Here is a 60,948-nt window from a genome sequence, read left to right on the forward strand (position 1 = left end):
CTGCTCCTGACCCCTGCTCACTTGTTCCTCTATGTGGGATTTATGAATGACTTGCATGAATGGAGAGATGAAAGAGGCAATGAGCTACCACCCCCCTTTTTCTTTATTTAGCACTTTTCTAGGATGCCTATGAGAACATGGGTTCTTGTCTGCCCTTTTTTATACTGTAAATTTAGCAAAAAACCTGTGCTCTGTAAGTGACTAGGTAAGGATGCAATGTAATGTACTAGGGCAATGGAAAGGAATCTTTGTTGCTAAGCACCAAGACCAACAACTCTGTGGGCTAGAAAGCTTACATTTTGACTTCTTTCCATGTCCAGCTTGAACCATTCAGAATTCAGAGAAAGTAGGAATGTTAAGTTATGAGCACACTTCACTGCCACAAATGTTATGATACTCATCAGTTTGTAATCAGGAATGACTTAAAATTTAACCAAAAATACCACAGTAAACTATGGCAGATTCATCAACACCTACACTTATAACTAACATCCACATTTATAATTGTATCTTTCTATGAAGGATCTGACAGGAATTATTATCTGGGATGGATAATTAACAACTCCTTATACAATTTTTATAATGTACCAAAAAAGTGAACTTTGAATCCTTTGGGAATTGGATAAGCTAAATATATTTGTATTTGATGAATTCAGGCTGAGAACTTGTAAGTACAATACCAACCATAATACCTACTAAAAAATTAAATACCTTGGAATAAATTTAACTAAGAATTTGAAAGATCTTCACAATGAAAATTGAAAAACATTAAAGGAAGAAATAGAAGAACACACACAAAAATGGAAAAATATTTCATGTTTGTGCACTGGAAAAAAATAATATCATCAAAATGTTCATACTACCCAAAGCGATTTATAGATTCAATGAGACCCCAATCAAAACTCCAAGAACATTCTTCTCAGATCTAGAAAAAAAGAATGCTTAAATTTGTGTAGAAACACAAGAGACCCCCAAATAACTAAAGCAACATTAAACAAGAAAAAGTTGGAAGTATCAGAAGACCAGATTTCAAGACATACTACAGGGCAGTTACAAACAAAACAGCCTGGGACTGGAACAGAAAAAGACATGTATACCAATGAAACAAAATATAAACCAAAAAAATTAATCCATGCAGCTACAACCAACTAGTCTTTGACAAATGAGCTAAAATCAATCCCTGGAGAAAGGACAGTCTCTTCAACAAATAGTGTTGGGAAAATTGGATCTCAACATGCAGACATATGAAACAAAACCTGTACTTACACCCATACAAAAATCAACTCACAACTGATCATGACTCTAAATCTATGGCCTGATATCAACAAATTACTAGAGGAAAATATTGGGAAAACTGCAAGATATTAGCATAGGAAAGACTTCTTGGTAAAGACCCCAGAAGCACAGGCAATGAAAGCAGAAAGAGACAAAAGGGATTACATCAAGCTTAGAAGATTTGTGCTGCAAAGGAAACACTAAGCAAAGTGAAGAGTGGTAGAAAATATTTGCAAACTATATAACTGATAAAGGGTTAATATCTTGACGTAACACCTTGACAGTAGGGACTCCATTTTGGAGCACTTGAGACTCCATTCTGGGAAGGTGCCCCCCCACACCATGAGACTCTGGTCTGAGACTATGATCTAAAACAGTTGAATAATAGCAGTCCACTACATCTCACTTGGCAGAGCACAGAAACCCCCTAGCATGATCGCTCAAGCTTGGAAGTGGATAGACTACACCTGGGTTAATGATAAAAACTGTAATTTGTCTAAGTCCTACGTATGATTAAAACCAATACCTGGATTAATGTCAAGATTATAATTGGAATTGTTAAGATTGTAACTGGTGTTGTCAATATAATTGATACTAGCTTATTGATACTAGCTTATTGATACTAGATTATAATTGATACTAGTTTCACATAGGTTTTAGGTCAGTAACCAGTAACCAGTAACCATGTATTCCCCCCTATTCCTAGCAAGCATGAATTCCCCTCCCGATTTTGTGGTTTTTGCCTTTGTAAACCCTGTTGCTTTGGGCTTCAGGGTCGAGAGTTCTTTAGGGCATGAGCCCACTCTCCACCACCCGCAATAAAGGACCACCAAATTTTATCAATCTGTGGAGCTCTTTTGTTTGCACTCACTCAGGTACAACAATCTGATGTTCATAAAGATCTTAAGAGACTCAACTTCAATAAAATAATGCAGTTAAGAAATGGGCAAAGGACATGCACAGAAAATTTTCAAAGGATGCAATCAATACAAATGGCCTACAGACACATGAAAAGATACTCAGCATCACTAACCATCAGGGAAATGCAAAAACACCATAAAGTTTCATCTCATCCCAGTTAGAATGTCTATCATCCAAAAATGAAAAAAAAATAATAAATGCTGGTAAGGATGTTGGAGAAAAGGCACACTTATACGCTGTTCATAGGAATGTAAAGTAGTACAACCATTATGGAAGACAGTAAGGATATTCCTCAGAAATCTGAAAATAGATCTACTATATGACCCAGCAATCCCACCCATGGGAATTTACCCAAACTAGATGAAATCAGGCTTTGGAAGAGTTATTTATAACCCCCATGTTTACTGCACCTCAATTGGCAATAATTAAGATAAGCAATCAAATCAGATTCCCATTAACTGATGTCTGGAAAAAGAAAATGAGTAGTATGGAATACTGCTCAGTCATAAAAAAGAATGAAACCCTGTCTTTGCAATACATGAATGCAACTGCAAACCATTATGCTTATTGAAATGAGCAATTCAAGAAAGATGAATGTCATTTCTTCCCTGATAAGTTCTGATTAATATAGGATACAAGAATAAATAAGAATGAAATAGATTTATGATTTGATTATTGTTTTTAGCCCTTGTGAATACTCTAGTCAAACTGTGGTTTTGGATTTTTTTTTATTTGTTGAATAGTATGGTTAGTGGTGCACTAAACCCAAGGTTCAAAAGAAAATTGTGAAATCATGGTTTTTTGAATTTATGTTTTTGCAAAACTTATAGAGAAAAAGGAAAGGTGAGTGGGGATTGATGGAGGGAGTGAGGGGACTATGGATATCTTCTTAGCATTGTATTTATAAAATACATGATATCTGTTCTCTTTATATTAATAAAAAATTTTGGAGAGCCTAAAGGTAAACATCTCCTACGAGCTGATCTTCAGCAGAAATGCTAAGAATATTCACTGCAGAAAGGACAGTCTTTTCAATGAATGGTGCTTTGAATATTGAATATTCACACATAGAAGATTTAAACTTTATCTCTCATCATATACAAAACTGAACTCAAAGGTGTTCATTTACCCTAGGCATTAAGATGTCAGTTAAGATGCTAGTGTCTCATATCAAAGTACCTAGTAGATACCCAGCTCTGACTCCTGACTCTAGTTTCCTGCTAATGCAGATACTGGGAGGGAGTAGGGATAACTCAAGTACTGGGTTCCTTCCACCATGCAGGAAAGCTGGGTTGAATTCCACACTATTGGCTTCTGTTTGGCCCAGTCCTGTCCTTTGTGGGCATTTGTGGAGTCAATCAACATGAAAGCTCTCTCTTTTTGTTTATCTGCTCTCAAATAAATAATTTTACACTCAATTCAAAATTATTTAAAGACTTAAATGTAAGATCTGAAAGTACTAGGAAAAAAATGCTTCAGGACATTGGATTGAGTAAGTATTTGAAGGATACGACAACAAAGCACTAGAAGAAAAAAGCAAAAATAGTCAAATGCACTTTTTTATTTATTTAACAGGTAGAGTTATAGACAGTGAGAGACAGAGACAAAGAGAAAGATCTTCCTTCCTTTGGTTCACTCCCCAAATGGCCACTATGGCTGGCGCTGTGCCAGGAGCAAAGCCAGGAGCAAGGTGCTTCCTTGTGGTCTCCCATATGGGTGCAGGGCCCAAGCACTTGGGCCATCCTCCACTGCCATTCTGGGATGCAGCAGAGAGCTGGACTGGAAGAGGAGCAACTGGGACTAGAACCCAGTGCCCATATGGAATGCCGGCACTGCAGCAAGTGAGCCACGGCACTGGCCCTGGAATTTTACCAAATTAAAAAACTTCTGCAAAGCAAACAAAATAATCAACATAACAAAGAGACAATATGAAATTGGAGAAAATATTTAGAAAATATACACCTATTAAGGTGTATACACCCTTTAAGACATTTTAAAAACTCAATGAAAAATGAACAGATTTTAAAATTGGCATTAGATCTAAATGCTCATTTGTCAAAGAAAGGCATACAAATGGCCAAGAAGTACATGAAAAATGTTCAGCATCACTAATTAACAGGGAAATACAAATACAAATCAAAACCACAATTAGACACCAAGTTACTCCAGTTAGAATGCCTATTATCAAAGGCAAAACAGTGGCTGGTATTGTCACACAGCAGGTTAAGCCATGCTCTGTGACACTGGCATCCCATATGAGCACTAGTTCAACTCCACATCCCATCCAGCTCCCTGCTAATGTGTCTGGGGAAGCAGCAGAAGGTGACCCAAGTGCTTGGGCCCCTGTCATCCACATGGGAGACCCAGATGGAGTTCCAGGCTTCTGGCTTCAGTCTGGCACAGAACTAGCCATTGTGGTCATTTTTAGAGTGAACCAGTGATGAAAGATCTGTCTCTCTGTCTCACTATGTGTCTCCCTCTTTGTAACTGTTCCTTTCAAATAAATAAATTAATCGTATAAAAAAGAAAAATACACACTTGAAGGAATTGTATGCAAATTTAACAAAAACTTGGAGAACTCAGTAACAGGAAAATAAATGCCTTCAAATTTAAATACTGCCAGAATACATAGAGACACACGTAAAATGCATAATAAAATAAACATATATGGGGCTGGCACCATGGCTCACTTGGTTAATCCTCCACTTGTAGTGCTGGCATCCCATATGGGCACAGGGTTCTAGTCCCAGTTGCTCCTCTTCCAGTCGAGCTCTCTGTTGTGGCCTGGGAGTGCAGTGGAGGATGGCCCAAGTGCTTGGGCTCTGCACCCACATCAGAGACCAGGAGGAAGCACCTGGCTCCTGGCTTCGGATCAGCATAGTTCCAGCCATAGTGGCCATTGGGGGATGCACCAATGGAAGGAAGACCTTTCTCTCTGTCTCTTTCTTTCTCACTGTCTAACTCTATCTGTCAAATAAATAAAAAAGCATATAAACCAATCTGAATATTAGAGAATTCTGAGAAAAAGAAATGTACTGTACATAAAGGAAGAGCACATTTAGACAGCAACAAGATGGATACACTGTGTATCAGGATGGTTACACTTAAAAACACACATTACAAATGCTTTCAAGGATAGAGTAGCATGACATCTCATTCATTCCTGGTGAGAATGCATCATGGGGTAGATGCTTTATCAGACATCTTGGCATGTTATTAGGAATCCAATACCGTGTCATACACCATACATGTTCTAATATATTTACAGAGCTGGTGTGAAAACGTATGCCTTGATAAAAGCTGACATGAAAATATATATAGCAGCTTTATTCACAATGGCTAAAGCTCATAGAAAACCACACTGTTCCTCAACAGTTAACCACATAACCAAACCTTCAAAGTGCGTGGAGACCCTGGGAAGAGAACAGGAGATGAAGACACATGAGATGTTTAGGGTGCAGGCATTTAGCATGGGGACACAAGAAAAAAGCCGAGGCTGAAGTCATAGGGGATCTAGAAGCCCAAGGAAGACAATGACTTCAAGCAAAGGGCAGAGAGGTATCTGAAGGCTGCCATGAGCTGAAGGCTCAGGCTATGAAGTCACTCCAGGGTAGCAGGATAATACCCTGGAGTAGAGATGCAGATAACTGATGGGAGATCACAGCTTCATGCAGAGGGGCTGGAGGACCTGACAGCTGGCTTGGGATGCAGGCACAGATGGACACTCAAGGAAAGATGTGATGGAGGGTCTGGCATTGTGGTGCAGTGGGTTACACCACTACCTATAATGTTGGCATTCCATATGGGTGCTGGTTTGTATGATGGCTGTTCCCGTTCAGATCCAGCTCCCTGCCAAAGACCTGGGAAAGCAGTGGAAGATGGCCTTACTGTTTTGTCCTCTGCCACCCATGTAGGAGACCCAGAAGAAGCTCCAAAGGCCTGACTCCTGGCTTCAGATGGGCCCAACCCTGGCCATTGCAACCAATTGGGGAGTGAGCCAGAGGATGGAAGCTCTTTCTGTCTCTCTATGCCTCTGTCTCTCCCTCTATGTGATAAGGAAATAACTTGAGATATTAAATTTCATGGGGTTTTTTTGGACAGAGTTAGGCAGCGAGAGAGAGATAAAGATCTTCCTTCCATTGATTCACACCCCAAATGGTTGCCACGGCCAGTGCATAGTGGCAATCCAAAGCCAGGAGCCAGGTGTTCCCTCCTGGTCTCCATGCGGGTGCAGGGTCCAAGTAAGTTGAGCCATCCTCCATTGCCTTCCCGGGCCACAGCAGAGAACTGGACTGGAAGTGGAGCAACCAAGACTAGAACCTAGAGTGCCAGTGCCACAGCCAGAGGATTAGCCTAGTGAGCCATCTTTTTTAAAATCTTTTTTAAAAAGAGGTGCTGGAGACACAGGGGATGGAGACTTATGAAGGCACATGGAATAAGACTGTGTCTAGGGAGGCCATTCATGCATCAGAATTCTACTTCTCCACTGTCTGTTTGTCATGATAAAGCCTCCCTTTGAGCAACCACCATTTAAAGATGCCACGTGACAGACTCCTTGTCTCTGAGGCTAATATGTGTCCGTAAAGCCTACTTTAGAAGTAAGAAGTACAGATAATCATAACAAAATCTGTGACTGCCTCTGGAAGACTGAGGGACCAGGGGGTGTGGAAAAACACAAAATTGGGGCCAGTGCCGTGGCTCACTTGGTTAATCCTCCACATGTAGTGCCAGCATCTTATATGGGCACCGGGTTCTAGTCCTGGCTGCTCCTCTTGCAGTCCAGCTCTCTGCTGTGGCCTGGGAAGGCAGTGGAAGATGGCCGAACTGCCTGGGCCCTGCACCCATATGAGACCATGAGGAGGTATCTGGCAGCTGGATTTGGATCAGTGCTGCACACTGGCCGTAGCAGCCATTTGGGGGGTGAACCAATGGAAGGAAGATCTTTCTGTCTCTCACTGTCTAACTTTGCCAAAAAATAAAAATAAAAAACACAAAATTTAATATCTCAATTTATTTCCTATCACTTCTTTTTTTTTTTTTAATTTTCACAGCAATGTCTTGCAATCACTTGGAAACAGGTAACAACATAGGGACCTAACATATAGACTGAAAGGATTGCAGACTCAAAACACAAACCTGGTTATTCACATCGAATGCACCTTTGCTCTAGAATGACACTGACTGTGACTGTGAGTTTCCAGCAGTTCTTAGGATGCCAAGTCTTCTGAAAACACTTTGAAACCTGTCTTCCCAGACTGAGAACCCATGGATAACAGGACTGGAGAGAGCAGTGCTCTAAGACTAGCTCAGCATCTGCTTCCACCCTTGGCAGGGAAGTGCCAGGGTCACCCCACACTGAGGGGGAGTAGCTGCATTCTCTGTGCCCTCTAGCAGTCATGTGTACCAGGGTTCACTCCCAGCCCTGGGGCCTCCAGAAACCCTGCAGCCAGCCTTCCTCCACAGCCATGTGGTGGGGTCATGGGTTGGCTCCCACAGGGTGCACGGGGCACCTGGTGGCCCTCACCCCCCACCATTCCCTGACCTCTGGTCTGGTGCCCCCACCTCCGGGTTGGAAAAATCCCAGAATCAGTTGAGAGCCAGAGATAAGAAGGGAGGATTGGCACAGCACTGGCTGGGAGAGACCCTGAGGGGCCCTGTGGCACCCATGGGTTGGCCTCAAGGTCCCAGGGTGGCTGCAGCAGGGCCTGCGCAGGTCACCCCTGCACTCTCCCCAGACCCAGCTATCTGGAGTTCGCAAGTACAGAGATCCTGCATCCTTCAGTGCTGGGAGCACACTTCCTCAGGGTCTCCCACAGCCAGAAGTTCACAAAGGGCCACCACTTCCTCCTGTCCATCCATTTCCTCGCTCCTGAGTCAGCACCATCCATTTATGCTGAGTCATCATGAAATTTCTGCTGGGTCATCATTACCATACCTTCTGAGTCATCATGAAATTTCTGCTGACTCATCATTACCACCTCCCTGGTCCCCACATGTTCTCTTTAGAGACCTGAGCCCTGTCAAGGGGTCCTGAGAGATAGGGTGGTCCCCAGCAGCTCCATCCTAGTCTCTAGCAGGTATACATTGCCCCATCTGGGTCCCCAGGGCTCCATTCAGTCTCTAGGGCCTTCATACAGATCTCCTGGTCTCCATCCGGGTCTCCAGGCCACCAGCCAAGTCCCCAGGTCCTCCATCCAAGTGCCGGGGCCTCCGTCCAGGTCTCTAGGGCTCCATCTGGGTCTCTAGCAGGTGCACAGGGATCCATACAGTCTCTAGGAGCCTCATCTGGGTTTCCATGGCTCCATCTGGTTCTTCAGTGCTCCATCTGGGTCTCCAGAGCTCAATTTGGGTCCCCAGGGGCTCCATCCTGGTTTCCAGCAGGTGCATGGGGTGCTCAGGACCTCCATCCAGTCCCAGCAGGTGCAAGGGGCCCCTCCTTCCTTCGTTGCAACCTTGGGTTAGATTTAGGGGTAGAAGCATGACTCAGCTGGCCTGGTGCCATGACTCAGCAGGTTAGGTTTGATGTCAAGGTTAGGGTGGGGATGGGATTTGGGTTAGGGTTCATGTTTGAAGCATGACTCACCAAGTTTAGAAGCACAACTCAGGAGGTCTGGAAGCATGATTCAGCAATTTTAGAAGTGCGACTCACTGGCCTAAGAGTATGACTTGGCAGGTGTAGTTGTCTACCTTTGTGGGTAAGGATGCCTGGTAGGTAATAATGACTCAGCAGGTATAAAATGGTGACTCAGCAGAAGTTTCTCAATGACTCACCAGGTCTGGGATAATGAGGATTAAGTGGGTATGTATAATGATGGCTCACAAGGTGTGTGCTAGTGATGATTCAGCAGAATTTCCTGATGACTCAGCAGGAGTCTCAGCATGACTCATCCCTTCCTTCCTTCCCTCCCCTCTTTGCATTCATTTCTGGTCCACTTTCAATTTCCTAAACCCACTTCTGGTCATTCTAGACCCACTTCCAGTCCACTTCTGCATTCCCAGAGTCAATTCCAGTCAACTTCCCGATTCCTACAGTCACTAACTTCCAGCTAATTTATGTCACTTCAGGGTTCTCAGACTCACTTTAGTCTACTTCTGGGTTCCTAAGTCACTTCCGGTCCACTTCCGGCCATTGTATACCCATTTTCAGTCACTTTGGTTCTGTTTATACCCATTTTTGGGTACTTCTGGTGTACTTCCAGGTTCTTATAGTCACTTCCCAGAGGGTCTCTGTTGGTCCCTGGGGGTCTCTGTGGGTCCCAGTTGTCTCTGGGGTTCTCTCAGGGTCTTTCAGCATCTCTGGGGGTCTCTGAGGGTCTCTGGGGGTCCCAGGGCTCTTGGCGGGGACACCTGTCCATCACCCAGTCACCCTTGTCCATCACTCAGAAACCTGTCCATCACTCAGAATAGACCTGTCACTCAGGAAAAACATTTTAATTCTCATACAAGTTTCTCTCAGCAAATTGGTCCTGGGTCCGAAAGACACCTTTTCTTACAGGGACTCCCTTGAGTTTTTGTCAGAGAAATTTTGTCAGGATCCAATATGGCTATAGCTCCTGTCAAAACAATTGCCAGAATCCAAGATGGCCACCACTGACATCAGAAAACACACTGCCAGACTCCAACATGGCTGCCACTCCTGTCAGAAAAATTTGCCAGCCTCCAAGATGCCTGTCATTCCTGTCATAATGAGAATTTGCCAGGATCCAACATTCTGCTGCTGATGTCAGAACGAGAATTTGCCAGACTCCAATATGGCTGTCATCAGAAAATCTAAAAATACATTTCTTAAAAATTTCATTTAAAAATTCATTAAAAATTAAAAATTAAGTAAAAATTAAAAATGTAAAAAGACATTCAAATTCCATTTAAAAATTCATTAAAATTGGCCGGCGCCGCGGCACACTAGGCTGATCCTCCGCCTTTCAGCACCAGCACACCGGGTTCTAGTCCCAGTCGGGGCACCGGATTCTGTCCCAGTTGCCCCTCTTCCAGTCCATCTCTCTGCTGTGGCCCAGGAGTGCAGTGGAGGATGGCCCAAGTGCTTGGGCCCTGCACCCCATGGGAGACCAGGAGAAGTACCTGGCGCCTGCCATCGGATCAGCGTGGTGCACTGGCCGCAGCGCGTTGGCGGCAGCAGCCATTGGAGGGTGAACCAATGGCAAAGGAAGACCTTTCTCTCTGTCTCACTCTCTCGCTGCCCACTCTGCCTGTCAAAAAATAAAAAAAAAAATTCATTAAAATTCTTTTAAAATTAATTTAAAAAATAATTAAATAATTAGTGTGCATGAGTGGGATTGCCTAGCAACTTGCTTAAGCCAGAGGCCCTGAACGCACCTTTGAGGGATTGCCTAGCAACTGGGTTAAGCCCCGCAGCCCCGGGCAAGCCTGCACGGGGTTGCGTAGCAACGAGAGAAAGCCAGAGGCGTGGAGGATGCCTTCATGGAGTTGCCTAGCCATGTTCCCACAGTCTCTGCATTTTCCACGGTTCTGGCCCAGGGGCCTTGGGGGTCCCCAGCTTTGGGGGGAGGGTTCCAGCTGGACTGGAAATGGAGCTCCTGGGGGCCCTGGGCACCTGCTGGGGACCTGGATGAAGCCCTGGGGACCCAGATGGAGGCCCGGTGCACTTGCTAGAGACCTGGATGCAACCCCTGGAGACCCAATGGAGCCCTGGAGACCTGTATGGAGCCCCTAGATACCCAGATGGAGCCCCTGGAGACCTGGATGGAGCCCTAAAGACCTGGAAGGAGCTCCTGGGAGCCCCCGGCACCTGCTAGAGACCCAGATGGAGCCTCTAGAGACCCAGATGGAGCCCCTAGAGATATGGGTAGAGCCTTGGGGACCCAGATGGAGCCTTAGAGACCTGGATGAATCCCTGGAGACCCAGATGGAGCTCCTGCAGACTCGGATGGAGCCTTAAAGACCTGGATGGAGCTCCTGGGAGCCCCAGGCACTTGCTAGAGACCCAGATGGAGCCCTAGAGACCTGGATGGAGCTCCTTGGGGCCCAATGCACCTGTTAGAGATCTGGATGGAGCCCCTAGAGACCCAGATCGAGCCCCTAGAGATATGGGTAGAGCCTTGGGGACCCAGATGGAGCCTTAGAGACCTGGATGGATCCCTGGAGACCCAGATGGAGCCCCTAGAGACTCAGATGGAGCCCCTGTGCACTTGTTAGAGACCCAGATGCAGCCCCTGGAGACCCAGATGGAGCCCTAAAGACCCAGATGGGGCTCCTGGGAGCCCCAGGCACCTGCTAGAGACTCAGATGGAGCCTCTAGAGATATGGATGGAGCCATGGGGACCCGGATGGAGCCCTGTGCACCTGTTAGAGAACTGGTTGTAGCCCCCGAGACCCAGATGGAGCCCTAGAGACCTGGATGGAGCTCCTGGTGGGCCCATGCACCTGCTAGAGACCTGGATGGAGCCTTAGAGATCTGGATGGAGCCCCTGGAGATATGGATGGAGCCATGGGGACTTGGATAGAGCTCTGGAGACCCGGATGAAGCCCTAGAGACCCGTATGGAGCCCCTGGGGACCCATATGGAGCCTTTGAGACCCAGATGGAGACCTGTATGGAGCTTTAGAGACACCAATGCAGCCCCTGGTGCAGGCTTGGGGCCTGGAAATGGGCAGGGCTATGGTGATTGATAGTCCTGATCCCCAACCCCATGTTCCCACAAGGTGTGGGTGGTGGGGAAGATGGCGCTGGAGTAGGGGACCTAGGGGTTTCTGGGAGCCAGAAGTGAGGGCGTGGTTTCTCCCAGGGGATTCTGAGCCAGACATGGGGGCCCCAAGGGCCTCTGGGAGCCAGATGTGGGAGCATTCCAGAGAGACCACAGAATCCACAGTCGTGTGCAATCAGTTTATGACATCAATGAGAAAGAGAAACTGAGAGCGAGCTGGGGACAGAGGCTTATGGGACATTCCAGAACATTCTGGAACATTCTGAAAACATCCCAGAACATTCCAGAAGCTTCCAGCAGAGATTGCAAGTGAGGGGCAGGGAGACGTTGGCTTTTTACCTGTTGGGGAGGAGAAAAAAAATGTGGAGCATTCTGGAAATGTCGCAGAATGCTCTGGAATGTTCCAGAATATTCCTGTTGCCTGAACATCTAGAACATTCTGGGATATTTCAGAAACACTCTAGAATGTTCCCCTGGGAAGGTGTGAGGACTGGCTGGCACCACACTGCTCACCTGGGCGTCAGCATCATCACTGGGGACAGGTGTCTGTCAGGGAGGAGAAATTGGCTGAGTCAGCATGGGATGGCCTGGTGGCTCCATGGAACGTTCTAGAGTTTTCTAGATTTTTCTGGAACCCCCTGGAATGTTCCACCCAGGCCACACCCACCAGTTCATTCCCCTCCACCCAGACCACACCTGATTCTCATCCATGTCAGCCATGCCCCCAGCTCACAGCCATGCCTCCACCCTGGCCACACCCCTGGCTCACTCGTGACAGCCATGCCCATCCTGGCCATGAACCCTCCACACTGGCCACACCCCCAGCTCACCCATGCTGGCCACACACTCCATGTTCTCCCGGGGATCCCGTTCTCCTTCATTAACACCAAGAACTGTGCCAGGTGCTTATCGCTCAGCTCCTGGTCCTGGGCTGTGGGTGGCGCCAGCTGTATACACTTGCCCTGTCTAGTGGGCGCTGACTGTATACAGCCAGCCAGACGCACCTCAGGCAGCATGGGCTCCGTGCTGTGTACACCGAGGGTGCCTCTGTCTAGAGGGTGCCCACTAACTACCACTGGGTCTGCACCAACTGTATACAGTCACAGTCAGGATGGCTCCTTCTAGTGTGTGCTGACTGTATACAGTCAACCAAAATCACCCAGGATAGGATGGGGCTGGGATGGTTCTGTTCAGTAAGCACTGACTGTATACATTCAGCAAAACCTGCCCCAGATATCTAGTAGGTGCTGACTGTATGTGCTTGCCCCATCTAGTGGGTGCTGACTGTATACAGTCAGCCAAGCCCACCCCGGACAGGATGGGATCTACTTAGTATGCACTGACTGTATACAGCTGGCCGAGCCCCCCTCTAGGGTGTGCTGGGGTTGAGGATCTTGTATTTAGTAGGTGCTGCCTGAACACAGCCAGGGTCAGGCTCTCTCTCTAGTGTGTGCCACCAGTATACAGCTGGCCAAGCCCCTCTAGGATGCACCAGGGTCAAAGTTATTCTGCATAGTAGGCACTGATTGTATACGGTCACGGTCAGAATGTATCTCTCTCTAGTGGGTGCTAACTGTATACAGCAGGGTCAGGCTTTCAGGTTGCAATGTGTGTCCCTAGTAGGAGCCGACTGTATACACTCAGGATCCATGTATACAGTCAGGGTCAAGCTCTGGACTGGTTGCATACACTCAGGGTCTGTGTATACAGTCAGGGTCAGACTCTCTTTCTAGCAGGTGCTGGCTGTATCCACATGTGTGTGCAGGGGGCTCACCAGCAGTAAGGGTGACGCAGGTGGCAGTGCCATTGGTGCCCACATTCTGATTGAGAAAGAAGATGTGGCCATTCTCCTGCACCAGGAACTTGAAGTAGTTCTGGCCTTCAACTTCAGGGGGAGAGGTGGGCATTCAGGGTGTGCCAGGGCATGCTGGAACATGGTGGAATGTTTCAGGGCATTGTGGAGCATGCTGGGACATCCTGGGGCATGCTGGGACGTTCCAGAGGCATTTTCTAGAACATTCTGGAACATTCTAGAACATTATGGAATTTTTCTGGAACACTCTGGATGCTTCCCTAGGGCCTGCTAGAGTCTACTGGGACTGTCTGTAACATTCCAGAATGTTCTGTAATATTCTGGGGGAGAGATTCTAGAACATTCCAGAACATCCTAGAATTGTTAGAAACAAAATTGGAAAGATTCTGGAACATTCTAGAACATTGTGGAATTGTCTGGATGTGTTCTAGAACATCCTGGAATATTCTGGAACATTCCAGTTGCTCCTGTAGGGCCTGCTAGAGAGTCTATTGCAATCATCTGGAACATTCTGGAACATTCTAGGACATTATGGAACATTGCACAAATGATGCGAGTAATTGATACCTGGGCACAGGCCACGCCCACCACAAGGGCAAGAATGAGAGCCTTCATCATCATCGTCTTTTCGTCGTCTGGAACCGGCTGCTACCAGGCATCTCTTTATAGCCAGGGCTTGGGAGAAGTGGGCAGGGCTGAGGTTGTGCAAACATCCAGGTGGCACTGGGATGGGATGAGGTCCCGGGGCATTCCAGAATGTTCCAGGAGCTTCCATGAGCTTCCATTATGGATTCTCTGGGGCTAGGGATTTTCCAGAATTTTCTAGAATGTTTCAAGGACACTAGGCGAGTGTTTCTCAGGTCTTAGAATATTCTAGAATTTTATGGAGTTTTTTTTAGAACTTTCTAGAATGTTCTTAGAACTTTTTCTAGAATACCTGCTGAGTGTCTTCAGGGGTCATAGAATTTACTAAAACGTTCTAGAATACACTCAGAATTTTCAAGAATGCTCTCAGAAATTTTTCCAGAATGTTTCCAGAATGTTCTTGGAATTTTTCCTGAACACCAGGTAGGCATCATTGGGGTTTTAGAAATGTTCTAGAAACAATGGTGAATATTCTCAGAATTTTCTAGAATGTTCCCAGAACATGCAGTGAAAGTCTTTGGGGGTCCTGGAATTTTTTAGAATGTTCTCAGTATTTCTAGATTTTTGTAGAATGTCCTAGAACATTCCAGATTGCCCGGTGACCATCTTGGGGGGCCGAGAACCTCTTCTGATGGGCTGGAAATTACTACGGCCCCCAGAGATCAGCACAGGATGTCCTGGAGTGGCCACACCCCCTTGACTCCCCTCCCATGTGTGCAGGTGCTTAGGCTATGTGCGCTGTGTAAATGTCAGCCGGGCTGGGCACAGCACCAGGACACCCGCTGCACCTGGCTGGGGAATTTCCACTCAGACCTGCATCCCAGAATCCCCCTAGGATAACTAGGTGGCATTTTGGAACATTCTGGAACATCCTACAAAATCTCTAGGACATTCTGGGAAAATTCTAGAATATTCTAGAATGTTCCAGAAGATTCCAGAATCTGGATTTTTTTTTTCCAACTTTTTCCCTGGCAGGTGTCCAGGCATGGTCTTGTGAGCTCCGGGGAGGTCATTCTGGGTCTCTGTCTCTCAGTGAAAAAACTGGCTTGGAGCAGTTTTGCAGCATGAAATCCTTTAATCCCATTTCCTACTCCAATGACCCCAGGGTTCTGGCTGGCTTCAGCCAAAACAAACTGCCCAGGGGAAGCACAGGAGTTTGTGGGGGGCCCCCTGAGAACAGGCAGTGCCGAATCTGGAAGATGCTATGGTGTTCTGGCTTGTACTCTCTTGTACAAAAGTGGTTAAAAGACATCCTCATACTTAAGAATGAGGTATGCCTCCTAAGTAGTGGTTTACCCTGCTGCACCACAATGCTCATCCTTGGCATTTTATCTGATGTTTCCCTGGCATTTGGACTTGTTTACCTAAGTTCATTTGTTGGAGCCAGTGTTGTGATGCATTAGGATAATCTGTTGCCACTGATGCTGGCATCCCATATGGCCACTGTTTGTGTCTCAGCTGCTGTACTTCCCATCCAGCTCTCTGGCAATGCATCTGAGAAAGCAGCAGACAACCCAAGTTCTTGAGTCCCTGCCACCCATGAGGGAGACTTGGGTGGAGTTCCAGATCCTGGCTTTGATCTGACCCAGTCCCAGACATTGTGTCCATTTGGTGGGTTGACCTGCAGATGGAAGATCTCTCTCTCCCCCTCCCTGTCTCTCCTTCTTTATAACTCCATCTTCCAGATAAATAAATCCTTTTCACATATTTATTTTTCAACATTTTTTCTCCTTACTTGCTAGTATAGCATTCTCCCTAGGTGCTGCTGCTCTCTGTGGACTTGTCCTCCTCAGCCTCTGACTAGAGCACAGCCACCTCTCCAATGCTGACATCCTCTGACACATGTTTCACTCTTCTGTTCTCTCTAAACTGCAGACTCTTGATCTACCCAACTAACTCTCATGCATAGACACACACACCTGAGGACTCCAGAGTCTTGGATTTCAGGTTGTAATTAACTTTCCTTTTCAGAGGACTGGTGAAAAAACAAGTCTGGAAGCCAGGGTGCAGCCTTATGGTTCAGATGTCTGTGTCCCACATTGGAGTTTTTGGGTTTGATTCCCGGTTCCAGCCCCTGACTCCAACTTTCAGATAATGTAGACCCTGGTAGCTAGCAAGTGATGGTTCAGATGATTAGGTTCCCTGCTCCTGGGCCAGCCCTGACCACTGTGGACATTTCAGCAGTTAACTAGAGGGTGAATACCACTTCTCTGTCTACTTGTTCATTTCTTTGCATCTCAAAGTAAAAAACAAAACAAGTATGTTTGCATCATCCATTAAAATAACTTCCTCAATGGAAAAAGTAGTGTCATTGTTATTTTTGGGGAAAAATAATGCTTCTTGGTTGTAAATGATATTTGAATAATGCATAAGTGTACATCAAACTTCCATTGTGGACAAGGAAGAGAAAGATGGAAGCAATAATTTTTGCTTCTGGCTTTGGTACTTGTCATGTAACCTTGAAAAATTCATTTAAACTCATGGGACCTGAGCATCCTTAAAATTACAGGCTCGTCTAGTTGAGGCAGGTGGTGTAAGGGGAGGTGGCAGGAAGCTGAGAGCTTTCCTTGTTTCTGTGCCGACAGAGCTAAGTGACATTAGCAAGTCATTTGACCCCTCTGGATCTTCCTCCCTTGTGAGATAAGATTGTCTTTGTAGTTAAAGGATTTATTCTACACAGTCCTATCTTATGGTAAAGTTCACATGACTGTGAAGTGTTTTATAAACTGGCAGTGTAATAATCAAGTTGGCACTGAAGATGAAATGTTAAACAGCATAGAACTTCTAAGGCTTGTAGTTCTATTAGGAGCTACACAGAAACATTCAAGTTCATGGGCATTTTTAAATTTAAAAACAGAAACATTGAATCACTGTTCAGAATCAGTATAGTTGCTAACATTCTTATTTATAATCACTGAGATTGGTAGTGTAATTACTGATAGCATACTCCTAGTGTTGTATATTTTAGTTTATACAATACTTAGACTATATAAAATATAGGTAGCATGGGAAGTGCGATACACAGCAGTCTCGTAGAATAGCAGATGTCCTAAACAGCACTCTGGCCTCAGAATCAGCCCTTAAGGCACTCAGATCTGGCTGAAGAGCCCATGAGAGTATTTTAGGTATGGAAAGCTGTGGGGAGCAACTCGGACTATACTGTTACTGGAATTAAGACTTATTCTATGCATCTGCTCTCCCACAATGTGGCGCTGGGAGAGGAGCGTACAGCTTCTACCCAGCTGCCCCTTACCAACTTGATAAGCTGCAAGAGCCGCTCCTGATTGGAGGAGAGCGGCGGGCTCAGCATGTGAGTAGCAGAGCACGGATTGGTGGAGAGGACTATATAGGAGGAGAGAGATGGCATGGTGGTGTGGGTTGGTTGGAGAGTGCGTTGGAGAGTTCGCGGGGAAGTTCGTTACTTCATTCTTTCTCACTTCTCTCTACTCATTCTTGCTTTGGGAGTTTGCTGTTTACTTATTCTTACTTTACTATAGAAAGGACTTGTTAAAAAAGGGAACAACAAGCGTCCGGTCCGGTGTGGCTCCTCCGCATGCGGAGGAGCAGCAAATGGTGCCGTGACTCAGATAGGAAACCTAGGAGGGAAAAAACGGGAAGAAGTGGGAAGTTACCGGAGAGAGAGACTAGCAAAGAGCCTAGGGGAAGGCCAGACGGAAAGAGTGCCGGTGAAAAGCTAGTTAGAACCCAGGAAAAAAGCCGTGGGGGAAGAAAATTAGAAGCTAGGAAAGAGGTATTAACTGGGAACGTCTGGGAGACTCAGTCTTCCATTACGCCCACCGCTCCAACATGTCACAGACGGTACAGACAATGGAGTTCTTTGGCTACTCTTTGCCCACTGGCTACCTCTTCCTCCTGCTAGGCACCATTCTCTATTTCTCCCTAAAGATCATCCATTGTGGGCTGAATGTGGTTTCTCTCTCTTCCTACTCCCCACCTCCTCGCAGCTTTTCTTCTAAGCGAGGGAAACGAGGGGGGAGGAAAATTCATGCTTTCGTAAGAGCAGTCGTGGAGATGTCCCCCTGTTTTCTACAGCAGTGGAGGCAGGTGGGATGGAAATTACGCGAGGCTGGGGAATCGATAGAAGTGCTGAAGCTGTGGCAACTCGTTGATCAGGTGCTTCAGGACCCCACGGAAGGGATCGAGTTGTTGCTTAATGAGGGGAGTGAATTGCAGGAAGAATTATGGCAGGGCAGCCAGGAGAGCAGCTATTGTAATGAACAGGTGAGAAGAAAATCAAAGAAGGATTTAGAGAGCCAGGAAGCTTACGTGGGGGAGAAGGAAGCTGAAGAGGGAACCTCGCCCCCGAGAGAGATGCCAAGAATATATCCTGGCCCTACAAGGCTGGCAAATTCAACCATAAAGGATGAATCACCACCCCGGTATCGCCCATTAGTACTACCAAAGTTTCCTCCTGTAAAGAAAAGCCCCTTTTTTCCACATGAGATTGAAGAAGAGTGGGAGGAGGAAAAAGGAGTGATGGAGGGAGTAGGTATGCAGGAGGAGATAGAAAGGCCGAGAACCGAAAGCAAGCAAAGGGGAGCTGTTTATAGAAAACCTGCTTGGGAGCAGTACCAGGAACCAGGCCAGGTGTTTCCTGTAATTCAGGATCAACAGGAAAACAGGGGTTGGACACCTCTTGACCATAAATTACTTAAAGAGTTGCAACAATCAGTACAATTGTATGGGCCCCATGCAAGTTACACTCAGGCAATCCTTGATAACATTGGGCAGCAAGGCCTAATACCCGAGGATTGGAGAAACTTAGTAAAGGCGGTGTTGGGTGGGGGTGACTTCCTCTTATGGTTAGCTGCTTATAAAGAATTCGCGCGAGAATATTCAAAGCAGAACTATCAAGCAGGGAATCAAGCATGGGATGAGGAAATGTTAAATGGAGAAGGGCGATTTGCCAATCCTGATGAGCAGGCCCGATTACCAACAGCTGTCCTCTTACAAGTGAGAGAGATAGCAAGAAGAGCCTGGAAGGTGATACCCAGAAAAGGAGAAATAAGACACAGCCTAACTAAGATAGTACAGGGCCCTACTGAACCTTACGCTGACTTCGTGAACAGATTAATGGAAGCAGCAGGAAACATTTTTGAAACTGTGGAAGAAGCAATGCCCTTAGTCAGAAGATTGGCGTATGAACAGGCCAATAAAACATGTCGTGAAGCTCTTAGACCATGGCAGCATAAAGACATCCCTACCTTTTTGAAAATCTGTAGGGATGTCATGGATGATGTAGCTTCTGGATCACATGCTGCAGTAGCTGTAACCCGACAATTTAGACAGAACATGAGGGGACGAATATGCTTTAGATGTGGTTGAGAAGGGCATCTAATGAGGGAATGTAGGGTGAAATTTCCAGCCCGAGATCGGCAGGGCATAGAGAACTCGAGAAGACCAGGCCTTTGCCCACGCTGTAGAAGAGGGAATCATTGGGTCAGTGAATGTTACTTTAAAATGAATAGCGCAGGCAATCCCCTGAGGATGCCAAATGAGCCGGGCCCCATAAGAAGATCAGGTGTATATGGACAGCAGCAAAAAAATGGAATGTGGGCCCCTGCACCCTGGGGCCAAAACAATTGGTGGGTGCCACGGTCCCAACAATACAAAAACCAAATATTTACTGCGCAGAGTTACGAGCCACCGAATATTCGGTACTAACACCTCAAATGGGGCCACAAGCCATAGAGGTGAGGGCAGAAACAATTTCAGCGGAGCATAAGGGACTTGGAATAATCATAGGAAAAGAAACAAATGCTTTAAGAGGCCTAATGGTCATTACCGGAGTCATTCAATTACCTTTTGATAAGTTAAAAGTGCTAATACAATCTACAAAGGGTATTATTCAAATCAAGCCAGAAGAACCTGTGGCTCAAATGCTGATCATGATTGGAGCGCAGGATGTTCATGGACCCCAAGGGGAGAAATTTACAGCCTTGTCCCTATCTTTAGCAGATCGACCTCTGTGGACCTTAACCATTAGAGGAAAGTCGATTCAGGGCCTGCTAGATACAGGTGCAGATGTAAGTATAATTTCAGAAAATGATTGGCCGAAGTCATGGCCCCTTCAGCCAGGAGATAATACTTTAGTAGGCCTAGGTGCGGCCATGACACCATCAAGAAGTGCTCAGGTGCTTCATTGGCAGGATCAAGAAGGGAACAAGGGAAATGTGCAACCTTATGTTAGTGCACTCCCCATCACATTATGGGGAAGAGACATTTTAGAACAATTGGGACTGACATTAACAAATGAGGACCAATTGGAGAGTTCTACAGGACGGCGTATTATGTATAAAAAGGGATATCAGGAGAGAGGATTAGGCTCCAGAGAAGGCAGAAGGGACCTAGCCCAGCCCAAAGGCGATTTTAAAAGACAGGACACGGGTTTTTCGTGGGGGCCACTGAGATGCAGCCGCTACCATTGTCATGGCTGGACAACAAGCCAAAGTGGATACCACAGTGGCCCCTTACCCAGGAAAAGTTGGCTGCGGTAAATGATATAGTGTTACAACAATTAGAGGCAGGCCATTTGCAACCATCAACCTCCCCATGGAATACGCCAGTATTCGTGATAAAGAAAAAATCGGGGAAATACCAGTTGTTGCATGATTTACGGGCTGTTAATCAGCAGATGCAACCCATGGGGGCATTACAACCTGGACTCCCGGTTCCTACTATGATCCCAAAGCATTGGCCATTAATAGTACTCGATCTGAAGGACTGCTTTTTTAGCATACCTCTACATGAACAAGACATTCAGAGGTTTGCTTTCACCGTACCTTCCATTAATCATCAAGGTCCCGACAAAAGATATGAATGGAAGGTGCTTCCCCAAGGAATGACTAACAGTCCTGCCATATGCCAGCTATATGTTGACCAGGCAGTAGAGCCGGTTCGACAACAGTGCCCAAAAGTACAAATTTTACACTACATGGATGACTTGTTAATAACGGCTGAAAGTGAAAGTCACCTTATGGAAGCATATAAGCTGCTGCTATTATATTTGGAAAAAGTTGGGTTACAAGTAGCGCCAGAGAAGATACAAAAAGGGGAAGTAGTACAGTACTTAGGGCTTAAAGTAACTTCTGAAAAGGTGACCCCATTAGAATTTGAAATTGCAATAGATGGGTTGCAGACCCTTAATGACTTCCAAAAATTATGTGGCAATTTAAATTGGTTGAGGCCCTATTGTAAATTAACCACCGAAGATATGATGCCATTATTCAATATTTTAGAAGGAGATGCCCAGCTTGATTCCCCTCGTAGATTGACAAAAGAAGCCCGCTTGGCGTTACAGAAAATCGAAAAACAAATTAAAGCAATGCAGATGGAAAGATGTGATCCACAACAAGCCCTAGAAATATTAATTTTTATGGAACAGCTGTATCCCTTCGCAGTCATTTGGCAAGGAGAACCCTTGTTGTTTGTATACCCACATTCACATGCACCGCGTGTACTATACACCCAAGGCATAGCAGTGGCTGATTTGATATTAACAGCAATAAAAAAGGTGACAGAAATGGCGGGGAAGACTCCAAAGCGATGTGTAGTTCCCTTTGCTCAAGAGGCAGTAGAAGCCTTTACAAGGGAATGCTGGCAATGGGCATACATAGTTCTCATTCTACAAATAGAGATTGACAATCACTACCCTCGCCATCCATTTGTTAACTTCTGCACACAGGTTTCAATAAAACGGGTGCAGAAGGTGCGAAGGGATCCAATTCAAGGGGCAGTTACCATATTTACGGATGGAGCTAAAGGCGGAACAGGAACAGCTATATTTAACAATCAACGATATTTTGTCTTAACAGCATCCCCTTCTCCACAACATGCAGAATTAGCTATTATCGCAACAGTATTACGCAGAGAGAGCGCACCCATGAATATTTTGTCTGATAGTGCATATGTGGTGAATGCAGTTCAGATGCTTGCTACACAGTGCCTTATTCTTAAATCCTCCTCAGTCTATTCTTATTTAAGTGAAATTCAGGGGTTATTAAATCAAAGAGAGCATGCTATTTACATAGGCCACATAAGAGCTCATTCTAATTTACCTGGCCCACTTACTCGAGGAAACATGATGGCAGATCATTATTCAAGATTCTTGCTTGCATGCACCGCTTTGGAACAAGCTAAAGAATATCACTCTAAATGGCATGTTAACACCCACACTTTAAGTTTTAAATTTAATATTCCCTGCAAGCAAGCAGAAGATATTATTAGATCCTGTGAAAAGTGCGTTGTTACCATAGTTCCAAAGATTCCTGCGGGAGCCAATCCCCGTGGCCTTAAACCAGGACATATCTGGCAGATGGACGTTACACATATCCCCTCTTTTGGGCGACAAAGCTGTGTTCACGTCACTGTAGATACATATTCAGGTGTAGTTATGGCCACAGCCATGAATAAAGAAGGAGTACAACAAGTAATCCAACACTGCTTGCAGGCTTTTGCAGCCTGGGGAGTTCCTCATGTGATCAAAATGGATAACGGCCCAGCGTATACATCAACTCGTTTTGCTGCATTTTTGAAAGAATTCGGAATCTCCCATATTACCAGTATTCCATACAATCCACAAGGGCAAGCTGTGGTAGAACGCACTCACTTATATTTAAAAAATTTAATAATTAAACAAAAAGGGGGAATAGGGGAAATGGCCACATCCAACAAGGATGCCTTGGCCCTAGCTCTTTATACAATTAATTTTTTGAACAAGAAAAAGAACGGTAAAACACCTGCAGAAATGCATGCTCAATCAGCTGATAAGGAATCAATACAGTGGATAATGTGGAAGGATTTACAGGACAACCAATGGAAAGGCCCGTTCCCCTTACTCAGAAGAATACGAGGCGCCGTTTGTTTTTTTCCACAGGGTGCGGCACAACCAATATGGACCCCTGAGAGAAGAATTCGGTTGGTAAACCTACCGGCAGAAGAGCTAGAAGAAAAAAACTCTATTTGAGGAAGAAAAACAATGAATAACCAATCCCTGGGATCTTGAATATGGGACATTTTTCAAGGAACTCTGAAGTAGCATGACAAACAAGACAGTCAATAGCATGAAGATCACGCTGAACTTTACACAGGCGCGTATCAACGCCAAAAAATTAAAAAGAAAGGGGGATCTGTGGGGAGCAACTCGGACTATACTGTTACTGGAATTAAGACTTATTCTATGCATCTGCTCTCCCACAATGTGGTGCTGGGAGAGGAGCGTACAGCTTCTACCCAGCTGCCCCTTACCAACTTGATAAGCTGCAAGAGCCGCTCCTGATTGGAGGAGAGCGGCGCGCTCGGCGTGTGGGTAGCAGAGCATGGATTGGTGGAGAGGACTATATAGGAGGAGAGAGATGGCATGGTGGTGTGGGTTGGTTGGAGAGTGCATTGGAGAGTTCGCGGGGAAGTTCGTTACTTCATTCTTTCTCACTTCTCTCTACTCATTCTTGCTTTGGGAGTTTGCTGTTTACTTATTCTTACTTTACTATAGAAAGGACTTGTAAAAAAAGGGAACAACAAGCGTCCGGTCCGGTGTGGCTCCTCCGCGTGCGGAGGAGCAGCAGAAAGCCACTCTGGCAAAAAAGAAAAAAAAAAGGACCTAAATAAAAGATCTCTGTGAGTGAGATCCCAGTAGAAAGAACAGGCCATCAAAGAAGGAGGTACCTTTCTCTGAAGGGAGGAGAGAACTTCCACTTTGACTATGACCTTGTCTAAGTAAGATCGAACTCAGTGAACTCAAGAGGCTTCCATAGCCTTGGCAACTCATGACTAGAGCCCAGGGAGATTTCGGATGCCATAAACAAGAGTGTCAGATTGTTAAGTCAACAACAGGAATAACTGTGTGCTTACTCCTTATGTGGGATCTCTGTCCTTAATGTGTTGTCCAATGTGAAGTAATGCTATAACTAGTACTCAAACAGTATTTTACACTTTATGTTCTGTGTTCTGCAAACTGATGAAATCTTAACTGAATATAAACTAAATCGATCTTCTGTGTATAAAGATAATTGAAAATTAATCTTGATATGAATGGAATGGGAGAGGGAGTGGGAGATGGGAGGGGTGCTGTTGGGAGGGAAGTTATGGGGGGGAAGCCTTTGTAATCCATAAACTGTACTTTGGAAAATTATATTTACTAAATAAAAGTTTAAAAAATTTAAAAATAAAAAAATAAATAAAAATATAGGTAGCAATATTTAATGCTTCTCTTACTGTTCCTGGATTGGATTATAGTATATGTTAATAAACCCTTTTTAAAGATTTATTTATTAATTTGAAAGACAGAATTATAGAGAGAGACACAGAAATAGACAGAGATGTTCTGTCTGCTGTTTTACTCCCCACGTGGCTGCAAGCAGCTGGAGCTGGGCTAATCCAAAGCCAGGTGCTTCTTCCAGTTCTCCCACATGGATTCAGGGGCCCAAGTATTTGGGCCATCTCCTGCTGCTTTCCCAGGCACATTAGCAGGGAGCTAGATTAGAAGCAGAGCAGCTGGGATATGAACCAGTGCCCATAGGGGATGCCAGCACTGCAGGTGGTGGCTTCAGCTTATATGCCACAGCACCAGCTACAGCCTATTCATTTTAAATTAATAACTAAAGATTATCTGCTGTTCAGCCTCCAGGCTTTGGCTTGGCCCAGCCTCTGCTGTTGTGGACATTTGGGGAGTGAACCAGAGGTTGAAAGATCTCTTTTCTTATGTCTCTCCCTCTCTAACCTTGCCTTTCAAATAAATAAATGAGTCTTTGAAATAAAAATACATACAGACACACAAACACACACAGTACCAACACAGTGGGTAAAGCCATGGCCTGCTGTGCCAGCATCCCATATGGGTGCTGATTCAAGTCCCAGCTGCTCCACCTACAATCTAGCTCCCTGCTAATGTGCCTGGGAAAGCATCAGAAGGTGGCCCAAGTGCTTGAACTACTGCATTCATGTGGGAGGCCTGCAAGAAGCACCTGGCTTTAGATTGGCTCAGCTGAGGTCAATTTGGGAAGTGAACCAGCAGATGGAAGATCTGTCTCTACCACTTCTTTGTAACTCTGCCTTTCAAATAAATAATAGATTTTTAAAATGGGGGAAAAGGGCAGTTTTGTTGCCTTCCCTTTCCTTAGAGTAACATAATCAAAATCTGTTAGGCAAATGAATAAGGGAAATTCTGAGATCATGTATTGACCACAGAAGAGAATGGATTCCTTGTGCATTTTCTGGAAGCCCATGCTAGTTAGAACCAAGGGAAGCATAACAAAAAAGGGGAGGCCTATATCCCTCTTATTTGTCTTCTTTGTTCATTGGAGCAGTGGAGAGTTGAGTAATGTAATATTGGTGTTTGTCTCCATACAGTTCACTTCTATTTAGCTGGTTCTTTTTTATTTTTGCATTTCTTTTTTATTTATTTTAAGAGATTTATTTGAAAGGCATAGAGACAGGGGTCTTCCATCTGCTGGTTTGATCCCCCAATGTTTGGGTGAGGCTGAAGGCCGATGAGCCCCCTTCCAGTTCTCCCATGTGGTGTGGGGTCCAAGCACCTGTCCATCACCACTGCACCTGTTGGCTGGAGTGGGACAGGAATTTGGGCGGCAGGGATTTGAATCAGCAACTGTGATGCAGGCCTTGCAGTTCTGGTTGCACCCCCAAACCATGGTGCCAGCCTTGATAAACTTCTTTAAAGTGGAATTAGGGGTAAAAACGATCTGAGGTGCATGTGCGGTTCCATTGTGAGAGGGTCTGAGGCCCCACGGGTGACCAGGGGCCAATAGGAACACCTGCAGCCTTGGCCCGCAGGTCCCAGGCATCTCCCCTCTCCTTCTGCCCCACCCACAGCAGCCCGGCCCAGGCTCCAGTGGTGCCTCAGGTATTTCCACCCCAAACTGGTCAATTCAGGTCACTTTGTGATCCCTGAACAGATTCAGTAATGCATGCTTCTTCTCTACTACAAAGATCTTATGTTGGTCATATTTCCAGTTACCAAAATCAAATCAACTCACACCTGGACTCTGAGTATTCAATGACATTAGTTATCAAAATAAATGTATTCAAATATTCAAAGACCACTTCAAAGCTTAACTGCCTTCAAGAGTTTTTGGCACTGGAACAGCCACTATGGTTTTCTACACATGAGCACTCACTATTTTATATACCATTTAACAATTCAAACATCACTTCAGCTTCAGCAATACACAGCAATAGCATGGATGATTCTACATAATAAACACGTTACATTAGTTTGGACTTAAAACCTAGAACTAAAACCATGTGGTAATATGGATGGATTTAAGGAAAGATGTAGAGCTAGGTAGCTAAGACCACAGAATCCCAGACCTATTGATTTTAAGTGAGTCTGGAACAACAGCATTCCATTGCATTATCTTCCATCTCAGAGTCCTGCTTTTCCAGTGAGACCCACCCCACTCAGACCATGTATTTCCTGCCTGTGTCTTCACGGTGGTGGAAGCTGTTCTGATACAGGCATCTCCTGGATAGTCACCAGCTTCCTGATTTACTACCTGAACTGGAATCAACAGTTGTGAGGGATGTTTCCCAAACACCCAGGCTGAACTGAATGTTCGTCTCTGGCAGTCAAAAACTTCTGCCTTAGGAAACAGAACATGTCCTCTACTCTGGGGCTCCTTTTTCTTCTCATGGGGTTCTGTGGTGATCTGTGGTTTTCAACACAAATCCTGGTAGCATTCTGACTCAAAAGAAAGACCAGGGATAAGAGTTCTTTCTGGGGGCTGGTGTTGTGGCATAGCAAGTTACACTGCTGCCTGCAGCACTAACAACCCACATGGATGCCAGTTTGACTCCCAGCTGCTCTACTTCTTCCCTAGCTCCTTGCTGGGTAAAGCAGCAGAGAATGTCCCAAGCACTTGGTCCTCTGCCCCCACATGGGAGACCTGGAGGAAGCTGCTGGCTTCAGCCTGGCCCAGCCCTGGCCATTGTGGCCATTTAGGGAGTGAGTCAGCAGATGGACCTCTGTGTTTCCTCTCTTTTTCTCTCTGTAACTATGCCTTGCAAATAAATACAACTTCAAAAAGTTATTCTCCATCAAGTAATACACCCTTTTCCAGGCAGTTGTAAAGCTGGGAGTCATAGCTTCTTTTATATTTTGGATAATAAGAGTTCTGGTTTGAAAGCATGTTCATCTGAGACAAAGATCACTCATTATCCTTTGTTAGAGAAGGGGGCTCTGCTCTTTGAAAGTGAAAATTAGAAGCGGTAATGTGTGATGAGCTCCACCTGCCAGGTCTGGGGAGACTTATTTGAAAGACAGGATACCAGGAGAGGAAGCTTTTCAGATTCCCTGGCCCTTGCTTTAGTCTTATGTCTTTACTTCTTTTGTTGCTTCTTGATGTCAAGAGTGTACTCTTTATGCTGAAATGAGGAATTGTGTCTTACCTCTTTTGGGCCTTTTTCTAAGAAGAGTGTATATATTTTTCTTGCATATAAGGATGGCTTCTGGGGTGGGTGGATCTTTCTTGGAAGTTTTCACAAGCCAGCCAGTAGCCTATATTTTCTTCACAGAATTCAGTTTTTAGAAAAGCCTCCAATACAGCCAGACCATCTGTATGTAGGGAAGAGCAGGCAGAAAAATAAAAAGAAACATGAGGAATATGAGGAAGCTAATGATCAAATAATCCCTTGTACTTTTCTAGTACTAGGATTAGCTATTCTCGTTTTTACTCAATCCTGTAATCCTGCGGATTTAGCTCTTTAAAGACAAAGATGCCTGTAGGCAAAATACTTCATTGGTTCCATATTACTAAAACAGAAATACTTCAGTTTGTTTTAGTGCCAAAAATGTATTTACAGGAGAGGCATAAATCCTCAGGGAACTAAGTCTCTTGCAAATACTGCATGCAATGAAAAGCATCCTCAGCCTCAACCAAGAGCACTGCCATTGCAGAGCTGAAGGGTGATTTATCTTCCCCACCTGGTGTGAATATGCTGCAAAATAAGCGGAGATAAACAGACCTTCTAGGTTAAGTCAAATTCTCCCTGTTGAGCTGCTGATTTGAGGACACAGCCTTTCTGCACTCTTGTGATACTTGCAATGGATTCAATTCAAGCCTAATTCACAATCGCTGGCCAGCAGCTCCTGGAATGCTTCTGACCACAACAGTGCTTCCTTCGGGGAAGGTCTGCAAGAGCAGTTCTCTAATGAGTTGTGCTCAGAGCAGTTCCCCTCCCAGCTCAGCAGTGAGCTCTTCAGATTGCAAACACAGGAATCTCAACTTACTTGATGAAAGCTTGCTACCTGCTTTTCTTGCCAATTGTGGCCTTCCCAGGAATGGTGGAGTTTTGCCATAGGTAGCTCAACCCGGTCTTCAGTACTCTTATTCTTACAAAAAAAAAAAAAAAAAAAGACAATTCAGTAAGTGGTCATCCTTGAATACACTACTGAGCCTGAAAGCATTTTTACCAAATAAAGTCGCCCAATAGCTATAAACCAAAAGCCAACAACAGGCTTACCCACCTAATATTACACTCAGCCCCGAAGTACTAAGCAGTTTCATCAGTTCCTCAGAATGTAACTATGCTGTGAGCACTAAAGATAGGACTGCCCAAATTTTAATTATCAATACACTGCACAGCTAATAAGGCAGATGCTGTCTCTGGCCCACAAAAGGAGACAGTTTCCCTGCAAGGTTAATCACAATTGGGAGACATTTTGCACCTGATGGAACCTGCAGCAGTACTGCCTTGAGCCTACTCCTCTCCTTCCCTTTCCACCTTTAGTCCTGGATGGGCCAGAGACCATGCACAGGAGGTGCCATTGGTCACCCGTGGCCCCCTGTCTACCTGCAATGCTCCTGGTAGGAAGATGCTGCAGAACAGTGATTTGTCCCATGATTGTCACTGTGTGAGATCAGCCCATCATGAGAAAATGACCATGGATTCAAATGAGATATCAACCGCAGAAGCACTTCCCCCAGCATCAGTGCAGGAGGGTGGATGATGGAAGGCACAGCATGGCCAGGACTCTAGGGACCCTGCAGGACTCTGCTGCCCTGGATGCCTATAGCAGGCAGCTGCATGAGGCCCAGTGTGCCAACAGCGCCCTCCTACGAAACCCTTCCCCCTGTCTGCCCATACAGACCACACAGATGCTGTGTCAGTGAGTAAATCAGCACCGCGCACTTGGTTTTCCTGATGAGACTTGGCCTTCATTACTTCCCCAAGCGCAGCACGTGCTGCAAGCCTCAGCCAGCAGGGCCAGCGGGAGAGGTGGCAACTACCAGCTGCCCAACAATGACCACCGCCTTTATAGCCAGCCTACATGGGGCGGGTCTGGCAGCACTGGTCCTGCCCCAGGGCAGGAAGGATTGGCCCGAGGTTCCCCGCTGGGTGGAGCCTGAGCTGTCCTGCAGCAGATTCTGGAAGCAAGAGAGCTGCTGATGGCTGAGGCCCTGGCTCAGAGCACACTTAGTGAGACCCCATGCCCGGCAAGGGCGCTGGGGCCCTGGACTTTCCCAGGCTGCAGTCCTAGGGTGGAGGCTTACTCAGCCCTCCTTCCCCAGCCCTGCCCACAGGTGGAGCGGGGTTCCCATGGGGGCATCTTCCTTCATGGGAGCATGGGTGAACCCCAAATGCCGCGACTCCCAGTTCTGAGTGCTGGCCCGCAGCCTTCCGGGAGGGAGTAGGATACAGAGACTTTGTGGGGAGGTGACACTTGAGCTGGGCCTGTATTTTGGGATTGCTCTGGATGCACAACCCAGCACGCCTGGACCTGCTGGTCTGCTGCAGGCCTCCTGGAGGCTCTGGGAGCTGGGCGTCCTGGTGGCAAGGGCAGGAGGGTGGGAGGTCAAGGCGCTGAGCTCCCGCTGGGTGCACCAGGCACTTTGGAGCTGTTCAGAGTAAGGAGTTGAGGTCACCTCCTGAACCACTGCTGGTCCCAAACTCCTGGTTTGGGATTTTCCAGAACCTGAAGTAGGGGTGTGGTGGGGGTGGTAGTGGTTGGCTTCAATGCACTGTATTTGTGAATTCTTCAAACACAGCTTCTCCCTACTCCTGCAGGCTTTCAGGTGATTGACGAGGACAGAGTCCCTCCACTGCAAAGTGACTGAAGTTTGGAAACTACGTCCAGAACATCACAGTGTGTATTCAGCTGATCATCCTTCAGGCCTGCAGGTGGACAGCAAGAGCAACAGTAAGATATTAACTACTGTAGATACTCTCCTTTCTTTCCAGTAGACCCACCAAAAGAGAATGGGAGATGAGTACTTGAACATTGGAACCAGTCAGCATGCTAGGGTGAGCTGCCAGTACTTGGAGCTCAGGAGTGGACATGGAGAGCAAAACATGCATTGTAACTAAAGAGGACAGTAAGGCATTTTACTGTGAAAAGGGAAATCATTTAAAAGTGAGCAAGACACCTTAAGGAAATGTCTGTATAGTTATTTTTGTTTATTTGCAAGGCAGAGAGAGCCCTTCCATTTATTGCTCATTCCTCAAATGTCTGCACCAACCAGAGCTGGGTCAGGCTGAAGCCAGGAACTCAGTGTGGGTCTCCCACACAGGTGGCAGGGACTCAAGTACTTGAGCCATCAGCTGCTGCCTCCCAGGGTTCTGTTAGCAGGAAGCCAGAAGCAGAAGCAGGGCTAGGGCTTGAGCCCTGAGAATTCTGACTGGGATGTGGAAGGCTTTACCACTATGCCAAACACATGCTCCAGTAAGCTGTTTCAACACGTTTGCAAAATGTAAGAATGTGGTTTTAAATATATGCTCTTCATCTTAAAAATTTGCATAATCTTATATTCAGTTTCATGATTCAATACTTATTATTAAATACAAGTAACATTTAGATACATGCTTTCCTCACCAATACAAACCTCAGTAATTTTTTCACTTAGAACCTTGAATATTAGCATTCATTCAGACTGAAGTTCACTCATAAGCTGGGAATTCTGACAAAGAGACAGTAGGGAAAAAATCTAGATGTGTATCTGATACCTAATAAGGTTCTGAACCTGATTGACAGAATCTGAGTAACTGTTCAGAGAGTGACTTCATACCTCTCCCCTCTGTAATGAGAAGACTGTGTCCTTTGGCCACTTTCACATGATGTTATGTAAATTTTACCTGAAAAGCCTTTTATAAATTCTGAAGTACCATACAGAAGCATATATGCATTTCCATATGTGTGAAAAAAGGCAATGTCAAAGGCATAGCTATTCCAGAGAGAAGTTAGGAGGATTAGCTCAGTTTTTAAGTGTGTAAGTACCATTAAATATCAACATATTTGAAATAGATTTATATATAGAGTGTGGAGTTCATGATAGATATTGAATAAATGCACTCTGGATAATAAGCAAATATCAGAAATAATGCCACACCCATCAGTGTTTAAACTCTTCAGACAGCTCCGTGCCAGGGAAGTGCAGTGATCCCTGTAAATTAACAAAAATCAATCTGTGTATACCCATGGAAGCCACTGGTTTATATGCAGCCTATACTAGAGGTTTTTGTGTTTAGTTAAATTACTTGATTTTTTAATGAATGCTTTCAGACTGATACCTGATGCTGAGTGGCAGACAATTTTTTCTGAAAAGTATGTGGTTGAGAAATATAAATATAAATCAGTTTATAATTTTTGTGTCTGAATATTTTTATGCATTGAGACAGTACCTGCAATAATCAGAAGACTTTTCCTCAAAAAGTTGCTACATTGATGCATCTTCATTTATGTATGTAATGTATGTTTAGGTAAAAGGAAGAGAGAGAGAGAGAGAGAGAGATCTATCTTTCATCTGCTGGCTCACTTCCAGATGGCCACAAAAGCTGGGGCTGAGCCAGGCCGAAGCCAGGACCCTGGAAGTCTGCCCCAGTCCCCCATGGGGGTGCAGGAACCCAAACACTTGGGCAATCTTTGCTGCTTTCCCAAGCAAAGAGCTGGACGAGAAGTGAAGGAGGTGAGTCTCAAAGCAGTGCCATAAGGCATGCTGCTGTTGCAGTTGGCAACTTACTCCTTTGTGCCACAACGCTGGCCCTGGATTGATGACATATTGAAGTGCTGCCACTGGCTTTTGGCTAAATAGGATGACTTAACGTGTTTTCCACTCTGTGGAAGAGGAACAAATAAGGCAGTTGGTTGTAAAAGTTGCCCATGGAAACCACAGCCTGAGAAAGATGAATCAACTCACCTTGCATTTTCCACGTTGCATCTACACCACCCTTTTCTGGACAAACATCTGATGGTATGCCCTTGTGATGGAGGTTCTCAGGGTGCTGGAACTTTTTGTAATTTTTTTAAAAATATAGATTAAGAAGAAGGCAAATAAACAAAAAATTACAAACTGCTGCCAATACCAAGAAGAGATTATTGAGCGTAAAAGGTCACCTGTTGGAGCTAGCACTATGGCACATCAGGTTAAAGCCCTGGCCTGAAATACAGGCATCCCATATGAGTGCTGGTAGAGTCCCAGCTGCTCCACTTCCAGTCCAGCCTCCTGCTAATGCACCTGGGAAAACATTATAGGATGGCCCAAGTCCTTGGGCCCTTTTGCTCATGTGGAGACCCAGAAAAAGCTCCTGGCTCCTGGCTTCTGATCAGCTCACTCTCTACCTCTCCATATAACTTTTTCAAATGAATAAAATATTTTTTTTAAAAAAGGTATCCTGCCATACTTCTTTCTTCCCTGTTAATTCCTAGGAATTAAAAATTGTTACAGGGCCAGCACTGTGGCAAAATGGGTTATAGCAACACCTGCAGCACTAGCATCCTCTATGGGCACCATTGCATGTTCTACTTCTGATGCAGGTCTCTGAAAACATACTGGGAAAACAGTAGAATATGGTAGAAATCCTTGAGTCTTGCACCCAAGCGAGAGACCTCGATGAAATTTCCCTGACCCCTGGCTTTTTTTTTTTAAAGATTTGTTTATTTATTTGAAAGAGTTACAAACACCCACCCACACACACACACACACACAGAGAGAGAGAGAGAGAGGTCTTCCATCTGATGGTTTACTCCCCAGCTGGTTGCAATGGCTGGAGCTGCGCTGATCTGAAGCCAGGAGCTAAAAGCTTCAAGTTCTCCCATGCATGTGCATGGGCCCAAGCACTTGGGACATTTTCTACTGCTTTCTCAGGACATAGCCAGGAGCTAGATCAGAAGTGGAGCAGCAAGGACTCAAACCAGTGCCCATATGGGATGCCCATAATGTTTTCTTTAATTGGAGAAATGTTCCTTTGATAGAATGAGCGTATGACCCCACAATATTCTCTACTTACTCATAATAGGGTCTGAAATGTAAAAGTCATGATTAATTTCTTAGAAGAAAATTTACATACCCAGAAGCAAAGAGTGAAAATTAACCTTTTGTTTTTCTCATGAATGAATCAGAGTTTCAAAACTAATACTTAACTTGTATTTTAGAGGAGTTAATGACTTAACCATCTCTTCTATTAGAAATACTACGTTGTGGCCAGTGCTGTGGCACAGCAGGTTAAAGCACTGGTCTCAAGTGCCAGCATCCCATATGGGCTCCGGTTCTAGTCCCAGCTGCTCCTCTTCTGATCCAGCTCTCTGCTATGGCCTGGGAAAGCAATAGATGGCCCACATCTTTGAGCTGTTCTGAAGCTCTTAGCATAGTGAACATATATTAGATTCTCATTATTGAAATCTTTAGAAATGTCAGAAAGCATGCAACTTTCTTTAATGATCTGAAACAGAGATGAGATCCATAAGGGCAGAACTGCTCAGCAGCCACACTGCAGGAATATGTATCTTTCTGACGATATCTTCATCTGCTTCTTGCAGTTGCAGCTAGTCTATGAGCTCTTGGTCTGTTTTCTGTCCTTGGGAGGGCCTAGGGTGCTCTATATTGTCTGTAAGGATTCAAAATTTGTTGTATATTAGTGTCTAATCATAAAATTTCCAAAGTGACAAGCTGGATGTAATAAACTATTCCAGACTGCAAAAAAAAAAAAAAACCACAAAAAACAAGAAAATACAAACATGGTGTACTGTCTATAAAGTACAGCGGTAGATCTGTATTATAGAGATACACATCTCTACACAATTCTCTGTTTCTTTCCCTCTGAAAGTCTACATTCAGCTCTCGATGGTGTGATTACTTAGGAATAGATTTCATATACTTACTTTCATAATCAGTGAACTCGGAATTATTATTGTAGTATTGAGGATTGTACTGACTAAAACACTATGTTTATTCCATGTTAAATAACATCATCGTATCTTTGGATTCCATTTGTCCTGCTACTGATGTATTCACAGGAGAGGGGAGGTGGGAGGAAAACCCAAGATCCATCAGGGTGGAGGAGGAATGTCAGAGGCTGTGGTTCTATTGTACTGCAGCTTGGGTTCTGGAAGAACACATTAATGCACCCAGATGGTTTGAAGCTAACTGAAGGGCTATGTTCTGTACAATTGTCTGTGGTGCTGCATTTTCATTTATGTAAAATTTATTTCCTTCAAGTAATATATTAATTTGGATGAAAATGAAGATGTTAAGGAATTTTCAGAATGGGTCTGTTTAACCCTCATTGGCTTTGTTTTTAGGCACTTAACTCAGAAAAGAAAAGATAGAAAAATACGTTTTGGGTTCTCTTCATCTGTACCACGGCACTCTTTGGTTAAGATTTGTCATTTTGTCATATTTGATTCTCTAGACTCCCTGAAAAATCCCCTACTTCATTAGATGGAGTCCGTGTCTCACCATGGCAGTGAAATGTTCCAGCTTTGCATTTAGCTAGGCCGTGGACACATGCCATGGCACTTGCCAGCCAATTGTGTCAGGGGCATCATCTGAATCAGAATTACTTGCATGAAAACAAGGAGTTACAGATTCTTCCAGTGAAAGTGGAGAGGAGCAAGAGCTGCAGAACATTGCCAGGGTTGAATGTGCCATGGGATGCCATGTGGTGGCTGGTGTCTGGGGTGCTGGTTCTGCAGAAGATAGGGCTTATGGGGGCTGGTGCTGTGGTATAGCAGGTGAGGCTGCCTCCTGCAGTGCCAGCATCCCATATGGTCACCGGTTGGAGTCCAGCCTGCTCCACTTCCAATCCAGGTGTGCTGTGGCCTGAGAAAGCAGTAGAAAATGGCCCATGTCCTTGGACCCCTGAACCCACATGGGAGACCTGGAAGAAGCTCCTAGCTCCTGGCTTTGGATCAGCTCTGCTCTGGCCATTGCATCCAATTGGGGAGTAAACCAGCAGATGGACGATTCTCTCTCTCTCTCTCTCTCTCTCTCTCTCTCTCTGCCTCTCCTCTCTCTGTAATTCTGACTTTCAAATAAATAAATCTTTTTTTTTAAAAAAAGCTTATGCTTAAGGGTAGTGTTCATGGAAAATGTGTGGGACATTTTTCAGCAAGATTTTAGATGAATTTTCCAACCCCTGAACCTCCTAGAGATTGGAATAGACTTCTAATGCGTAACTTCCACTTATGCTTAATTAGGTTTTTGTTTTGAATTGTTTTTGATGAAACAGCAAGGAATTCTGAGTTATAGACTTCCTATTTCAGAGACAGAAGAACACTGATGCCTGCATTATAATTAAATAATGCCTATCACCCTTTCTTAAGCAACAAATGATCACAGATTCTCTCTTTGCTGCTAAGTAATGAGCATGGTGATTCTTCCCACCGTAACCACCTTCCCACCTACACTCCCTCCCCTCTTCCTCCTTCCTCTCCTATTGACATGGAATGCCTTACATAGCTAGGCTGAACTTTTAATCCACTTGGCCCTAGGTGTTCATACACTTCAACTCTGTGTGATTATTCATATGCCCTTTTTATGACAAGGCTTATGTCAGAATGACAAATTATATATTCACCTAATACTGAGAGTCATCAAATTGATTTCTATTTTCTTCTCTCTTAGGCAGTTCTTGAGGGGCAGAAATATTTATTTTGTATATCATGTATTTATTCAACTAAAAGACTGACTGTCAAGATGCTGAGTTTTAGTGTCAAAGCAAATATGTTTCTAGACCCCATGAAGTTTACAGTCTGGCAAGAAAGAGCCATCTACCCAAAGAATATTGTTTAACATAGTAAATGCTGGGGTGAAGTCAGTGGATAAAGATTGAAGCATTCTTAATCTAGCACTAACTCTAATCCCATGATCTCTAATTGAGAGAAGTAATCAGAAACACAGAACTCCATGTTACCCAGTTATCTCTTTGAATTTCTGATTAAAAAATAAAACATATCAAACAACACACAAATACCTAGGAGTGCATAATATTTATATACTATCTTGATATTAAAAATAAGAACAAATAACCATGAAAAATAGCAACTTTGAATCTCCTTTGTTTTCTAGACAAGTTATAATCCTATGTGGTTCTTTACAGTACATTATTACCATAAATTACAGTACATCATTACAGTAAATTATTACAGTAAATAATTACAGTAAATTATTTTTGTAGGTACTCTTCATCTCTCTCACATTTTTCCATTTGATAAATCAGATTTTAAAAACTGAGACACAAGACAAAAGAAATATCTTTAAGCTAGTATTATATATTGATTGACATTCTAAAAAACAGTTATTTATTTATTTGAAAGTCACAGTTACACAGAGAGGAAGGGGAGAGAGAGAGAGAGAGAGAAGCATCTTCCATCTTTTGGTTCACTCACCAATTGGTCACAATGGCTGGAGCTGTACAGCTCCAATGCCAGCAGTCAGGAGCTTCTTCTGGGTCTCCCACACAGATGCAGCTGCCCAAGGACTTGGGCCATCTTCCACCGCTTTCCCTGGCCATAGCAGAGAGTTGGATCGAAAGCAGAGTAGCCGGGTTCAACCTCCACCCATATGGAATGTCAATGCTTTACATGCTATGCCACAGTGCTGGCCCCTTGATTGGCCTTTAACTTAGACTTTTTTATGATATTAAAAAACACCATGCTTTTCTAAGCTCCTTCCATTCAGTTTCTATTTTGTAAACTCCAGATAATACTGTCCCCAGAATTAATCTAAGGTATAAATGCTATGATATAAGGCATTTAAACCCTTAACCTGTCTCTTTGAATACGCAGCTATGTTAGCTCTGTGTCCATTCTTCTGTCTCTGTACTAGATGAATAAAAAGACAGTTTAAAATGATTTGAAAAGAACTATAAGGGGTCGGTGCTGTGCTGCTGCTGCCAATTGGGGAGTGAACCAGCAGATGGTAAACCTCTCTCTCTCTCTCTGTCTCTGCCTCTCCTTCTCTGTAACTCTGACTTCCAAATAAATCAATAAATCTTAAAAGAACTATAAACATCAATAAAACACAAATGAAAATTGTATTCTCAAAACTGGATACTAAACCATGCCTTCTACACCTCTGTTAAAAGCTACATTCTATCATAGTCACTTATGATTTCTAGGGCCAAAGTAGTAAATAAGATTTTTCTGGAAGAGACAGAGGTTATGAGGGAGCCAGGATTTGGGGTCAGTTAGCAGCAGTGAGTGTCACTCTTTCAGATTTGATTCAGGAAAGGAAGAAAGCAACTGATCCCTGAGATTTTGGTGGGGGGAAGGAAAGGAAGGAGGGACTGAATAAAAGCAAAGGCCCTCTGGTTGTGGGCACCCACCCCTGACTACAGCCTTTGGGAGGGCCAGCTGGTGTCTCTATGGATGATGTGGCCTGTACTCCATTTCCCAGAGTTCCCAGGAGCTCAGATGTATTATGCCTTCTGAATGCCTGTGCACATGTGCATGCTGCTGCCATTCCCTGGGGCCTGAGTTGGAACAGAGGGAGTTCATTCCCTGATCAGGGTCAGCCCTGGGGGCTGTGCTTCTCCTTCTCTGGCATTTACTGCATCTCCTGCTCTGCACGTGCGATCCCAGGGAGTTTCCAAGTGCTCACCCCGAGCCTGCCTCCTGCTGCATCTTCCCTCTTCATCATTCACCTGTGGGTTTCACTTACCAGGGAGTCTCTTCCCGCCACTCCCCGAATCGCTCCCCGTGTGTCCAGAAGAAAGGGTACCTCCTCCAGGGACTTTCTGCTGCAGGTTTGGCATGCAGGAAGGGGCAGGACATGTGTGGGAGAAGGGTGGGTGCCAGGGAGCCATAGATCATGGCAGCTTCCCCCGAGGTCAGGACTGGGACCCGGGCTGTTCTGTCTCCCACCTCCACTTCCCAGGCTCCCAGTGCCTGGAATCTCTCCTGCAGGACCTCACCCAAACTGTCCCTAATGCGCTTTATTTAGTGGTTACAGGAGAGAGGGGGCAGCATTCTGGGAACATGCACACGCAGGGAAGGAAGGCAGAAAGACTCCAGCTCTCCACAGTTAAATAAGCTGGGTTCCCACTGTGGGTGGTCTCAGAATGCAGTCTGGCCAGGCCTCTTGATGTTTACTGGACTGGTTCCTGCAGGGTGGGTCTGGGTGGCCTTCAGCAGGGAGCCTGGGGCAGCAGAGGGGTGGGCAGGAGGATCTGACTAGGTTCTGCCCCACTGCTCTCATCCTGCACCTCATCTTCCTGGTGGGGAGCAGTGTGAAGTGTGCATTGATCCCTCTCAAGTATTAATTATCAGACTTTTCCAATGTGGAATTTGAAGCTGTTCCAGAAACCTGGGGTGGGAAAACTCCCTTCTTTCAAACAGGCACAGAGACAGTGGAGGATCCAAGGAGTTTCTATTAATGGCCCTAGGCTCAGCTGGAATGATTTCCTGAGAATTGTGCATCAAATTCAAGTTTCTTAGCTGTTACAGCATTGGTGGGTTTAAATGGCAGCCTTCATGACTTAGGTCCACATTTCCAATGGTCAGTGGGTCCAGTATGTTTGTAAAAGAGATGCCGGGGACAGAGTTATTAGGATAGATTTATGACTGGAGTTTACAGAAGCAGAACTTAGGACATCTTCCCTCCCTAGATAAGATTTCAGTGGGCAGCTGTTTCACTCGTTAATTGTGAGCATCCACTTTTAAAGGTTTGTGTTGGATGTGGTCCACTTCTCTTTCTTTGATGATTTATTTGGCTGCTTTTCATTTTCTGTCTTCAGCTATTTCTTCTCCTGTTAGCAAGGCTGTCAACTGTTTTGACCTGACGCTGATCCCTTTGCAAAGTGAGAAGGGAACTAAAATTAATGCAAGTCTACTGTGTTGTCAATAACTGGAGCTACTTTTTTAAAGATTTATTTATTCATTTGAAAGAGTTACACAGAGAGAGGAGAGAGAGAGAAAGAGAGAGAGACGTCTTCTGTCCGATGGTTCACTCCCCAATTGGCAGCAACAGCTGGAGCTGTGCCAGTCTGAAGCCAGGAGCTTCTTCTGGGATGAAGCTGTTTTTTAAAATAATTATTTATTTATTTGAAAGGCAGAGTTACAGAGTGGTAGAAACAGAAATCAATGGTTGGAGCTGTTTGGATCCACAACCAGAAGCCAGGAGCTTTGTCCAGGTCTCATAGGTGGGTGCAGGAGATGAGGGATTTGGGCCATCTTCTACTGTTTTCCCAGGCCACAGCAGAGAGCTGGATGGGAAGTGCAGCAGCCAGGATCCCAACCGGCACCCATATAGGATGCTGACACTGCAGGCAGTAGCTTTACCCACTATGCAACAGTGTTGCCCACTAACTGGAGCCCTTTTAATCTGAGTTTGCATAAAGTGGAGAATTACAGCATCATAAATACAGATAAGTAACATCTTTTTCTCTGCCCAGTACTTTACAGTTACCCAGTGATCCACTGAGAATCTTACATTCCACACTGTGTAATTAAGAAGGTCAGTTAATTGTCTTATTTTGGGTTCTGTGGTTAAACCCATGACATTTTTAAAATGGGAGGATATTAGTTCTACAATTTCATAAAGACTGCTCTGTGGAAGCATCAATAGAAGTTATAACTGTGAGAGTGGTAAGAAAGAAGAGGGGAAGAAATAAGTGCCCCTTACTCCACTCAGAGATGTCCACAAATGGAGTAGAAGATGTGCCCTTGAAAACTATGGCTGACTTTCTGGGACAAACTGTGTTTGAGTGCTTCACATGTTCTTATAGAAAGGTGTTGCCACCAGGTTATTAGTATATTTATTTAGTTAGTTTTTAAAGATTTATTTATTTATTTGAAAATCAGAGCTACACAGAGAGAGAAGGAGAGACAGAGAGAGAGAGAGAGAGAGAGAGAGAGAGAGAGATATGTCTTCCATCAGGTTCATTTCCCCAGATAATACTACATCATTGTGAACTTTGCTCAGTTCCTGACCTATACCTTTCCTTTAACCTAGTACTTTGCCATGTAGTAGCCCATGAAAACTGCAGACTGCATAAATGAATGAATATTTGGAGGGTTGTGATTTCTTAGAGGAACATCATGAGACAGAAGGAATAAAACAAAACAAAAGTATCCTCCGTATATAGAAGATATACTGTTTTTGCAAGCTATAGAGAAGAGGAAGAAGAAGGAAAGTAGTGAGACTGGAAAGGTTGTGGCAAAGGTAATAGGCACTAGTCAAGAATTCAACAAGCCCATTAGGAAAGTATTTTTTTTATTTTTTTTATTTTCTTTTTTTTATCTTTTATTTAATGAATATAAATTTCCAAAGTACGACTCATGGGTTACAATGGCTTTCCCCCCCATACCGTCCCTCCCACCCACAACCCTCCCCTTTCCCACTCCCTCTCCCCTTCCATTCACATCAAGATTCATTTTTGATTATCTTAATATACAGAAGATCAGCTTAGTATACCTTAAGTAAGGATTTCAACAGTTTGTTCCCACACAGAAACATAAAGTGAAAAATAATAGATGATTTTTTTTTAAATGATGATGAAATCAGATCAGACCTATTGTCATGTTTAATCCCAGTGAGAGTCAAGTTGGGAATTGATAATTTCTTTTTTTTTTTTTTTACAGAAGATCAGTTTAGTGTACATTAAGTAAAGATTTCAATCGTTTGCACCCCCATAGAAACACAAAGTGAAATATACTGTTTGAGTAGTCGTTATAGCATTAAGCCTCAGTGTACAGCACATTAAGGACAGAGATCCTACATGAGGAGTAAGTGCACAGTGACTCCTGTTGTTGACTTTACAAATTGACACTCCTGTTTATGGCATCAGTAATCTCCCTTTGCACCAGTCATGAGTTTCCAAGGTTATGGAAGCCCCTTGAGTTCTCCGACTCTTATCTTGTTTAGACAAGACAAGGTCATAGTCAAAGTGGAGGTTCTCTCCTCCCTTCAGAGAAAGGCACCTCCCTCTTTGAAGACCTGTTCTTTCCACTGGGATCTCACTCACAGAGATCTTTTTGCCAGAGTGTCTTGGCTTTCCATGCCTGAAATACTCTCATGGGCTTTTCAGCCAGATGCGAGTGCCTTTAGGGCTGATTCTGAGGCCAGAGTGCTATTTAGGACATCGCCATTCTATGAGTCTGCTGAGTATCTCACTTCCCATGTTAGATCACTCTCCCCTTTATTTATTCTATTGGTTAGTGTTAGCAGATACTAGACTTGTTTATGTGCTCCCTTTGACTCTTAGTCCTTTCATTATGATCAATTGTGAACTGAAATTGATCACTTGGAATAGTGAGATGGCATTGGCACATGCCACCTTGATGGGATTGAATTGGAATCCCCTGGTATGTTTCCAACTCTACCAATTGGGGCAAGTCAGCCCGAGCATGCCCCAAATTATACATCTCTTCCCTCTCTTATTCCCACTTTTATGTTTAACAGGGATCACATTTCAGTTAATTTTCAACACTTAAGAATAACTGTGTGATAATTACAGAATTAAACCAGTCATATTAAGTAGAACAGACAAAAAAAAATACTATGAGGGATAATGTATTAAGTTGTCCATTAGCAGTCAGGGCTATGCTGATCAAGTCACCATTTCTCATAGTGTCCATTTCACTTCAGGAGGTTTCCTTTTTGGTGTTCAGTCAGTTGTCACCGATCAGGGAGAACATATGGTATTTGTCCCTTTGGGACTGGCTTACTTCACTCAGCATGATGTGTTCCAGATTCCTCCATTTTGTTGCAAATGACTGGATTTCGTTGTTTCTTACTGCGGTATAGTATTCTAAAGAATACATATCCCATAATTTCTTTATCCAGTCTACCATTGATGGGCATTTAGGTTGGTTCCAGGTCTTGGCTATTGTGAATTGTGCTGCAATAAACATTAGTGTGCAGACCGCTTTTTTGTTTATCAATTTAAACTCCTTTGGGTAAATTCCAAGGAGTGGCATGGCTGGGTCGAACGGTTTCTGAGGAATCTCCAGACTGATTTCCATAGTGGCTTGACCAGTTTGCATTCCCACCAACAGTGGGTTAGTGTCCCTTTTTCCCCACATCCTCGCCAGCATCTGCTGTTGGTAGATTTCTGTATGTGAGCCATTCTAACCGGGGTGAGGTGAAACCTCATTGTGCTTTTGATTTGCATTTCCCTGATTGCTAGTGACCTTGAACATTTTTTCATGTGCCTGTTGGCCAATTGGATTTCCTCTTTTGAAAAATGTCTATTGCGGTTCTTGGCCCATCTCTTAAGTGGGTTGTTGGTTTTGTTTTTGTGGAGTTTCTTGATCTCTTTGTAGATTCTGGTTATTAACCCTTTATCTGTTGCATAGTTTGCAAATATTTTTTCCCATTCTGTCGGTTGTCTCTTCACTCTCCTGACTGTTTCTTTTGCAGTACAGAAACTTCTCAATTTGATGCAATCCCAATAGTTGATTTTGGCTTTGACTGTCTGTGCCTCCCGGGTCTTTTCCAGAAATTCTTTGCCTGTGCCAATATCTTGAAGGGTTTCTCCAATGTTCTCTAATAACTTAATGGTGTCAGGACGTAGATTTAGGTCTTTAATCCACGTTGAGTGGATTTTTGTGTAAGGTGTAAGGTAGGGGTCTTGCTTCATGCTTCTGCACGTGGAAATCCAGTTTTCCCAGCACCATTTATTGAATAGACTGTCCTTGCTCCAGGAATTAGTTTTAGATCCTTGATCAAATATAAGTTGGCTGTAGGTGTTTGGATTGATTTCTGGTGTTTCAATTCTGTTCCATTGGTCTATCCATCTGTTTCTGTACCAGTACCATGCTGTTTTGATTACAACTGCCCTGTAGTATGTCCTGAAGTCTGGTATTGTGATGCCTCCGGCTTTGTTTTTGTTGTACAAGATTGCTTTAGCTATTTGAGGTCTCTTGTGCCTCCATATGAATTTCAGCATCATTTTTTCTAGATCTGCGAAGAATGTCTTTGGTATCTTGATTGGGATTGCATTGAATCTATAAATTGCTTTTGGGAGAATGGACATTTTGATGATGTTGATTCTTCCAATCCATGAGCATGGAAGATTTTTCCATTTTTTGGTATCCTCTTCTATTTCTTTCTTTAAGGTTTTGTAATTTTCATCGTAGAGATCTTTAACGTCCTTGGTTAAGTTTATTCCAAGGTATTTGATTGTTTTTGTAGCTATTGTGAATGGGATTGATCTTAGCAGTCCTTTCTCAGTCATGGCATTACTTGTGTATACAAAGGCTGTTGATTTTTGTGCATTGATTTTATATCCTGCCACTTTGCCAAACTCCTCTATGAGTTCCAATAGTCTCTTAGTAGAGTTCTTTGGATCCTTTAAGTACAGAATCATGTCGTCTGCAAAGAGGGATAGTTTGACTTCTTCCTTCTTGATTTGTATTCCTTTGATTTCTTTTTCTTGTCTGATGGCTCTGGCTAAAACTTCCAGAACTATGTTAAATAGCAGTGGTGAGAGTGGGCATCCCTGCCTGGTGCCAGATTTCAGTGGAAATGCTTCCAACTTTTCCCCATTCAATAGGATGCTGGCTGTGGGTTTTTTATAAATTGCTTTGATTATATTGAGGAATGTTCCTTCTATACCCAATTTGCTTAGAGTTTTCATCATGAAAGGGTGTTGAATTTTATCAAATGCTTTCTCTGCATCAATTGAGATAACCATATGGTTTTTCTTCTGCAGTCTGTTAATGTGGTGAATCACATTGATTGATTTGCGAATGTTGAACCATCCCTGCATGCCAGGGATGAATCCCACTTGGTCTGGGTGGATGATTTTCCTGATGTGTTGTTGTATTCTATTGGCCAGAATTTTATTGAGGATTTTTGCATCTATGTTCATCAGGGATATTGGTCTGTAATTCTCTTTCAGTGCTGCATCTTTCTCTGCCTTAGGGATTAAGGTGATGCTGGCTTCATAGAAAGAATTTGGGAGGATTCCCTCTTCTTCGATTGTTCTGAATAGTTTGAGAAGAAATGGGATTAGTTCTTCTTTAAATGTCTGGTAGAATTCAGCAGTGAATCCATCTGGTCCTGGGCTTTTCTTTGTTGGGAGGGCCTTTATTACTGTTTCAATTTCTGTTTCAGTTATGGGTCTATTTAGGTTTTCGATGTCTTCATGGTTCAATTTTGGTAGATTGCATGTGTCCAGGAATCTATCCATTTCTGATAGGTTTTCCTGTTTGCTGGCATACAGGTCCTTGTAGTAATTTCTGATGATTCTTTTTTATTTCTGTGGTGTCTGTTGTTACGTTTCCTTTTTCATCTCTGATTTTATTGATTTGGGTCTTTTCTCTTCTTTTTTTTAGTTAGTTGGGCCAATGGGGTTTCAATTTTGTTTATTTTTTCAAAAAACCAGCTTCTCGCTTGGCTGATTTTTTGTAATGTTTTTTTGGATTCAATCCTGTTAATTTCTTCTCTGGTTTTAATTATTTCTCTTCTCCTTCTAGATTTGGGTTTGGTTTGCTGCAGTTTTTCTAGGTCCTTGAGGTGCGCTGAAAGCTCATTTATTTGGTACCTTTCAAATTTCTTGATGTAGGCACCTATTGCTATAAATTTGCCTCTCAATACTGCTTTTGCTGTATCCCATAAGTTTTGATATGTTGTGTTGTTGTCTTCATTTACTTCCAGAAAGTTTTTGATTTCTCTTTTGATTTCTTGAATGACCCAGTGTTCATTCAGGAGCATGTTGTTCAGTCTCCATGTGTTTGCATACTTTCTGGGGTTTCCTGAGTTGCTAATTTCCAGCTTCATCCCACTGTGGTCTGAGAAGCTGCATGGTATGATACTAATTCTTTTAAATTTGCTGAGACTTGCTTTATGGCCTAGTATGTGATCAATCTTAGAGAAGGTTCCATGCGCTGCTGAGAAGAATGTGAAGTCTGTAGATGTAGGGTTGAAAGTTCTGTAGATATCTGTTAGATCCATTTGGACAATAGTGTCAATTAAATCTGCTGTTTCCTTGTTGATCTTCTGTCCAGATGATCTGTCTATTTCTGAGAGTGGAGTATTGAAGTCCCCCAGTACTATTGTATTGGAATCTAAATCTCCCTTTAAGTCCCTTAACATATCTTTTAAATAGACCGGTGCCCTGTAATTAGGTGCATATACATTTATAATAGTTACATCTTCCTGTTGAATTGAACCCTTAATCATTATATAGTGTCCCTCTTTGTCTCTCTTAACAGTTTTTGTATTAAAGTTTATTTTGTCTGATATTAATAGGGCTACACCTGCTTTTTTTTGGTTTCTGTTGGCATGGAATATCTTTTTCCAACCTTTCACTTTCAGTCTGCATGCCTCTTTGTTAGAGAGATGTGTTTCTTGTAGGCAACAAATAGTTGGGTTGTGTTCTGTGAGCCAGTCAGCCAAACGGTGTCTTTTAACTGAAGAATTCAGACCATTAATGTTCAATGTGACTATTGATATGTAGTGACTTTGCCCTGCCATTTTCCCGGAAATATTTTCTAGTATATGCTTTGAGCTTCCCATGCTCTTTTACTGGTAGGTGTTCTTCCTTTCCCTTCTTTCATATTGATGGCCGTGTTTCTGTGTTTCTGAGTGTAGCACATCTTTAAGTATCTTTTGCAGGGCCGGACGAGTGGCCACAAAGTCTTTCAATTTCTGTTTGCTATGAAAGGTCTTTATTTCACCTTCATTCACAAATGAGAGCTTGGCAGGATATAATATTCTGGGCTGGCAATTTTTCTCTCTTAGCACCTGTGCTATGTCTCGCCATTCCCTCCTAGCTTGTAGGGTTTCTGATGAGAAGTCAGCTGTGAGTCTGATTGGAGATCCTCTGAGAGTAATCTGACGTTTCTCTCTTGCACATTTTAGGATCTTTTCTTTATGTTTCACTGTGGTAAGTTTAATTACCACGTGTCGTGGTGAGGATCTCTTTTGGTCATGTTTATTGGGGGTTCTATGAGCTTCCTGTACTAGGATATCTCTGTCCTTCTCCAAACCTGGAAAGTTCTCTGCTAGTATCTCACTAAAAAGGCCTTCCAATCCTTTCTCTCTCTCCATGCCTTCAGGAACTCCTAGAACTCGAATGTTGTTTTTTTTAATAGTATCCTGTAGATTCCCAACAATATTTTTTAGGTTTCTAATTTCCTCTTCTTTTCTTTGGTTTGACTGTATGTTTTCCTGTGCTCTATCTTCTAAGTCCGATATTCTCTCTTCTGCTTCACCCATTCTGTTTTTAAGGCTTTCTAATGTGTTTGTCATTTGATCTATTGAGCTCTTCATTTCATTTTGATTTCTCTTGACTATTACACTTTCCTGTTCTACTAGTTTCTGAGTTTCATTTTGACTCTTCCTTAAAATTTCATTTTCACGAGAGAGATTTTCAATCTTGTCCATTAAGGATTTCTGTAGTTCAAGGATTTGCTTTTGAAAACTTCTAAATGTTCTTATCATAAATTTTTTGAAATCCGTATCTTGCATTTCTTCTATCTCATCATCTTCATACTCTTGGCTTGGGGTGTTTTGCTTATTTGGAGGCATCATAGTGTCATCGTTGATCTTGCTCCCTCTATTTTTCTGTGTTTGTTACTCGGCATAGTTAATTCTTCTTGTGTCACTGTGCGTTTTTTTCTTTTTTTTTTTTTTATACTGTGTCCGTGTTAAGTGGACTGCCTGCTGTTGGAGGAGCCTTGGAGGCTTGAGATGGGTGCGGCCTGAGAGCTCTGCCTGGTTCTTCCTGGTTAAGGGTGTGCAAAGGTGACACCCTCAGGTTATGCGTGGTAAATCTCTCTCTTTTTATTTATTTATTTATTTTATTTATTCAGGGGGTAAGTAACACCGCAGCGCAGGGCTGTGCAGAATTGATGGTATTTAGCTTCCAGTCTTTGGCTCCTCTGGACTCCCACTGGGTTGGCTAGGCTACTGAATTGTAGTGACTCAGTTCCTTAACTCTCCCCCATTGATATGTAAATCCAAAGAGGAGGCCTGCTCTTTGTCTCTTGGGAATTCTTCAAGCCTTGCAGCCTTGTAACCTTTGCAAGGTTAGGGGGAAGAGAAACCCCAAAGCTTTTTTTTTTCCTTCTTTCCGGTAGTGAGTTTGCTGCACTTTCCGGCCCCCCTCTAGATTCTGACCCCCGTTTCCCCACCAATGTCTCGGGTTATTGAGCTCACCTCCCCTTCCAGCGCCGATGTGTGGACTCGGAGCCCTGAGCATCCCAAGTCTCCCCGCTGTTGTCTGTGTGGCATGCACTCCCCTTGGAGCACTGTCGCGCAGACCCTGGGGCTTCTGCGTCTGGGTCCCGCGACTTGGCTTCCGCGCGGTGGGCGACCTTGTTCTCCCAGTAGGTCCTCCGATTCACGCCTGCTCCATCCAGAAGGGTTTCCCCTGTATCTTTGTGGGGAATCAAGGCAGGACTGCCTGTTGCTCAGCCACCTACACCCACACCTGAGCAGTTTCTGGACCACTTCCCGCTTGCGAGGTCTCAGGCTTCCTCTTCTCCCATTAGGAAAGTATTAAGGATTCTTTACTTCCATGTAGACTCTGCCCTCTAATGGTGAACAGGGTCCTCTAAACCCACTTGTTGCACAAATGAAAACCCAAGCATTGTCTTCTCCCACAGATGGAGTCTGCTATTGGTTTTGATTTACATTTCCCTAATGGCTAGTGATATTGGGCATGTTCATCTATGTCTTGACAATTGAGATTTCTTCTTCTGAGAAACATCTATTCTGATCATTGCCCATTTCTTACGTGTACATTTTGCTTCTTGTTTGGAGTTTTTCCAGTTCTATATATGTATGTTCTGGCTATCAATCTTTTGTCATAATCAGAGTTTTCAATGTTTCCTGCCATTCCGTCCATTGTATCTTCACTCTGTTGATTACTTTGTTGTGAAGATGTATCTTAATTTGATATGCTCAAATTTGTATATTTTATTTTTGTTACTTGTGCTTTTGGAATCTTATGCAAACTGTTGTCTCTGCTAATGTTTTACAGTTTCTCATATGTTTACTTAGGTTTTGGGTTTTTTTTTTAACATACATAATTTTATTACAAAATTTTTTTTAAAAAAACAACACAGAATGCAACATCCTAACAAAAAATCCAAATTTACAAATGATACTAATTCCTACAACTTTGCTGCGCTACCATACACAAGTCAAGAAATTAAAGAAACCATTAAATATTTAGGAACATTCAACATCAGAAGCTTTAAAATCTAACTGTATGTAGTAGCCCCTCAAAAAGCTACAACCTGCATTTTTTAAAAAAAGTATTTTCTCTACAAAGAATCTTATCAGCTATACAAAAATCTGTACAGTTTTTTTATACTGAAGCTAATATTGAGCTGCACTTGAATTCACATTCTCAGCAAAACAACTGCCTGAGCACACACGCACACTCCACACTCATCATTACAGGATAGCCATTTATTCTTCATCTTCATCCTCTTCCTCATCATCTTCATCTTCTTCTTCTTCCTCTTCTTCCTCCACATCTTCAGGTTCATTCTTCTTGTTTGAGCCTGTGGGCCTACCAGGGCCCTTCTTTCCCGCTTCACTTTTGCCCTTGGCACGGTATGCAGCAATATCCTTTTCATATTTCTCCTTTAGCTTAGCTGCTTTCTGTTCATATGGTTGTTTATCTTTGGCTGAGTGTTCAGACCGCATCTCACCCAATTTTTTTGCAGTGTCCCCAATGGACAGGCCAGGGTGTTCACTTTTGATCTTTGGGCGATGTTCAGAGCAAAAGAGAAAGAAGGCAGATGGTGGTCTTTTAGGAGCATTGGGATCCTTTTTCTTTCCCTTCTTATCACCCTTGGGAGGAACGTAATTTTTCATCTCCCTGTCATAACGAGCTTTTTCACTTTTTGCCATATCTTCAAACTTGGACTTTTCCTTTGCAGACATGGTCTTCCATCTCTCCGAGCATTTCTTAGAGAATTCTGCGAAATTGACCGAAGAGTCAGGGTGTTTCTTCTTGTGCTCTTCCCGGCACGTCTGCATGAAGAAGGCATAGGAGGACATTTTGCCCCTTGGCTTGTTGGGGTCTCCTTTACCCATGACGACGGAACGGCGGCCACCTGGTGTGAGTTGTTCCTCAGACTCCTGCAGAGCGGCCAGATCTGACGGCATTGCTTCCTTCCCTCAGCTCCGGCATGAACTCAGGATGTGAGGGCGATCTGGCTGCGACATCTGTCACCCCATTGATCGCCAGGGTTGATTCGGCTGATCTGGCTGGCTAGGCGGGTGTCCCCTTCCTCCCTCACCACTCCATGTGCGTCCCTCCTGAAGCTGCGTGCTGGGTCGAAGAGGACGACCTTCCCCGCTAGAGGAGGACCGGTCTTCGGTCAAGGGTATACGAGTAGCTGCGCTCCCCTGCTAGAACCTCAAAACAAGCTCTCAAGGTTTTGGTTTTATATTTAGACTTTTAATTAACCTTGAGTTGCTTTTACATAGTGTATGAGGTGTTGGGGTATCTTTTCAGGCTTCTACATATGGATAATCACTTTCCTTTAAACCATTTGCTAAGGGGATTCTTCTTTCTCCTGTTTGTTTTCTTTCCTTTATTAAATAGGGGTTGGCTGTAGAAAAGTCAGTTTATTTCAGCTGCCTATTTTTTCCATTGAACTATGTGTCTGTTTTTCCAACAGTGCTAACACTGCTTCTATTTTTTTTAAGATTTCTTTATTTGAAAGGCCAGATGCTTCTTCCAAGTCTCTCATGTGGGTGCCAGCACCCAAGAACATGGTCCATCTTCCACCAATTTCCCAGGTGCATTAGTAGGGAGCTGGATTGGAAGTGGAGAACCTGGTCTTCGAGCAACAACATATGGGATACATGCACAGCAGGACAAGGCATTAACCTACTACACCACAGCATCAAACCCTTCCTTATTTACTTCTGCTGTGATCTTTCATTATTCACTTTTCTACTGCCCCACAACTTGACTCATTCCTGTATTTTTTTTTTTCTGGGTCCTGGAGGATGGTAGTAGGTTGCTTCTGGGATATCTTTTTTATGTTAGTAGGTGCTTGGTAATCTAAAATCATAGTTTTTACTTTCTATATTTCTCTGTTAATCACGAGGACCTTCTAGATGACAGCAGAAAATGCTAGCAGAAATGAGGATATATTAATTTGCTAAGAAAATACCACAGAGAATATGATTTAAATCATGGAATTTTACTTCTCAGAGTTGTAGAGCTTGAAAATATCAGATCAAGGTGCTAATAGGCTCGATTTTTCCAGAAGCCCTTCTCTGATGTGACAGACACATCTATCATTTGATCTGCTTAAAAGCACTTTCTTCAGGTAGAGTTATGTTGGTGGTTAGCACTTCAGTGTTTGAGTTTTAGGGAGGCACATTTCAGTCCACAACAGCAAAGGGGCCCTGTGGTCTACTTCAATGACAGCCATCTCTGCGGAGGATAGAAAGTTTGAAATCAGCATTAGGATTTCTCACATTATTACTGTCAGTGCTATCTCCATCTAATGTGCATTCATGTACACACAAACAAAACTACCTGTACACATAAACACATTCAACAGTGGAAATGCCTGATGGTTGTGTACAGATAACATCAATATAATAATCCATAAGATGGCCTATTAGCAGACATTAAAAGAGAATTAGAAAGAATGACAACAAAATCTGCAGTTACCTATATTTATGTCTATATGTATGATATTCAGTATTTATAGTTGCTAAAAGATGAATACTGATGTGTGGAAATAAAAGCTAAACCTTACCTTGCAATATTGCAGCCTAGTCTACATGAAAGATGTCTTCCTAAAACCATTCACTGGGCCCACTCTGTGGCATAGTAGATTAAGCATCCACCTGCAGCACCAGCATCCCACATGGGCACCAGTTTGAGTCCCTGCTCCTGCACTTCCAATCCAGCTCTTTGCTAATGGCCTAGGAATGCAGTGGAATATGCCCTGAGTGCTTGGGCCCCTGCACCCATGTGAGAGACCTGGAGGAAGCTGCTGACTCCTGGCTTCTGGCACCTGGCTTCAGATCGGCCCAGCTCCAGCCATTCTGGCCATTTAGGGGTGAACCAGTGGATAGAAGACCTCTCTTTCTCTTCCTCTCTATATCTGTCACTCTGCCTCACAATAAATAAATACATTTTTTAAAAACTTTTCCCTTTTTAAATTTCTTAATTGTTTTAAAGATTTATTTATTTATTTATTTACAAGTCGAGTTACAGACAGAGAGGAGAACCAGAGAGAAAGAGGGAGGTCTTCCATCTGATGTTCACTCCCTAATTGATTGCAACTGCCAGAGCTGTGCTGATCCGATGCCAGGAGCCAGGAGCTAGTTCCAGGTCTCCCAGATGGGTACAGGGGCCCAAGGACTTGGGCCATCTTCTACTACTTTCCCAGGCCATAGCAGAGAGCAGGATCAGAAGTGGAGCAGCTGAGTATTGAACCGGCCCCCATATGGGATGCTGGAGCTTCAGGCGAGGGTGTTAACCTGCTCCACCACAGCACCAGTCCAACATTTTAAATTTCTGATACTCTAAAGTAGCAAAGGACTGCATTACATCTAGGAAAGATGTATTTAAAAATTATAAATCTAGTGCATTTTAGCAGAAGTCCTAACAAATACTTCTGATTTTCTCAACATTATGTATAAATAAATGATAGAATGAGTCATTGTCAGATTAATAGAAGAAGTTTGAGAGGATTGTCTCTCTCTCAATTGTGTTGAATAGTTTGAGAAGCATTAGTTCTTTAAAAGACTTGTAGAATTCAATAGTGAGGCTGTCTGATCCTGGACTTTTCCTTGTTGGGAGGGTCTTTATTACTCATCCAATCTCTGTCTTGGTTTTTGATTTGTTTAGCTTTTCTATGTGTCTTCATGACTCAATTTTGGTATATTGTGTATGTCCAGGAATCTGTTGATTTTTCCTCTAGGTTTTCCAATTTGTTAACCATCACAACAGATGCCCGCATCATATATTGCAGTGCTAATCTGAGTTTTGGGTACTCCACTTCCAAATCAGTTTCATGTTAATATCCCTGGGAAGCAATGGATAATAGCTCAAATTCTTTCCTTCTTGTCATCTAATTTGGAGAACTGTAACCTCAATGGGGACTTGAAACCTGGTCTTGCACAGTGGTAGCCATATAGAAAGTGAACCAGCAGATTGGAGATCTCTCTGCTTCTCTTTCCTTCTCTCTTTGTCTCTGTGTCTCTCTGCCATTTTTTATCATATTAAAATATTTAATTACTTATTTGAAAGAGTTACAGAGAGAGGGAGAGACAGAAATCTTCCACCACCTAATTCATTTTTGAGATGACTTTAATAGCCAGAGTGTGGCCAGGTTGAAGCCAGGAGCTTTTCCTCCGATGTGCGTGGCAGCATCCCAGCCACTTGGGCCAACTTTCCCTGCTTTTTCAGTCCATTGGTAAGGAGCTGGATCAGAAATGGAATAGCTGGTACTTGAACTGGTGCACGTAGAGGATGCCAATGTAACAGATAGCAACTTTGTCCACTGCACCACAACCACCAGCTCCTCTTTCTGCCTTTCCAATAAATAAATCTTTTGAAAAAGAATTTAAGGTAGTAAAAGTAATCATGACTGAGCAATGACAAATTTATTGAAGTGATCGACTTTCTTAAAGGTCTATTTATGAATTTGAAAGGCAGCACTAGAAAGAGAGAGTGGGAGAGATGGATCTTCCTCCTGGTTTGTTCGCTCCTCAAATGGCTGCAGTGACTGTGGCTAGGCCAGACTGATATCAGGAGCCAGGGGCTTCTTCCAGGTCTCTCACATGGGTGCAGGAGCCCCAATATTTGAGTCACCCTGTGCTGCTTTTCCAGACACATTAGCAGGGAACTGGATCCGTTTGGAGCATTAATGTCTATGATACTCTCCTTGCAGTTGAAGGATTTAGAATCCATTTCAATTATGGGTGGGCCAAGTACAACAGCTCCCAATTGTCCAAGGTTTGGATTAGATGGGTTCTGAGAAATTTTGTTAAAATAGTTATTAATCATAACTCTCAGTTTAAGCTTTTCTTACCCAATTTTCATGTTTGCTGATGTTTATATCTATGGGAAAATTGGGTCTCTGGATTGCAACCAATGAAAGCATCCAGACTAACAGTAATAAGGTCAACAGTCAGCAGAATGATGTCCAGCTGAACTGAAATAGCTTTTCTTATTTGGTAGAGGGGTTACCTCCTGCATTATACTGACATACTGACATAGACAGTAGATATTGGAGCCTGTCTCTTCTGCCAAATGGAGAATGCCGCATTTTGATCCATCATATATATATTTATATATTATAATATATATTATATATTTCTATACATAATATAGAATTACATATAATTATCATAAATATATAATATATAATTATATATAAATATTATATATGGATTTATTTATATATAAATATATAATTATTTCTGATCCAGCTCCATACCAATGGATTGAAAAACCAGTGAAAGATGGTCCAAGTGCCTGGGTTGCTGCCACACACATTGGAGGAGGAGCTCCTGGCTTCAACCTGGCCACACTCTGGCTATTGAAGTCATCTCAATAATATATATATATATGATATATATAATAGTTATAATACATTATATAATATTATCTGTTTATAATTATTATATATTATATAATATATGATAAAGCATAATATATTTTATATATGAATATATTTATATACATAAATATATATAAATAAATGTAAATATATATATATATAGAATTTATTTACGTATTTGACAGGTGTACTTACAGACAGTGAGAGGAAGAGACAGAGAGAAAGGTCTTCCATATGCTCATTTACTCCCCTAATGACTGCAATGTCTGCAGCTGGGCCAATCTGAGCTAGGAGCTTCCAGGTCTCCCACATTTTGGCAGGGACCAAAGCACTTGGAACAGCTTCTACTGCTTTCCCAGGCTATTGCAGAGAGCTGGATGGGAAAAGGAGAAATGGGGACTAGAACTGGTGCTCATATGGGGTGCCAGCACTGCAGGTAAAGGATTACACCACTGCACCACAGTGCTGGCCCCAGTCTATCCTTTATTAAGGAGATCTCAGTAATCATGTTCAGGTATTGCTGTCCTATATTCATGGCCAAAGTCCTAGCAGGCAACATGGTTTGGAGAATCGTAAGCACAAGGTGTGTAGGAGACTTCATTTCTCATACAGCACAGTTAATAACAAGGTTCCAAGAGGGGAAATTACTTGCATCATAGTCTTTGAGAACTAATGGACATCACAGGTGATCTAAAGAATTTAGAAGGTTTGTGAGCCCCTAGAGTGAAAAAGTCACTGGGAGCACAAGGACAGTGCCTAGAGTTTATTTTGATGGATTTTAGCCCCTTTCATTGGAGGGAGGCCCGAAGAAGCTGGACTGATTAGTAAACCTCAGAAGTGTCTTTTCAAGGTGAAGGCAAACTGAGACTGAGGGGTTTTTGGAAAAACGTTGAACAAAAGACATTTCCCACACGTGGTTAAGACACATCATTTATCTACTGATTTTCATCAGATCTGTTAACATTAGGTATAAGGTACAGTGGACATGGTGGATGGCATATAGCAATATGATTTTAGTAATATATCATGAGGTGCTTTTTTTAAATGGATTTAGCAGGTAAAATTGGGCTACCTAATGGGATGTAGCTGGAATAATCACCTTTTTGTTAAATAAATCTGAGGTAATAAATGTTAGTGTATGAAGACATTGAGTTTTCTTTTATTCGGCCTTCTTGGTTATTTTAATCTGGGATCTGCGAATTCTCATTTTCTTTATTTTATTCCTCATCATGTCGGACCAACTCTGCTGCTTTGGGGATTTTTTTAGTACATCTGATATTTGGAAATTTAGACAATAGTATAGTTAAAATGAGATGTACCAAGTAAAGTATTTATTTTTATTCTGATACATATTTTGGAATTCTTCTAAAATTCCTATTGAGTATCCTTGTTAAATTTAGTTGCATCCCAGGTTAAGACTTATTGGAGGCAGGCTCCATGGCTCAATAAGCTAATCCTCCACCTGCGGTGCAGGCACACCAAGTTCTAGTCCTGCTGGGAGAGCCAGATTCTGTCCCAGTTGCTCCACTTCCAGTCCAGCTCTCTGCTATGGCCCAGGAGTGCAATGGAGGATGGCCAAAGTGCTTGGGCCCCGTACCTGCATGGGAGACCAGGAGGAAGCACTTGGCTCCTGGCTTTGGATCAGCGCCATGTGCCAGCCACAGCACACTGGCGGCAGCGGTCACTAGGGGGTAAACCAACAGAAAAAGGAAGACCTTTCTCTCTGTCTCTCTCACTGTCCACTCTGCCTGTCAAAATAAAAAATAATTTTTATAAAAAGACTTATTGGAGCCACTTTAGTGATTATACCCATGAAACTTTGTTAATAAATGCAAATAGAACCTGGGAAAATTGATGTATATCTTATGCTGTAGAGACTTAAGATTGAACATCTTTTTTTAATCTTTTTTAATTATATAATTTAAAAACAAATTTTAGATTTTTTTTTTTACTTTACTAAGTCACAGCTCTGGCCCCATTAATATGACTTAACAATGTTTTTTCCTCTCAGAATTATCTCTATTGTTTCAGTTAACTGCATGCCTTTTCTTTACATTCAGATTCCCTCAGCTGTCAAAGCTTATTCATCTTAATTCTGTTGTTCCTATTTCCCTCCCTTTTATTCTGTCCCTAGGCTAATTGAGATCATGATTCTCCATTCCTTCTGTGTGGTGTCACAGTAGGCTTGAAGTGTTCTTTTTCTCTTCTGATTTCTAAAGAAAGAAATTATGTATTCCCCCAGTTTAGATATTTTAATAATGCACTCTAAAACAAAGGTTAAATGTTCTTAATTTGACAAGAATTTTCGGGGCCAGTGGTGTGGCATAGTGGGTAGAGCCACCACTTGCAGTGCTGGCAGCTCATATGGATCCAGATCTCTGCTATAGCCTGGAAAGCAGTAGAAGATGGCCCAAGTCCTGGGCCCCTGCACCCATGTGGGAGACCTGGAAGAAGCTCCTTGCTCCTGGCTTTGGATTGGCACAACTCTGGCCATTGCAGCCAACTGGGGAGAGAACCAGTGGATGGAAGACCCCTCTCTCTTCTCTGCCTCTCTCTGTGCAACTCTGACTTTAAAATAAATAAATAAATCTTTAAAAAAAGATTTTTTTCTAATTTTAGATTTGTTCTACTTCATTGCCACTTCAGGGTGTGTGTAAGGAGTGCATATCCAGTTTTTCTATTTTGGAATTTTGGGATTTTGTATTAGCTCTGCTGTGTATTCATTTTTCTTGAGCATTGGTGATATCTTCTCCTTAGTTGTATTAAGAGAGAGAGCAATAGCCCTCATGTCTTTTTAGGTAAGTAAGACATATGAAAAACAGAGCATTCAGTATACATTCATAGTATTTTGACTTGTTCAATTGATTTTCCTGACCTCCCTTGGATATTCTTGGTCTTTGCTGTACAACTTTCTATACTCATTAATTCTTTGATATTCCCAAATCCAGAAAATGAATGACTCAACAGCTGTGTTCCTGTATTTGCTGGGACTCAGGGTAAGAAGCAAAGTGGAGGTGTTCAGGAATCTAAAGTTACATGCTACATAGCAAAGCACATCATTTCCTATACAAAGTGACTGGGAAATCCAGAATCTTTTGCACACATATTGGATCCTGAACTATTACTGGACTATTCAGTAAGATTTTAATGTATTTATTTTCTGTGTGTGTGTTTGTATTTCTAAATAAACTCTGCTGGGCTACTTAACATTAACATGTATTGCAGAATTCTTTCATCAGTTTTTACTTTTAAAAAATTTCTCTTTCAGTTTTATGGGAGAGGGTAGAAGTTTCCTGCTATGTAACTGAAAGTTCATTCATTCATTAAAGTTAAAAATATTTGTTGCAAATTGGTAGAATACTATTAATTCTCATGTGATTTACATGAAACTAAATACATTCTCTATTTTGTTTTGCTTAAAATTTCTGCATGTGTGGACTTCTTTTTTCCTTCTTGCCCCAAATCCCTTTGTGTATTGGGATGGCAAATGGGTTTTACACTGGAGAAAACATGTTATTTTGGCAAAGAAGTACTTAGCCTTCCTGCTTCAAGTATTCAAATATTGCATTGGAAATCAGTATATTTGTTTACTGTACAAATGTCCTTCATACAATTTTGTAATCTTCTGGGATGGGAGAGGAAGCAGGAAATAGGAGGATTATGGGTGGGAGGGATGTTTTGGGGGAGGGGAAGCCACTGTAATCCAAAAGCTGTACTTTGGAAATTTATATTTATTAAAAAAATTAAACAATTTTGTAATCTTCATCTTCCTTTTTATTTCATCCTTTTTAAAAAAAGATTCATTTATTTTACTTGAAAATCAGAGTTACACAGAGAAGGAGAGAGAGAGAGAGAGAGCAGTCTTCCAACCGCTGGTTCACTCCCCATTTGGCCACAATGGCTGGAGCTCTGCCAATCCAAAGCCAGGAGCCAGCAGCTTCTTTTGGGTCTCCTATGCAGGTGCAGGAGCCCAAGGGCCTGGGCCATCCTCTACTGCTGGATAGTAAGTCTTACTTGCCTAAAAAGATGGATAGTAATTTGAGTAGCCAGGACTTGAACTGGCACCCAATTGGAATGTCAGCACTGCAAGCCACAGCTCTACTTGCTACTCCACAGCATCGGCCCCCTAAATTCTTATGAGTATTGCTACACGATTGGAATTTATAATTGATAATGCTGAACAATTGAAACTGTCTTATTTACAATTGTAGGACTGGATATGGCAGTTCTACTTGAAGTAAAGTATGTAGCCTGCTTATTGTATGATTTTCGGAAAAGCATGTATTTATATATAACAGCAGATCTGTTAATCATTTAAAAGTGAATTGTCATGATTACCCAGATGTAAAGAATGCAATATGTGCTAATGAGTTAGCAGTCACAGACATTTAGAATTAGAGGGATTTTAGAACTTTTTCAATACTGCAGTTTTTATGAAAAACTAATAATTTTTTTTATTTGACAGGTAGAGTTATATACAGTGAGAAATCAGAAAGGCCTTCCTTCCATTGGTTCAGTCCCCAGATGGCTGCCACAGTTGGAGCTGTGCCCATCCAAAGCCAGGAGTCAGGTGCTTTCTCCTGGTCTCCCATCCGGGTGCAGGGCCCAAGCACTTGGGCCATCCTCTACTGCCTTCCCGGGCCATAGCAGAAAGCTGGACTGAAAGAGGAGCAACCAGGACTAGAACACTTTGCCCATAAGGGATACCAGCACCACAGGTGGAGAATTAACCAAGTGAGCCACGGCGCTGGCCCCCGATAAATTTACTCTTAACAAAATATCAAAATATCTTATTTAGTATAAAGTTAGTAGTGAAAAGAGACTACCTTGTTGAACACAGAAATTTGAGATTATATTTCTTGGTATTAATTTGCATCTTAAGGCTTATTGCCTAGTTTATTTCAATATTTCAATCTAATATTACTAATAATATCTTGTACTTAGTGGTTCACTGTGTGCCAGACAATATTCTTTTGATTTTTTAAAAGATTTATTTATTTATTTATTTGGAAGTCAGAGTTACACAGATAGTGAACAAGAGGAAGAGAGAGAGTTCCTCCATCTGCTTTTTCACTCCCCAGATGACCTAAAAGGTCAGAGATATGCCAATCTGAAACCAGGAGCCAGGACCTCTTCAGGGTCTCCCATGCAGATTCAGGGGCCCAAGGACTTGGGCCAACTAACTTCCTACTGCTCTCCCAGGCTATAGCAGACAGCTGAATGGAAAATGGAGCAGCCTGGACTTGAACCGGCCTCCATATGGGATGCCCCCACTGCATGCAGTGGCTTTACTAGCTACACCACAGCACTGGCCTCAAGACAATGCTCTAAAATGATGCATTAATTATTCCCAAATATTGAAAAGTGGCATGGTACACATTTGAATGTGTTGTTTTGTACTAGTTGTAGAAACAGTTTAAAATATATTTAGATTTAAAAATGTAAGCTTTGATCTAAAGGTTTACTTTCCCTTAAGGTGCCTGTTTGGAAACTGAGAGATCATTGAAGTCTCAAGATAGAGTACAACTGATCTTATCCAAGCCTCCTTTATCACATGAGGATGCTAAATGCCAAGCCCAGAGAAGTAAAGTGAATTGTTCAAGGTCACATAGGTAAGTTGTGGCAGGGATAATTCTGTATTAGCATTAGGTATCCTGATACATAGGCCACTGTTCTGTCAATTTTGTACTCCTTCTGGAGTTAAAGATTCTAAGTTGTGGAAAATTGAATTTGGAAATTTAGTGGTTGCTATGTTGTTATGGTGAGAAATTTCTGTGTATAGCTATGAGTTGCTTAAATTTTATTCAATATATTTTTCTAGTATGTTTGCTATTTATTTGAAATGTATAACAAATAGCTTCATCTATTTGCCAAAAGAATTTTTTAAAGATTTATTTATATTATTTGAAAGTCAGAATTACACAGAGAGAGAAGGACAGGCAGAGAGAGTGGTCTTCCATTCACTGGTTCACTCCACAGTTGGCCTCCATGGCTGGAGCTGTGCTGACTGGAAGGCAGGAACCAGGAGCCTCTTCCTGGTCTCCTATGCAGGTGCAGGGGCCCAAGGACTTGTACCATTTTATAGTGTTTCCCAGGCCATAGCAGAGAGCTGGATAGGAAGTGGAGCAGCCAGGTCTTGAACTGATGCCCCTATGGAATACCAGCACTGCAGGTGGCAGCCTCACCCACTATGCCACAGTGCCAGCCCTTGCCAAAAGAATTTATAGAAGCTATTCCATATATACACTTCACAATTATTTAGTTACTTGACATGAACTATCCCTGCATATTTGAAAATTTTGAATGGTATCACTTGGGTTTTAAGAATGTTATATTTTAGGTCTCTTAATATTTTTAGTGATGATGTTTTAAAGGCCCTTCCTGTTTTATGAAAAATGATAAGGATTTTGTTTTACAATGGCCATAGTATTACTACTTAAAGCAATAGATTAAATAACACTTTTAAACAAAGTCATTTAATACTAAATTCTAACACACTGGTATATTTTAAAGTGAGAAACTGGATTTCTTTCAGATATTCTAAAGAAGAATGATAATCAAAATTGAAGACATCTACAGTTTTTAATCACTTGTTTTAAATATTGGTCATAATGGTCCAATTTTGAGTTTAATTTTAATTAGCTTTTAAATGATTCAATATGTTTTATAGAAAAAATTCGGAGAACATAATTATATACTCAACCTCCCTCCCTTCTTTTTCCTTCTTTGTCATTTTTTTTAGCTTATGAAATGACATTTTCAGTTTACATTACATTAAAAACGGTTGTTGAATCAAGGGACAAGTTTAACAGGAAAAAAGCAAAAAGATCGTAATTTAGAGGGAATACAGACAATGGC

The 60,948-nt window shown here is 43.0% G+C and overlaps 1 long non-coding RNA gene across 1 annotated transcript; it reads left to right on the top strand.

The window, feature by feature from the left end:
- Nucleotides 1–29,273: 29,273 nt before the first annotated feature.
- On the top strand, nt 29,274–59,705 carry LOC149119973 (uncharacterized). The gene is made up of 3 exons (XR_016227076.1): nt 29,274–29,893; nt 30,378–30,510; nt 59,567–59,705. It is a non-coding gene; the product is annotated as an uncharacterized LOC149119973 (long non-coding RNA).
- Nucleotides 59,706–60,948: the final 1,243 nt, after the last annotated feature.

Source organism: Oryctolagus cuniculus, chromosome 21 (assembly GCF_051225735.1).
Source record: "Oryctolagus cuniculus isolate XC-2025 breed Fujian yellow rabbit chromosome 21, ASM5122573v1, whole genome shotgun sequence".
Classification (NCBI taxonomy): Eukaryota; Metazoa; Chordata; class Mammalia; order Lagomorpha; family Leporidae; genus Oryctolagus; species Oryctolagus cuniculus.